This window comes from Lutra lutra, chromosome 13, assembly GCF_902655055.1.
Source record: "Lutra lutra chromosome 13, mLutLut1.2, whole genome shotgun sequence".
In the NCBI taxonomy this organism is placed as follows: domain Eukaryota; kingdom Metazoa; phylum Chordata; class Mammalia; order Carnivora; family Mustelidae; genus Lutra; species Lutra lutra.
Window position 1 is genome coordinate 93,434,793 of NC_062290.1, and position 69,688 is coordinate 93,504,480.

At 59.3% G+C, this 69,688-nt stretch overlaps 1 protein-coding gene across 1 annotated transcript; it reads right to left on the reverse strand.

Annotated features, from left to right (window-relative positions):
- Window positions 1–10,334: 10,334 nt before the first annotated feature.
- OLFM1 (olfactomedin 1) lies at window positions 10,335–34,009 on the reverse strand. Its single transcript, XM_047700550.1, has 6 exons — window positions 33,711–34,009; window positions 31,602–31,751; window positions 27,185–27,340; window positions 25,010–25,229; window positions 17,296–17,402; window positions 10,335–12,053 (listed from the first exon to the last, which is right to left on the reverse strand). The coding sequence occupies exons 1-6, from the start codon at window positions 33,858–33,860 to the stop codon at window positions 11,379–11,381; spliced, it is 1,458 nt and encodes a 485-aa protein (XP_047556506.1). The 5' UTR covers window positions 33,861–34,009; the 3' UTR covers window positions 10,335–11,378.
- Between the last annotated feature and the right edge of the window lie 35,679 nt (window positions 34,010–69,688).

Consider the following 69,688-nt stretch of genomic DNA (forward strand, 5'->3'; position numbering starts at 1 on the left):
CTGTTCGCTGCTCCGAGCGCTCTGTGGCTCAGAGCCCTCCGTAGCCGCCCGCTGCCTGCTCTGGGTCCAGCAGCCTCGCAGCTGGGCACCTCAGATGGGGATCAGAAGTGCCCCCATGTGCTCTTCTGCAAATGGGGACACAGAACCCCCCACCACAGCACAGTGACAACCGCAAGCCCGGAAGGGCACAGCCAGCATCCAGGGAAGTCCCCATAGGCAGCGTCCATCACAGACCCGGCCCCTTGGTGAGCCGGCTTGGTCCTGAACAGGGCCCACTTGCTCTCTGCAAGGACCTCGCTTAGATGTGCCCACATGTGGGTGCTGACTGGGGCCAGTCGCCCAACCACCCTGTCCCTGACAGATGACGGAATGAAGGGGGTGCCCTGCCACGGCCACACTGCTGTCAGGTCCTGTCCCCCATGATGCTGTCAGCGTGAAGGTGACCTGTGCTGGCTCTGCTGGACAGGTTATGTCCCATCCTCACAGCTGAGCATTGGGGAAATAAGGACGGGGACTCAGGGAGGTTGAGTCACCTGCCTGAGGTCGCCCAGTGTGGCACCCCTGGCTCCTGTGGAGCTGGGCCCAAGAGGTCCGAGGAGGTGAGGTTTTTATTTTAACCGCTGTGGCAAGGCCTGGTCCCCTTCCCCCGCTCCAGTCTGCATCCACGGCCACTCACCCTAAGTGTCAGGAAGATCACGGACCGCCCACCCATCACACCGGGGGCCAGACATCCCGTGACCACCCATGAGGGTCTCTTTCTAAACCACTGAGAGCAGCACAGGTTGTCCCTGGGAGTGACAAGCCTCCAGGCAGCAGGTGGCAGTGACTGAGCTCGGGAAGGTCCACCCCAGGCCCCACAGTCTCCCCCTGCAGATGTGAGGGTCTTCCCGAGGACTGAGGCCGGCTGGGACAAGGGCCGCGCCACCCTCCACCCTGGCAGGTGCCTTTTAGAAAACCTGTCTCCCAGGGCCACGTCCTGTGCCCTGGGGCAGCCTTGGGGACATGTTGGCTGACACCTCTCCCAGTTTTGAAGTAGACCATTTGACATCCATCCAGCCTGGGGCCCCTCCGCAGCCCGTCTCCCTGATTTATAAAGTCAGCCCTTCCCGGAGCTCCAGAAGCGCCGTGGCTGGTGTTTTATGCGGCCCCTTTAGACGCACAACGCATTTTACGGCTTGTTTAAGAAAGTGACAGGAGAGTCCCGGCTTTTCCCTGCGCAGGAAATCGACACGCCCAGCATCTCCAATCAATGAAATAATATTTTGCTGACTTTGAGATGTCATCTCGGGGGTGGGCTGGGCTGCGGGAGCCGAGTGGGGCGTCTGGAGCTGCTGCGATGCATGGAAAACCGATGTGGTGCTGTGCTCAGACAGATGGCTCGGGCGGGGCGGAGCGCTGGGGGGGCCGCCTGGGGAAGTCACCCCGCCCCGGCCGGCACCCACTCTCCCTGCGGCCTGCAGACCGCCCGTGAATGAGGCCCAGCGGGCAGAGGCCATGGGGGGACGCAGGCTTATATGCCATGGGGACCGGGAGGGAACAGGGGTCCCTCGATCTAGCTCCTCTCTTCACCCAGGGGGCACATCTCCTGGGCACCCCACCAGTGATTTCCTCCCCTCTGCTTGCATACCGCCCATGCTGGGGAGCTCACCACCAAGGGAAACGCTCTTCCTACATCCACTGAAACCACCCCCCCGACCCTCCCCTTGGTGGTTCCACCCATTAAGGCCGAGAGTGTCTAGTCCTTCCTCCAGAAGTGAGGCCACACGTGACACTAAACAGGGGCCGGCCCTGGAGACACCTGGCTTGGCAAGCCACTGCTCCCAGCCACCTAGGTGCCTACTCATTTCTCCTGGTCCCCAGCCCTCTGCCTCCCTCATCACACCCGATGCCGACCCTCGTCCCTCACTGGAGCTCACTAACCCCACTGGGGAGCACCTGCTTTCAGGGTCTGCCTCCCACAAACGCCTCCCTCCGCCTTCCTGCTAGGATAGCTGGTATCCCCAGGGCTGGGACTTTGCTCCCTGAGCGCCCCCATAGCGGGCCCTTTCTCCATGTGGTCAAACTCTGTCTTCTCTCCGCTCTCTGAAGCCCCAGCTCCCTCCCCGTGGCACCTGCGGGGCCTGCTGGGCACGGTCCTGCCGCAGCGGCCCCCTGGCTCCATCAACTTGCTTCCCCCCAACCAGGACCACCCTGGCAGTGGGTCATGCCCTTGACCTGGTCACCCCGGGCATCTCCTCCACTCAAATCGTCGCTCCAGCCTCCAGAGTTTTAATACCTCAGCCGGGGCCATGTTTTCACGATGGAACACCACCACCCCACCTGACTCCCACCGTGTCTGGGAGACGTCCTGGTCACCCAACTGCCCCTCACTCTGTGCCGTCTGGCTGGCCTTCTCGCCAGCTGGCCTGGTACCCAAGTGGTTAACCCCACAGTCGCTCTGCTTGCCGGAGGCTGCGTGGAAACAGAAGAGCATCCTCGGGAGGAAGCTACCCGGGACGGTCCTCCTGCAGCTGCCCACTCCCTGACAGCCCCCACCATGCTCCAGCACCCCCACCTGAGCAGACCTGCCCTTGGCCCGGTGCCTCTCCCCAGCGGTGCCCCCTTTCCCAGAAGAGCTTCTCGAAGAGGCAAAGCTCCAGGCACCTGCGGTGCTCCCTCATCCCACCTTCTCCCGGACATCCCGACTACACGCCTGTCCTTCCCTCCCTCCCTCCAGGCTCCAGCCACACCAGCCAGCCCCTCTTCCTCACACACAACCGGCGCATCTGTCCTGGGGACTTGGATCCTGCTGAACGCTGCCTCCCGTGCCTCCCTGACCCCTCACCACTCCCGGGCTCAGTGGCCGACAGGCTTTCTGGTTTCTAGCTGCCCCCCACCCACGTGGTAGGCCTGCAGAGGAGAACCCTCGCTGCCCCCCTCACCACAGCTTTCCCAGTGCCCGAGATAGCACCTGGCACCCACAGGTGCTGCGGAGATACTGGGTGGGTGAACGGGTGAACGGCTCTTCGGTTAACTGAGCTCAGAAGCAGATACTTATGTCCACACCAGCCAGTGCATCAAAGCAGCCCCAGGGAAATTGAGCCCTTCGGTCATTTACAAGCTGAGCTCCCTCATCTTCGTGTAGACACCTGGGTTTATGGGTTTCTGTGTCCCCATGGCTGCAGGGCCTTCCGCACAGCCCGTGGCCACAGGGGAACCCCAGAACGGCAGACTAGAAGAGACCTAGACCTTCGCGCATCGAGGTCCAGCAGCTCAGAAGGGGAGGTGAGTGTAGAGAGCCATAGCCCGGCCCACGCTCAGCAAACCACTGCTCCAGCTCCGGGAGCACTCGCGCCTCTCCCTGCTCACACTTGTGTGTCCACCAGGAGTCCTGGAGAGACACTCCCAGGCAACCTTGATGGGAAACGTCATTGTCCACGTCCCCAGGGCCACCAGCCCCAGTGTCCCAGTGCCTTGTCTAGCCATTAGGGAAAGTTCTAGAAGCCTGAAGCCTTTGCGTGGTTTGTATGTTATCTGATAGTCTGAATACCCACACAACGGCTCTGCATCTACTTTCCCACCGGAAGGTCCCATCTCAGGGCCAAAAAGCCTTCACAGCTAAGCTTTAAGGAGCGGCGTGACCAGAACAGACCCAGAACCAGCAGAGCCCAGTTTGGGATAATTTCACAAGAAGGGGGATCACACGGTTCCAAGGAGACATCCGTGCACCTGGCTTGAGCGATTGGCTTCCCGTAGCCGGGGCCAGACATGCCGGTGGGGGTCACGGCTCAGGGCCATGGACGAGCCAGGGTGGGACCGATAGGAGGGGCTCCCGTGGAGGCAGCTGGGAACAGGACAAGGGCACCCGCAGCGGTGTGCTGCCCACAAGCGCGTGCGGGGCCAGGCGTGTGTCCCGGGGCCCAGCAGCGAGTGCGTCCCAAGGGCCGGCGCCCCGCCCAGGAGCGCATGGCAGAGAGCGGTGGATGCTGGCAAACATCGGCAGAACAGCGCGGGGTGGTGGGGGGCTGTTTGGAGAAACACAATTTATGGTATTGTTCTCAAAACAACTGGTTGCGTCTAATGAAATAATGTTTCTGTAACTCACCGCTAATTTGTTCTCACGATCAATCTTACGAATTCTTTCGCGTAGGATCTATTTTCTGACTCCGTCTCTGTGCACCTTCTCTTTCAATTCTGCCTTTCGTTCCGGCTGCTCTGAATAATTCACACACTCCAAATTGCTTCTAGCTCCTTCCGCCTAGATGTGGGAGCCGGAGGCTGTGCTGTCAGGCGCGCCAGGGGTGGGGGCAGGGGAGCCCTGGCCTCCTCTTGCCCCCGCTGGTGGGGGGCCTGCGTGATTCCGAAGCACAGAGAAGGCACAGAGGGGCCAGGGCCAGCCTCCGCCCCCACAGGGACTTGGGCTCGAGGGCCCTTCTCGTCCTTCCAGTGTCACCTCCCGACTCTCAGTTTTGAGCAGCGGACAGGCCAAGTGCACACGTCCCCCAAGGCCGGAAGAGCCGGGCCAGGTCCTGCTGCTCAGTGGCTAGCTCCCAGGGCTGGCACCACGACACCTCCAAGGAGGTCCAGAAAGGTTTGCTCCATTGGAATGGTGCATGGACGGTGGTCAGAGTCCGACTTGCATTTCAAAGGCCCCCGTGCAGCCTGGGCCGGCCTCCCTCCTCCGTGCTCTCATGGGACTAAGTGCCCGCCTTCATTCACTTATTCGGGAAACTTACTGAACACCTATCGTGCGCAGACATGGAGCTGGGCCATGTCTCACGGAGACTCACAGACAGGTGGGCGGACGTGCTTCTGCAGGGTTGAGTCGCCTGCTGGTGGAGAAGAAGTCAGCCCTGTGGACATTGGGGCGGGGCAGGGGGAGGGGACGGGAATGTGCCGGGCAGAGAGAGCCGTCTGCGCAAGGGCACAGGGTCCTGCCATGTGACATCGGAGATGAGCACCTACAGATCCGACGTTTGCTGTTTCCTCGAGACTGTGTAGCCTTGGGGCTCCAAGAGGGGACTGTGACTCTGGCTACCCGTCTGTGGTGAGTGGGGCCGCCCAGGGAGTGCAGCACGGTGGTGGGCATGGCCAACCTGCCCCCGAGGTCTGCTGGAGGTCACTGACGGCTCCGGTCCAAGTTTCCCAGCCCACGCGATGGGATGGCCACCAAGACGAATGCGTAATGAACTCAAGGGGCTCACCCAGAGCCCAGCACGCTGAGTCAGGAGTCAGGAGCTAGCCCGGCCAGTGCGGGTGACTCATGGCCCAGCCTCCTCACCCAGAGACCCCAGCCTCCGTGCTGTGCAAGGGTGGGCTCAGGTGCTACTCAGGTTGGTCCCATTTGCATCCCTTTCTACAGCTCCAGAAGCTGCCCCACTGGGGGTCAGCTTGGGGCCAGCGCTGGGTCTGGGATCTGAGCAGGTGACACCAGCCTCCAGCGCTTATCGGCTCCTGCTCTATGGGGCTAGACGTCCTTCGGCTTCCGTAAAAACACCTGCTGTGGGGGCAGGGAGTGAGAACGGGGTGATTCTTATCAGAAAATCACCTTTCAGACTTCCCCGAGGCTATATTTATGGAATCATCAATGGTTTGAAGACGCCACTTAAATTTTTCTATTTCTTTTCTTGCCTTTTTATGGGCAAAAGGAGCTGCTGCTTTTGTAACCGAGAAGCGGAGGCTGATAAACAGCTTCTGGAGCTCTCTGTGCCGTTGGCCGGGGTGCCACGGGCTGCGATGTCAAGGGCTGGGGTGCCATGGGCCGGGGTGCCACAGGCTTCGGTGTCACAGGCTGGGATGCTACAGGCTGGGGTGCCACAGGTGGGCCGCCAGCACAGAGCTTGGGCCCCAGGCAGCACACCCCATCCATCTATCCTCTGTCGTTTCCACAGCGCCACAATGCATGGGCGGGCTGGGGACCATGGGCTGCAGGACACCCTTAACTGAATGTCTCCTTTCTGGGCCCTTCCTGGGTGAGCGTCAGGTCCTCCGATGACTCTGCGGCCACTGTTTCTCTTCTTGATTATGGCCTGTCACAGCCAACTTAACAGGGACAACGGGCGCCCGCCTAAGCCAGACCAGCAGCCAGGAGTGGATAGCCACGCCGGTCCTGCTAAAGAAAGGCAGCAGCGGCGGTGGGGCTGGGCAGGGAGCTTGGCTGGACCCGGGCACCTCTGCGTCCCTGTGCCTCGGGATGGCCTGGCCACAGAGGGGTGAGCACCGACTGGCCAGCAAGTTCCTCGCAGCAGCAGCGGCTGGAGGGAGGGAGAGGGGAGAGGGGACGTCCCCCCGGGATGACAGGGAATTTGATAAGCAAAATGAAACAATGAAGCGCGAGCAGGAAGAACATTACTCCTGGCGACCTGATTTTCGGGCCATCGAGGGAAGAGGATCAATAAGGAAATTACTGTTTTTTCAGAGTCAGCTGCTGGAGCCTCCTGTGAGGCCACAGATCCCCGCCAGGCCTGGCTCTGGAAGCAAGAACACGGCACGGGGTTGGGGTGTTGGCAACCCCACAAGTCCAGCTGGTCAGGGGACAGCGGCATGGCACCCACTTCTGCAAACAGAGCTCCACGTTCGGCGGGAGCCCATCTCAGCTTGGCCGCTGGGGAGCGGTGCTGACAGGCTCAGGCATTAACTAGTCTCTCTGGGCCTCGCCGCTTTTACCTGCAGAGTGATGACCAGTGATGACCGCCTTTGGAGACGGGGGAGGGGCCCCAGGGTCACCCACCAGCGCGCAGGCGAAGGGTCGAGGGCTCCCAGCCTGAAGGTCACTTGGGACCTAACTACAGCGCAGCCTCCCCCGGAAAGCGAGGGTTAGAGCCTGACGTCTCTGACTCCCAGGGCTGCCCCCAACCCCGGCTGGGGGGGGAGGCCACATAGCCATGGCTGCCTCCTGAGAAGAGGGCCAGCATCAGAGGGGACACTCCCCAGCACCCCTCCCACGAGGCCCATGTCAGTCGAGGAAGCGGAGGCCCTGTTCCGAGTAGAGGCAGAGTGGAGCCCCTCCCTCACTGTGATGGCCCAGGGCGCGTCCCTTTTGGGGGGGCTTGGAAGGCCAGGCGGGGTGGGGGAGGAAGTCTTTTGGGCGGAAGTCTCCCGGGGAAGTGGGTTGGGCCAACTCCCACTTTGCCATGGTGAACACTGGTCCTGGGAAGGGCGGGGGAGGGGCGGGGGAGGGACCTGCCTCTGCTCCGAGCCGGGAGTGAGCGTGTGTGAGCATGTGTGAATGCGTGTGCATGTGTGCACGTGTGTATGTGTGTTTGTATGAGTGCATGTGTACACGTGTATGTGTGTATATGTGTGTGCATGTATGCGAGTACACATGCATGTGTTCACGTGTGCATGCGTGTGTGCAAGTGTGTATGCATGTATGTGCGTGCGTGCATGTGTATGCATGCTTGTGTGAATGTGCGTGTGTGTGCACGTGTGTGCATGCATGTACATGTGCACAGAGGAAGGTCCTGACCGCCCCCTCCCTGCCCCCACCAGCCCCCCCCAGCAGGGGTAGAGCAGAAACAGACACCAGCCTCTGGGCCTCTGGGCTCCCCTCCTTCTGCCGCCTTGCTCCGCGTCCAGCAGCAGTGACTCAGCGGCACCCAGGGCTGGAGGCCCGGCCCAGATCCTCGCCAGGCACACCACTCTGGCACCTTCTGCTACCCGCCGTGTGATGAATGAGCCACGGGACCCTCAGCAGCCGGAGGACGCGTGGTTTGTGCCCCCAGTGTCACCTTCAGGAAGAGCTGCTACACGAGGATGGCAAGGTGCGGGGTCATATACATGTGAGGTGCCTTTTTTCTAAGAAGAGTGGGGTGCAGCCACCAGCCAATGCCTCTCCTGGCTATTGGCTTCAAAGGACTCCTCCATATGTCACTCGCATAGCCTGTGGAAACAATGTCTAACAATGGATTTCTTAAAGTAAAATCTTGCTACAAGAGACCCCTTTGGAAACTATTTACTCAGGAAACCGAAACAGAGAGTTCTCTCAAGATAGTCTCCTCAGTACTGCAGGGCGGGGCCATCAAGGACGGGACATCTTATCTGACGGTGAGCAGGTCCTCCGTGACCGCTTCACAGAGAGAAGGTTCTGCTCAGTATCAGACAGACTGTCCAGCTCCCAGGTTCCTCAGGCCCCAGGTGGCCCCTCCGGCATGCCCGGGAATCCAGCCTCGCTCCTTGTGGTATGGAATGTTCCACGGCCAATTGCTCCTGGTCACACCTCCGTGGGAGGTGCCATATCTCTCTGGGCCATGCCCACACACGTGGCTGGGCAAGGAGACGACCCACATCCCGCTCCAGCCTCAAGGTAACTGCCCCCAGGGGGCTCATTTCCCCATGAGCACCAAGGAACCGCTCACCGAGGACTCGGCTCAGTCCCACCCACACGTCCACTCACCGCCTCCAGTGGCCTGCAAGGGCCCAGAGCTTTCGGACGCTTCTCCATGTCGGCCCGGGCCGTCGTGTGGGTGTGGACGCTGTGTCACGGGTTGGAAGCTCAGCTGCCCGGGAGATGGCTGGGCCTCTGGAGCCCGAGTTCCCTGATCTGGGGACAGGGACTGGTGCCTCTTCTACGGGGTGCTGTGAAGTCAGAGGGGCACATGGGGGCCAGACGGGTGCTCCGTCGACACCTAACGTCGTCTTTGCTCAAACGACCGCTTGTAACCACCAGATGGAATTCAGTTAAAGGTTCCAATAAAACAATGATCCCCACCTGTCTCTGTGCCCAGGGCCCAGCAGCCACCACTGCCTCCCATTTCAGGCCAGGCTCACAGAGGCAGCCGGCGCTGGCCCACGACCCCGCGCTTCCCAGGAGCCCGAGCGGCCCGCCGCGCCCACAGCAGCTGCCTCCCTCCAGCAGGCCCACGAGGGCGTGGGCAGGGAGAAGGGCTCCTCACGGGGCATTGTGTGAGCGCTGTGCGGGCACCGGGGGTCTGAAGGAGTCACAGCATGGTCCGCGGGCACCTGCACACGGGGTCAACAGTCTCAGACTTCCTTCCAGACGGCGCTTTCAGGAATGGGGCAGGCCCCAGGCCCAGCCGCGCTCGGAACTGAGTGCCTCATACCCTGCCCTCCGGGTCCCCCCTCCCCAAAGAACCATGGGTTTGATTCCAGGCCAGACTTTTAATAAAGAAAATTCATCCACAGATGTTGTGCCATCAGCCGATGTATTCAGTTATTGGGATCTGGGAGATTTAGTGGCTGGTCCTTGTTTTATTTCCTCTCTGGACGGACCATTTCTCTTGTGTACTTAGTATCCTGGAGGCATATTTTCCCTAGCAAATTCTCAGTCCGAGACAGCAAATCCATTCTGGACCTCTCGGGCCATTGCTTCCTTTCTGGAACTCGGAACAGGTGTCTCTCTGTATGTTTGCTCTTCCCTGTGTCATTCAGGAGGACGAGGAGGCGGTCGGCCTGTCTCAGCCGCTGCGACCACCGGGCAGCCCCGGCCTGGTGCGCTTGGCCAGGTCCCCGTCACCCCGGGAGCAGCCAGGGGCCTTGTGGACTGAATTGTGGCTTTACTGAAACTCGGGGCTTTTACTCCAATAGCCAGCTCCCATCTCTCAGGGGGAGGACTTTGGGTGCCTCACTCCAAGAAAATCTGTAAGGATGCAGAAGTGGGAACCCGTCTCCCCCTTCTACAATCTTTACTTGCAAGCTCCGCCGGCCGAGGAGGGAGAGCCGTCTTGCTCAGGGGGGACGTCCGGTGAACGAGGCTCTAATGAAAGCCCAGGCCTCCCGTTGCCTGCCCCTCCTCTCCTGACAACACGGGTGGGGGTATCCCTGAGCTCCCAGCAGAAACACACTAACAGGCCCAGGCCCAGTGACAAGAAAGCAGGAAAGGATTGGGGGAGGGGGAGGGTTTGGGGCAGGACCCACTTCTTCATCGAAGGTCACAGCCTGTGAGTTGGCCCAGGTCCTGCGGATGAGTGAGATTCTCTGTGTCCCAGGCCTGGGGACCCGGGTTAGGTTCCAGAGGGCCGGCCGCTGACCTCTGGGACCCAGCAAAGCCGCACTGAGCCAGCTTGCCAGGGAGGGCCTGTTTTACCTCCGCGGACCCATGGGTGTCTTCTCCACAGGTGGCCCCACCCTGTCTCCGGAGGGCGCCTGTGCCCGGCCCCATCCAGAGGAGCTCTTGGAGGAGACGCCCAGAGCGGAGTGTGGTGGGGTTCCAGGGCTGCAGCCTCGGTTCGGACCCATCCCGAGGGGCGGCGGAGCCCCATGCTGGTCCTCCGGCTTCCGGGGGATGGGGTTGGGGACCGGGGGCAATCCTTCCAGGACACTCCCACAGGGCACACCCAGAGGGCTCTGCAAGGCCCCCTCATCTTTAAAACCTCAGAAATGACGAGCGAACCAAAGACATCTCCTAATATCTTTATTGTTCCTTCGATAACTGGACGGTACAAAGTTCTCCTCATTTTGACTTCGAACTGTACTCCCCACGCACTGTTGTCCTCGGGATCATTCCTTTCCCAGCGGAAACAGAGTTTCCCTCGATAAGCCCTTCCTATCCGCGGTTACGTTATTTAGATAATTTAACAAGAAGAGAGTAATTCCTCTAGGATCAACATGAACTTGATTACCTCTTTCTAAGGGTGAACATTGAATTTTTTTTTCCTTTTTAGGAACAAAAACCATCCACTTATTAAACCCGAACTACAGCACGGCATTTACGACACTCGTTGCATGAACTGAACACACAGAGCTACCACCTCAAGGAGACGACAGACAGACGCGGCACGATATATCTATGGGGGGACGCGAGCTCGAACAAGTGGGCGCTGCGGCTGTCCACGCCACACACGGGGCCACCGCCGGCAGGCGGTGCACACGGGTCCGTGGGGGCGCGGAGCCTCGGGGCAGCTCGGCTGAGACACAACAGGCGGTCGAGAGACGGCAGCTGTGATGGGATGAGTTACAGTCACCGAGCGCGGCCCCCGCGGGCCCTCAATGAGACGCGGCAGGCACACCCACCGGAGCCCAGCGCGATCTAGGGGGAGTGTCCATGCGACCTAACAGTGGTTGTCCTCAGGGCGAGAACTGGCCAACAGTCGTTGCCTTACTTCTGTAGGTAATTTGACCAGAAAGGGGGCCAGGCGGGAGGGGCTGGGGCGACGGGGCGGGGGCGGGGACCAGGACCGGGGATCCCTGGACTGCAGTTCCAGCTGCAAAGACGGGGGTGGGGGTGGGGACGGGGGCATCTTCTCTCCCCAAGCATGTCGCCCTTTCGCTCCGACCAGAGGCACGGGGAGGCGACGCCACCATGCGGTGCCGGGACCCACACTGCTGCTGATGTTTCGAAATTAGTATTATTAGTGTCGTTAGGTTATGTCGGCAGCTGTCCCACAGGAAGGTCCGTGTGGGGGAGGCCGCGGCCCCCTGGGCTTTCCGGGCGGAGACAACTACAACTCGTCGGACCGGATGACGTGAAAGAGGGTGACGTTGTAGAGAATCTGGTGGCCGTTGTTCCAAGCGTACAGGGCGCGGTCCTTGGGGTTGTAGTCCAGCATGGAGATGTGGGAGTACTTGTTCTGGAAGGGGATGTCGATGTACTCGTAGGTCGAGGCGTTGGTCTGGTAGGCGTAGTGGACCTTGGTGCCCCCGGAGTAGCCGTTGGTGACGTAGAGGGTCCCGCAGATGATGAAGGCCTCGCCTGCGCTGCGCTTGGGGTAGCTCGTGTTCCACGTCTGCAGCACCTGCAGGGACACGGGGTCCAGCTTGCTGATCACGATGTTGCCCGCGTTCTGGTTGGTGGCGTAGACGGCCCACAGCCCGTTCTCGTCCACCATGAGGTCGATGTCTGAGTGGCCGCCCCAGGCGTAGTGGTACATGTTGTTGTAACCGGCATAGTCCAGACTCCGCGTCTTCAGGATCGTCTCCGTCTTCAGGTCGAACCGGATGACGATGTGGCTCTGGAACTTGTTGAAGTAGATGGAGCCATTGTAGACCACCTGCCCCGTGCCAGACCAGGGGTGCGGGAGGCGGTGGGACGTGAAATTGTCCGTGGTCATGAAGTCGGTCATGGACTTGTACTCGCGGACAAAGCGGTTGTTGTGGTAGCCGTCCATGTACCAGACCTGTGGGGGGCGGGGGCAGAGAGAGAGAGCACACCCGTTAGCGGCTCTGGGGGCCGGGCTGTGCTCCCCCTGCGTGGCCTCGCCTCTCAGGCTCAGAGTCTCGTTGACTTGGCAGCGGCCCGGGACCTCGAGAAGGACCCGAAAGAACGAGGGGAGGAGAGTGAAGACCGGGCAACGTCCTGTCCCTCCCCCAAACCCACAGGTACTCCTCAAAGGGGACAGGGCCGTCCCTGCTGGGAAAGAAGAGTCTGGTGAGGACAAAGCATGGGGAGGCACACTCTGTGCGGGGCATTTGGGGACAGGTGCCACCGAGCCTGGGCTGTGGCCACCCCGCAAGTCGGGAAGCGGGCGGCAACAGAACCTTCCCAGCCCCCTCTGCTTGGGCTGCGTCCAGACTGTGGCTCCCTGCGTTCTCCCTGGCAGGGTCCACAGCAGGTGCTCCCACTTACTGGGGGAAAGGAGGAACCCCATCAGTGTATGAACCCCCAAGCTAGCAAGACGGCACTGGACAAGGGGAAACTGGGGATGTGGGGACCCATTGCCAAGGGCACCAGGAAGGGCGATCTCCTGCGTCCCAGGGGGCTGTCAGGCGTTAGGCCTCTTGTCCCACCAGCTGCCCTGTGGGGCGTCCTGTCTGCCAGGCAGGAAGGCGTGCTGGACAATACATGTGGAATCACGGTCCCCGCAACCCCTGGGCTTCTTCTCCAAGAAGAACGAAGGCTTCGTGCAAGGCCCTGAGGGTCACAGAGGGCCACAAGCCATCAAGAGAACGGACCCAGGGGCGGCCCACGTTTGGGGTCAAAGAGGAAGAGTTATCGCTTAAATGCCAATTGGCTCCAAAACCATCTAGACTTTGTACAAAATGCTTTAGTCATTTTCAACCAATATGGGAGCAAATTAGGAAGCAATGCCGTTACTCAGAGGCAGATCTGCTGGGCTAACGCCATCCCCAGAGCATCTGTCCGGCAGTAAGACAGCTGCTTTCTCCGTCAAGGCTCTGCCGGCTGCCGGGGAGATGAAGGAAGCACGGCTTTCAGACACAGCATCACACATGCGTGAAAAATTAAGAAAAAAAACCCTAACCTTGTTCCTGAGGCATCTATCTGGATGCTTGGAGACAGATACGCTTTTTGTCCTTAATGAGTTTTTTTTGAAAACTGGGTCTCACTTGAGGCTTTTATTACCCTCAGCCCCCGCAGCCCGGCCCACGGTGACACGGGCCTCCGATTAGAACGGGCGAGTGCTGGGCTGCCAGGGGTTCCGGGTGCCGTGGTCACGCTGCCGAGGACTGGCCCTCCTGCCTGCACGTGGCTCTCTCCCGAGACAGGGAGCTCACTGCTTCTTCCAAGACCCGGCCCAAACAGCACGCCCCACTTTGAACCGTCTGCCGACCCTTGCCTACGGGAGCTGCCTCTCTCCCGCTCAGCATGGAGAGCAGCCCTGAATGTGTGCCATCGTCTCCTCCCTCACGAGTGGACCTGTGGCACGGGGGGCCTCCAGGGTCTGGTGCTTCCCTCTCGTGGGCAGAGATGGGTGACATGGGCACCAAATTGCTCGGGATTTGTAAACCGCCACCTCTTCTTCCCGGAAACCAGTGAATCGGACCCAGGGCACGCTTCTGGAAAACGCAGTTTAGGCTGGGAGGGAGCTGGTACAAGACCCTATATGTTTACTGACCAGCTCTCGGCCCGTGACCGCAAGACCCCACAAAAGCCCCTCTACTGAAGAGTGCGCCGCGGCGGCTGCGAGGGCCGAGAAAAGTCACCCCTTCCCTCGCTGTGGCAGCCCCTCCGGGTTCACCGTGATCTCCGGATCGGAAAGCCTCTCCTGCCTCACCCATCCGAGTCCCAAGGCTCACACAGAATCCCATCGCCCCCAGGAAGCCTCCCCCGATGCTCTGGCTTCACCCGGAACCCCCATATCTGAACTTCTAGACCCTGGAACCTGGCTGCCCCCTGAGCCCAGGACAGTTGCATGAGACTCCAGGGACAGAGCCAGGCCCGCATGATGGTTCAAGCAGGTGACGCCAATGTGTAGGCAAGGCTGGGCCCTCTGGCTGGGAGCTGCGCGTCTTGCTGTGGCCTGTGCCCCTTACCCTTGGTTATGCCTTCAGCTCCCTATCGGCCTCCGGGGCTGGTGCCACCTGATAGAACCTTCCAGAACTGTGATCCAGACCATCACTGCTCTGTAAACCTGACTCCCCAGTCCCAGGCTCTTCCCGGCAGTGTCCGGCGGCCTCTGCACCTGGCAGACCAAGTCCCTGGCTCTCAGGCACCTCCGGTCTGGCGTCCCTGTGCTCCACACCTGCTGCTCCCACCGCGGTGCCCCCACTCCACGGATCAAGTTCATCTCCTAGAGGACGTTTCTTACACCCCCTCTACCCCCAGGCAGGGAGGCCTCAATTTTGTAGGGGTGGCCCCTAAAGATGTGTCCACATCCGGGACCCTGTAAGGGTGACCCTATTTGGAAGAGAGAGCTTTGCAGATGTCATTAAGGATCCCAAGATGGATTAGGGTAGGCCCTTAAATCCAGTGGTGGTGTCTTGAGGGGAGGAGAGACGTGGACACAGAGGAGCTGACACCCACTGGCCTGGGACGTCTGCAGCCAAAGCCAGCCAACAGGAGGGAAGGTGTCGTGGACTCCAGACAGAGTCAGGGAGAGGGTCTCCTGGGGGCAGGGGCACAGTCTGGCATTAGGGGTGAGAGCGTCAGAAGCACGCGGGCCAGTCCCCACCGAGGGAAGGCAGCTTTGGGCATAGAAGAACACCGCAGAGCCCAGCGTAGAGCCTGGCACACAGCTGGAGCCCAATAAAGGAGTCAGAGAAGGGAAGGCACAAGGCGTCCTGAGCTAACCCTGTTCTAGCAGCTCAGTGCGAAGGTGTCGGGACGCTGTGAGCCGTGCCCACTCCTTTGGAGCCCCCACCATGGGCCCCCCACCAGGGACCCCCTGTGCAGCGTTCCCTGCATCCCCCCCACCGCCAACCTCTGGCCACGTGTCTCTGACCACACCGCCGTGGCAGCCTGCCCAAGCTGACACGGATTGTTTCCCTTTGGAACAAGTTACTGGTTTCCTGCATGTGTGACCAAACTGGGAGGGGAGAATAAGAAAGATCAAAACAAAACATCTGTCCTCCAGATCAGTGGCAGGGCCTGGGGAGGCGTCACTCAGTGCGCTGGGAGTTGGGGGTGGCTGTGCTGAGCGCACGGCTTGGAAAGGCCCCAACCACACAGGTGTGGGGCAGAGCTGCCCAGCGTCCCCGCCAGCAGGCTCTGCTCCCCGCTTCCCATTGCCAGCAGCTCCCCACAGAAGCCTCCTCCTGCTAACCCCTCTGTGCATGCTCCGTCCATCCCCGGGGCCTCACTTTCTGGACAGCGATCTGGTCACCAAGAAGAAAACAGGGGTCCAGTTATCAAGAGCCTCTCCCACCCCTTAACAGCTTTGCGAACCGACAGCCTCCCTGTTTGGGGCAAAGAGCCAGGCTTCCCGGAGCCCCGATACTTGGGGCCTGAGAAAGGGTCTTCCGAGCAGCACTGCTTACAACAAAGGAAAGGGTGTCACAGTGGGGCCGGAGGCACGCGTGGGCACAAACCCCCAGACCCAGGTGTGTGAGGCGTGAGCGGTGGGCAGGCAGACGGCAGGTGGGCGGGGAGGGACGGGGCAGTCTTGGGGCAACTCCTATAGACGCTTGTTAGTGAAACCACTGACCGCCCTTTCCCAAGACCGTGGGCACAAGACTAGATCGGGGTTTTCCCACCAAATAGCACGGGTAACGGTGACCTCCACACCGGCAGGTCGCTGGAGGGTCACTGGACGCCCAGCCAGGACTGGCAGGCAGAGCGGTGCACCGAGGGCCAGGAACGCGGACTAACGGATCACCGCGCACGGAAGGGCTCCGCTGTGCCAGTGCGGAGCCGAACCTGGAGCAGAGCTGGGGCTCACCGCGGGGGATGTGGGCCAGAAGACCCATCGGGATTACGATTAGCCCCTTAGACGGTCAGAGAACGTGCAAGCAGCAGCTAACCGTCCAGACTCGGGAAAGAGAACAGAAACTGCCCAAACACCCGTCCACACTCGCATCCCGGGTCTGCGGTCCCCGACTGGCCCCTCCAGAGTCCCCGGCAGCCAAGGCTGGTGTGAGCTGCCCTGGGGGCGGGGATGGGAGGGTGGATAGACAGATGGCAGCCACCACGGGCTGGCGGTCTCTGTCCTCCCCAACCTTCCCCAGCAGAAAGTGTGGGGCTACCTCACTTCCAAAATACAAGACGCTTGCCACCCGCAGCTGTGGCAGTAGGGGAGGGGAGCTGCGGGGCCAGAAATCTCGGGGAGAGGAAGCGACCCTTCCCTTCCCAGTAAGAGTCCCCCAGACAAGACCCAGCAGCCCCTCTCAATCCCGCCTGAAGGAAAAGCAGAGATTGTTTTTAAAAAGTGATCAGTTTCTAAACGTCCTGCCAGTCCCCGAAAGCCAGGGGGTGGATGGGAGACGCCCCAGACTTCTGGCTTGTTCTGTGCCCTGAGGTGTAGCCAGCAAGCGGTTACATGCCCAGACCTGTCCCTCCTCCCCTGACAGCCCTAGGCAAGTCTTCCTCTGGCAGAGGCTCTGAGGGTCACCGAACGGCCACGTCCAGGTGTCCCCGCACTCAGCCGGCCAGCCTTCACCCCACACCCCCAAAGGGGCTCACAAGGCTCAACCCAGGCCCTGCCTTTCTCTCCTTTTCTGACTTTTTATCCAGGGGGGAAACAAACACAGCCTCTTCCCTAAATCAAAAAGGAAACTGTGTTTTCATCGGCCTTGATACAAATGAGATGCCACTGACGTAAGGAAGGCCTGCCCGACGGGACGGTCCTCCTGGAGCAGGGGTGGGGCTGGGGTGTCTGGGAGCTCCCCTCCCCTAGAGCGGAGCTGGGGAGGGCTTGGCAGGGGTGCTCCGCTCTAACAATTGTCACCATTGTTCCCATATTGGGCCCCGACCCCGTCCCTGTGGTCTGTGACTCGGGGTTAGCACAGGGAGCTCAGCCAGGACCTAAGCCCCTCCCCAAAGCGGCGGGGGGGGGGGTTGGGGAACAAACCCGCGGGGGTGCCCAGCTGGGCTCCCGCCACAGCCACTGGGGTGGTTCTTGGCACAGGTGGGCACACGGGCATTAGCGTGAGGGCCAAACGTTCAGGGGATGGAGACCAGGCTCACTTGTCCCCCGGGGTGACCGCAGCACCCTCGGACCCAGGCCCGGCAGAGGAAGCACTTACCCTGTTATCACCTTCTGGGGCCAGAGGATCTGTCATCCAGGACCCGAACCTTGAGCCCGAGGTCTTGACGGTCACAGGGTCACTGATGCCTGTCAGCTTGCCGCAGGCTGGAAGACAGTACACAGCACAGAGGAGTGACTCCCTCGGCCCGAGCCCGACCACCCACTGTGGAGGATGCGGGTCCCTCTGCCCTCCTCGGTCAGGGTGCCAGCGGATCTTGCCTCTCTTCTCCTCGGCGACACCCCTAGCCCCAAAGTCCAGACAAGCTCCCCCGCCCCAAACAGAGCCTCTGAGGCCAGGGTGGACGGGGAGAGGGAGGAGCAGCAGCCCCCCCACCGCCTCCCTCCCTTGGACCCCAGGGGCTTGGGGCTGGAGGGGCCAGAGCAGGACATGGGGGTGACCGGCCTCGCCACGACATGGTTTTTTTCTTCCAGGCAGTGGGCACGGCAGTAGCTCAAGCCCCTAAGCCTCCGGGGAAGAGAACATCCCGAGCTCCGTGTGTTAGGCTCCCCACAGGATCCCAAGACACCTCTTTGGGAAGAACCCACAGCTCCATGTCCCGGGGCCAGTTAGACCTGGACTAGGAGAAAGGCCCCCCTCCTTCCCTAGAGAGCCTGTGAGCATCTCCCGAAGGGGGAAAAGGTCCCTTCTGCCTGGGGGGAGCCCTGAGGCTGGAGAGCGGGGACTCTGGAGGTGCTGACCTAGCAGGGCAGCTGGATGGATCGGGCCTCAGAGGTGGCCTCGGTGCTGCCCGTCTCAGGAATGGAGGCCGGGGTGGTGGTGGGGGGTACTTAGAGCCACACCAGCACTTGGGGACCGTAGAGGCTGGGACCCAGCTCTCTCTGCAGCCCAGGGCCCTTCCCACAGCCCTGTGGGCCTGCCAGGCCGCACCTGCCGCCCCAGCAAAGACTCCACAACCACTTAGGTCTTCCAGAATAAATGAATCTCCGCCAGCCTGGAGTTCCTGAGCCCCAGGAGCCAATCGGCAGGTAGACACGGCCCAGTCAGCAAGTCTCCAAGAGGATCCGGTGCATTCAGAAGACTGACAGTGACTTAAGCCAGGGACACAGTTTAGCCGGGATAATCCCGCAGAGCGGGGGGAGAGCGGGGGACAGGCCAGGCCGCAGAAGCTGGTCTCTCCCTAAGAACTTAGAGCAGAGGTGTGCATCTGCGCTAAAGCCATCACGCAGGACTGCAGAGACAGACCCCTGACACCCCAGCCCAGCGCCAGGCGTCCCATCTCTCTGTGCTGGTGGGAGCGCAGAGGCCGTGAGGAGGGCTGAGCCGCCAGCAGGCCGTTGGGGGGGCGGGGTCCGCACCCAGATCCCCGTCAGCGGCACCGCCCTCCTCACCGCAGGCCGCTGCCTTGGGTCCACACCTATTTTTACCAGCCTATCCCTTCCCCTCTCCGAATTTCCTGTCTGTTCCGCTTTTAGGAGCAACCGTGGGCCCTCCCATGTAAATACTGTCCCTCACAGCCCACAGCTTCCTGGCAGGAGGCATCGCTCGGGGGCTGGTGGCCGGTCAGCAGGTGGGCCTGGTCCCTGCTGAGAATCACAGCAAGTTCGCTGGGCCCCGTGCACATGTCCCCATCTGTGGGAGGACAAGGGGGACTGGAGGAAGGTCCAAGGTTCACCAGCGTCTACAGGGACTGGGAGAAAAAGGGGGTGCCCAAGGCTGGTGTCCCCCTGTACTCTCTTGGTTCCTATGACCTGGGGGCTCTGGGGGCTGGCTGTCCCCAAGGAGACAGCAGCTTCTCTGACCTGGGTGGGGATCGGGAGATGTTGACAAGGCCCATGTCCAGCCACCAACAGCCTCCCCACTGCTGAGCCAGGGGACAGTGGTCCTGCCAGCAGCCTGGAAGGAGGAGCCATCGCCCTCAAGGGTGTCATGGCTCGGGGAGTCCGGTGGGCCCATGGGTTTTCCATCCAATAGCACACCGTGGGATCGGACACCGCAGCGTTATACTGACTCACACCGAGGCTCTGGCCAAGCCCCCCGTGCTGCCTGACCTCCCCAAAGGAGACCAGATGTCCGTCCTCCACATCACGCCCAGCGCGCGAGCACGGCGGGCCGGCGCCCTACCTCAGCAGCACAGATGCCACCCTCGCCGCCACGCCTTTGCTCTGGCTGTCCCTCCGCCTGCCGCGTCCTCCACCCACCCTCCCCCGTCCTCTATGGCCTGGCCCAAACCCACGCCTCGTCCTGAGACCTCTGCCTTGGGAACCCTGCCCACCTTGTCCTCACCAACTCCTGCCAGTGACCCCATATGCCCTGGGGCCTCAGACCCGAGCGTCCAGCTCTGGCCGCCCCAGGCTGCAAGCTTGTTGCCCTCTCTTGCTGTTCCCCAAGGCTCTGCCCAAGGAATTGTCCGTGAACTAGTGAGGGATCATCTCTCAGTTCCTCAGAGGTAAGATGATTCATCTCTCAGAAAACCCTCACGATGTCCTTCGCCACATGCCCCAGCAGAGGGGACGAGAGGTAAAGCAGGGTCACTCTCCTCTGAGCGTGGGACAGAAGCCCAAAGGGCAGCTGTAGGGGCTGAAGCAGTTGGGAGCTTCTAGAAGGTGCCTGACGTGCGTGTCGGGCTCAGCGGAGGCAGCCGCTGTTCTCGGGACTGTGAATTCAGATTAAGGATGGGGAGAAAAGTTGGGGTCGGGGCTGCCTCGGACCACCCAATTGTGTCCTGCCCACTGTGGGCCTTCAGGGCTGGGGCAGAATAGGGAGCTGGCCACTGCAGGAAACAGGTTGCAGGTTGGGTCTGATCCGGAGGCAAACGCTCTGCTGTAGCACCAACACCTGCCGTCCCCGGGCTGAGATCTGCTCTCCCTTCACCCCGGGTGCTCCCTGGCTGAAGGCTACCTGTAGCCTCCCCAGCCCCTTGGAGGGAGCCTGAAGATCATGGATCAGAGCGTGCAGAGAAGGGTTCGGCTGGCCGGGGAGCCCTGCTCTTCCACATACTGGCTGCAGCCTCAGGTCTCCAGGGCCTCCCGGGCTGGAGGCTGCCCCCCCCCCCCGCCAGCTTGAGTCAGGGAGTTATTTTTGGTTCTCTGTCCAGACTGGTTCTGCCAAGACCTCGGGAGCTGACAGGATCTAAAAAAGCCCCACGGCAGAGCCTCATGGAGGAGTCTTGGCACATTCAGTTCAGGAAAGTGTCCCTCTCTGTCACGAGGGCTCAGGATGTGCGTAAGGAGGGAAGGAGGTCCCTGCGCAGGTGCAGCTCAGAGGAGGCGGAGCTCCGGGGCCGGAGCACCCCGCTGGGAGGGCCTGGCCACCCTTGCCCTCCAGAGCTCAGGGGCAGAGCCCAGGACGGGTGTCAGGAGGGAGGGCACCGTGCAAAGCCAGGGGCCTGGACAAAACAGTGCCCTGCATGAAATCATTTGCCTCGTGCTATTGCTAGAGGTCCACTTCCGAACAATAGCTGGGACAGTCTCCACGGGGAGCCTTGAGCAGGCCTGGGGTGACATGCCCACCAAGATCCAGGCCAGAGGCCAGAGCGAGGGCCCGAGAGCCCCACAGCAGGCAGGCTGGGCCCCCAGCTTTCGGTCTCCCTCAGCCCCAGCTTTCATCCCTCCTGGACTGGGAACTGTTTGCGAGGCTGGGAGCTGGGGAAGGCACACGTCCTTGTAGGGGGAGAACCTGAGGACAAAGCAGACCCTAAGCCTGGGAGCGGCACCAAGGGAGGGTCCCCCGTCTCCCCCACACACACGGGCAGGGCAGAGCAGGTGCTGGGAGTCCTCTCCCTAGGCACAATCCCCAGCACTTCCTAGGAGGCTCCAAAGGGGAAGCGTGCCCCGCCAGAGTCCCGCTCCGGCCAACACGTGAGCAGCAGCTCAGCTGTGGGTTGGTTTCTTTGCCGTGGGGTCTCCTGCAGGCTGAGGTCTCCCAGGCTTACCTCTCCACCCTCCACTGACCGCAAAACCTGTTCATGTGACTTTTGGCCTCACCCTTGGCAGCAGCCCCTCCCCCAGCCCCTCCAGGCTCCTGGGAGCAGACGTGCCAATCCCCCTGCCTTCCTGAGCCTGTCCCATCTCAAGGGCAAGAGAATGGAAAGGAGGCTTCAGACTTGCCTCCCCCAGGAGAGAGAGCCTGGGATGTGGAGCACCAAGCCCTGACATCCCAAACTGGCAAAGATATCTACGCCCTGACTGTCATCAACATGGACCCCAGGCTGGGGGGCTGCTGACACTGGAGCCCACGGGCTTCATTCACATATGTTCTTGGTGGAACAATCAGAGCCCCAGAGATTCTGATACCAGGGCCCCGGGTGTCTGGGCACTTCCTTCCCACCAGGGAAGCCCTAAAACAGCTATGCCCCCTGCCCCCATTTTACAGAGTAGAAAATTGAGGCCTGAAGCTAACAGACCCACGAGATGCTCAGGACGTTGATGTATGAACAGCATTTTGCACTGGAGTCTGAGTCTCTGGGCCTGCTGGTTTAGCTTCTGGGTCATCTGTGTAGGCTCCCCCAGTGGAGGGGGGCTGTGAAGTCTCCCGCCCCAGCCTGGGGGACCAGGTGGCTGGGCGGCTCTGGCGCTCCCCTGTCTGGGAACAAGGGGACCTCAGGGGAGCGGTCAGAAGCCGCCTCTCTTGCAGAGATGCCCAGAGAGGCTGAGCCCCACCTCTGGTTTTAGAAACGGAGTTTCAGAGTCCTTTCTGGCTGGGCCTCTGGGAAAAACATACAGTCCCACCGAGACAGCAATCTTTACAAATAGAAACAGAAAACAAATGGAGCCTTGTTTTTGCTCTGTGTATGTTGTAGGGTCAGGAATTACCAGCCACGTCGACTTAAAAGAGAGGGTGGCCACAAGAAGCCACCCAACTGAGAGCACGTTGGTGGAGGGGCTGGAGTGTCTACACTGGGGAAGAAATAACGGGAACTGACAGGGAGACTTCAGACCAAGGAGCCAAGGTGCCCAGGGCGCGGGGCGGGAGCTACTGAAAGGCTACACCCAGCGGGAGCCCAAAGCTCCCTGGCAGCTGTCAGGAACGGGGGCCCCACAGTGCAGGAGATGCCTCCTTGGCTCTGCGGTCCCCGGAACCTCCAAGCAGGAAAGAGGCTGCTGAGACCGTACTCATTGGTGAGGCTGAAATAAAGACCATCTCAAGCAGCCACGGGATAGGAACGTGGTCCTTAAATTACTAGGCTTGAATGGGAACCTAGGGAGAGGGCAGAGCCACTGTTCAAACTACCACCTGCCTGTTGATCTGCCCCCACACCCACCCACTACCTGTCTGTTCCTCCACCTGCCAACGTATCCGTCTGTCTGCCCACCTAGCTGCCTACCTAGCACTTACAACTTGCCTGCCCTACCCCCTACCCACTCTGCTGGGCTATGAGGTGTCCCTGGACTCACATGGTCATCCCAGGGCATGGGGACTCCTACACCTTCACTGTACAGATAAGCAAGTGGCTGCCTTGAGACAGTCAGTGCCTGGGGACAGTCACACAGCCGCAGGTGATACCTAACTTACAGACCGAGGGCTCTCACCCTTTGGTGTTCATGGGAATCTCCTGGCTGTTGGTTAAATGCAGATCCCTGCCCCACCCCCCACCCGCCGCAGACTCTGATTCAGTGGGTCTACCTCCAAGTCAAGGTGTTTCTGAAGAAAGAAATACAGAGGCAAGACAACACGGTTGCATTCTGATGGGAGAGAACGGGGCTCCTGGCAGTCAACCTCTCTCTTTACTCCCAAGGGTAACCGTGTGGAAGCCCCAAGATCCTAAGCTGGAAGGAAAATTCACACAGCTTCTAAAAATAGACCAGGTGCTGATGGAAAGGCTGCTCTTCCCAAGAGGGGTGATGTCCCCCTCCGGGAGAGGCCTGTGGCTTCTCGGTGTTTGTAACTTTCCACTCTGAGTTTCCATTTTGCTCCTTGACCCCCCCCCTACAGGGAAAGCATGGAGGTCCCATCTCAGTTTCTCACTGGTATACGCAGTCTGTATCCCAGGGAGGGCATAAAATAAACAATAGCCACCACCCCAACACCGGCCCCTGGATTCTTCAGAGGCTGAGACCCCTGGGTGGGGGCATTTGGAGGTTCTGGAGAGAGAGAGGCAGTCAGCGTAGGCTAAGGCTGGGTAGAAACCCCAATCCGTGCCCAACGGAAGTCATTATATAACCCACAGTCATAAGTACAGTTCCATAATCGTGAAGACTCGAAACATCCACACCGACCCCTACAGTGTCCGATCAGGAAACGCTGTGGAGACTGCCCCGCCCTGACCCTCCTGGGGCTGTCCCAGGTCCCCCTGCCCCTGACACACCAGGACTGGGGCACCAAGAAGGGCATCACTGGAAAAACGAAGAAGACAATCCCTCATGGGACACAGCGAAGTGCCCATATTAAGCCAGATTAAACTCCCAATGCCTCTCGCCATCCTCCCTGGGCTGGGGAACTTTTGAGTGTTTGCCCTTGCTGGGAGGCCTAGAATAGCATCTGAAATAATCTGGGTGTGCGGACCTGCTCCAACAGGGGGGCTGGCCGACTACTTCCTTGCCTTTTGGATGTTCTCTCCCTTTTGCCTCAAGGCATCAGGGATTTTTAAAAGTATTTGCTACTTTGGGATGTTTTAAGTTTATAAGAAGGTATTTGGGGTATGGGCGGGTGGGTGTGGGGAGGGAGTCAATTTAGAATATCAGATAAAACCCAAGGGAAACTTCTTCATAAACCAGAATTACCCTAAAAATTACCCTATGGTACACTAAGTATACAGTATGAACACGAACAGCCTTGGTGTCAAACACATAGCAGGAGGGAAGGGCCAGCCCAAGAAAGCCCAAGAATGAATTGGAAATTGGGAAACAGGCCAGAAGAGTGGGCTCAGATGCCAGTAAGTCACGATCTATGACAGCAACCAACAGGGAAGTTGTAAGGTGAGTGGGAATTCAAGCAGAAGCCAGAATCCTGAGGGGTCGCCCCATGGTGGGGGAACCCCCAGATCTGGTGCCCCCCCAAGGAAGCAACAACAGGGTTGAGGATCAAGTGAGCCCAGGGGCTCCCTCCATCCAGGCCATTAGGAGGGACTGACGCCTTTTCTCACTGTGAATGGCAAGTCCTCTATGCTGGTGTGACTGAATTTTCTTTTTTCTTTTATTCAAACTACGCATGATTCGCTCTCTCAGGAGTTCTGTCAGCCCTTGTCCCCAGCCTGGAGAGAGTATGAGATGTATGTTCCCAGCCCTATTAAACTCATGTCCTAACCTCACCCATCACGCACAGACACACACACCCACTCGCATGTGCACACACACACATACAATCTTCAGATGGCATGTGGCATCTAGTCCCTTTTCCGGATGTGTGACTTCATGGGGTCTGTGAGCCAGCCTTGGCCCCGGGGTGAGTGCCGCCTACCTGTGCTCCTAAGCGCGAGCCCTACCCAGGAGCCCTAATCCGGCCAGGCCAGGCCTCCCTGAAGCCAGGCGGGCGCTGTCCGCTTCAGCACCATTCCCTAAGCCTGGGCGGGGAGGTGGGCGGGGCAGCGCCACGCCCCCGGCAGCGCCCACCCTGAGGCCAGTGGGCGCTGTCCGCTTCAGCACCACTCCCTAAGCCTGTGCATGAGCGGAGGTGGGCGGGGCAACGCCACGCCCCCGGCAGCGCCCACCCTGAGGCCAGGCGGGCGCTGTCCGCTTCAGCACCACTCCCTAAGCCTGTGCGTGAGCGGAAGTGAGCGGGGCAGCGCCACGCCCCCGCAGGGTTCTGGTCCTACCTAGTTTTTGCATGCATGCACGGAGCCTTTCTTCAAGATTGGACACTCTGCTCTGAAGTTCATCGTAGTCATAGGCGCCAATTTCCTCTTGCAGTTCGTTAAGCACTGACGTCAGATTCTGGACCTCCTCCTTAAATTGCAATACCAATTTGGCATCGGCCTTGTACTCTTCCAACACAGGTATCAAAGGCCTAAGTTCATCCATTTTCGCTTTTATCGCCTGCAAGGTTAAAATAAGCTGGGTTCAGTGCTCTGCGTGCAAAAACTTGCAACACCCTGCCTTGGCCTGGCTTCTCCCCGGGTGAGGGAGTCTGTGCACACTCCTGTTTCATTTATAGGTTTATGTATTCTGGCCCAAAAGAGTTAGAAGAGCATATTAAACAGTCTTCAGAACACCAACATATTTGGGAAAGGTCTTTATTGTCAGTTTAGAACGCAACATCTTAAGGTTACATGCTTTTAGTCACACACACAAAGTTTCTTTTTTTTTTTCTTTTTCAAAAAATGCATTGACAAGGGTTCAAACTGTCCGTGGAATGCAGCTACAGTCGCATGCAAAAGAGGGTCCTGGTTGTGTTCAAGGTTCCTTAGTGTCATGGTGCTAAGTATTGGGAAATAATAGTAAAAATGCATGGTGCAAAAGCTCTCTGACCCTCTTTCATGGTTACATGGGAGTGGACTGCATCTTCAGTCACTGCAGCACTGAAAAAACGCTTTTAAGTTAGCCCTGCAAGCAAGAAAACGAAATACCGTTGAAGAGCTGCCTCACTAGCCTGCCTTAAACAGACAGCCATTAATAGACAAATATTTTCACGGTCACTTAAAAAAACAAAACAAAACACACTCCATTGCTAGATTTAGTCCAAACCAACTGCTTTAACAGTTATAGAGATTCTCTCACAATTCCTGGTGTAATTCTTAATGCAATTAAAGCATGGTCAAAGGCAAGGGATTGCTTTTCCTCCCCTGGGGCCATGTTGCCCCAAATTTTGGAACTGGGAGAGATGCCCGTGTGGACAGTGCTTGCAAAGATGAGCTAGCTCATGGCCGCTAAAGACACCCCTGTCTTCAAAGGACTCAGACTCTAGCATGGCACAGGGAATGCTGGGTTTTCAGGGAGAGACACAAACTCTTTTTGGTCAGGCAGGTCAAAAATCTCTCTCTCCGAGATAATTCACCACGATGATGACATCAGAAGCAAGGACAACATAGTCACCTGCCTCCACCATGAGCCACTGGCTCATTGCTCCTCCATAGGATCAGGCCTGCTATTATTTTATTTATAATATAGATTTACTACTTCGTTAGCCTGCCGTTTCGTCTGTATAATGTATCAGTTTTAAAAGTGGATTACTTCTTGCTTCATCCAGGGAGCACATCAAAGGAAAACATTAGCATAAGAAGGACTGGAAGACAGAGCGTCAGCAATTTCTAGTCAAGCAGGGCTGTGTAATTTGACCTGTTCATTTATATCTGGGCTAGATTAGCAATAACATGCACGTGTGCCTTAATTAAGGTGCATATAATTTTTCAATTTAATCATTTTGAAGCTGAGTAAACTTAAGGTATATATGTGTATATATATACATATTTCTATATATGTATATATAATTTTAGGCCAAACTCTGGCTTTAATGTCCAGAGAGACCTGGAGAGAAAAAAAGAAAAAACACTTACCAGGAAGTGAGAAAGATGTTGGTGTCTCTCTCTTTCCTCCCTACAAATCTACAGTGTGCCTTGTCATAGCTAAATTAGGTCAGATGTGAAAAATTGCCCCGAGTGATCCCTGCTCAGAAATGGCTCTAATCAATTAAGCTAATCCTTGGCTAATGTGATTTACCTACAGCAGCTGCCGAATGACGAGGACCAATCCTGTCCCTTCCCAGCTAATCTATGACCTGGCTTGAGAAGCCAGGTCCTGGGACTCCGGCCTGGGAAGCTCATGGGGGCTGAAAACTGCGGCTCTATCTTCCCATTTGACTGTGTCTTTCGCCAAAAGAGAGTGAGGGCCGGTTGCCTCTCCATTTCCAAGGACAGCAGCGGCCATTTGCAAGGCAAAGGCCCATTTCTGCTGGGCTCCTCCCCGGCCCTAAGTTCCTCTTTCTGGAGGGGAAGGGGAAAGCGCGAAGGGAAACCAAGCCCAGCTTCGACTCAGAGGAGGAGCAGCGCACGTACCTTGAACTGCCTGGCCAGGTGTTGCTTATGGCTCTCCTCCACCTGCTTGAACTTGGACTCCAGTCCCTTCATTTGGTTCTCCATCTTCTCCACATACTGCAAGTCCCTCTGGGTCCGCCTGTCCAGGACCTCTATGGATTGAGACATGTTTTGCACCTGTCAAAAAGGCAACAGGTTCAAGAAAGGAGCTGCAGTGGGTGCCTGCCCACCTTATTTGCCTCCAAATACACGACAGTGACCTTTCCCACGCAGCCGACACACTGGGAGCCAGAGGCGGTCCATGCATTATTTACTAGTTAATCACCAGCATCGGGGACTGTTATGACCAAGAACTCCCCAAACACAGCAAATTGGTTTGGGAAACGTTTCCTCTGCCATGTTCCAGAATGCCTTCTCTTCCAGCCAGGGATGCAAATCAGGGGTTCAGGAGCCTCGGGTCCTCCCTCAGCTCCCAGCTCCAGGCAAACGAGGCTTTGGGTGACTTTTTTTTTTTCCTTTCTTTTGTCAGTGGGGAGGGGACTGTGTCTCAGTCTCCTTATTCTGCAGGATGAAACCGGATAGGCAGGCTTAAATACCAGCCAGTCTGGATGGTGCTGTTGGGCTTCCCCCACCCCGGCTGGAGACTCTCCGTCCCCCTATATCTCATGGGGATCCTGATGCAAAGGTGGGGGGCACGAGGGAGCCAAGCTACAAGGGAACTGCTTTTTCTGACTCTGTGTCAACACTTGTCCCCATCTCACGCACCATCCATCACCCCTCCCGGTATCATAGGCAGATGACTGCTCTGCAAACATCCGCGTTCCATGCATAGAGTCAGGAATCAATCACTCGGCCAGTGAAGAATCGCTATTTCACGTCTTTGCAGACAGACCTGAATTGAGTCTATCCTCAAGATGGAACTTTAATATTCAACAGGATTCCAGAGAGCTTAAAAGAAAAACAGTTTCAGTGCAACCACCTGCCAGGGCATTTTATTTTTGGGGAAACTGGCTGGTGCTTCTGTGCACATGCATTTGGGGCAGTGGGGGGAGCAGATGGAGTTCAGGGTTGTGCGGTGGCGTTCGGGTCACTCTCGGAATTGAATCCAATCACCAGGGAGGAAGACACTTCACAACCACCGCAGATCTCCATTTCTGATTTCCTGCTGCCTTTGAAAATCCTCTCCCTTTTTAGGCACGGAATCATTTGGGTATGACCCGTAGCTTGACTCGGTCAGTGAAAAGATGACAGTGCGGTTTCCACCACTTCCGGTATAGCCTCCACCCCCGTAAATAAAGTAAGAGCACAAGTGAAATGCTTCTCGGTAGGAGAAAAACCGATATTACTCACTGCAGCATTTTTAAATGCCTGGGATTTTATGACTAGTTATTTAAAAGTAACACACAAATCCAGTTTAAAAATTCAGGTTTGTAAAATACCGTATGTGGGTGACTCGGATACTCTCTGGTCCTTTCTATGGAGAACTGGAAACATTTGCTCTCTTACCCTCTCCCTGCCCCCTCACCTGTCCAATTCTGTCACACCCAATAACCACAGGACTTCCTTGGAGAAGAGTTGTGAGTTTTGGTTTCCTTCATATTTTAAAGCCCAGACCCAATACCACCTCCTCCAGGAAGGTTTCCAGGATGCACCAGAGCCAGAAGTGGCTGCCTACTACTTGGAAACGGCATCACTTCGTTGGCGCAATGCCTGCCCGGCAGTAACCACACACACATCTGTCTCAACCAGCTGGCTGGATGGGAAACGCGGGGTGGGAGGGGCCCGGGGCTGCCCACAACCCCAGCAACACCCCCGACCCCCCCCCCCCCCCCCCCCCCCCCCGTCCCTGCCCCTAATGCACCGAGGTCCTCCTGCAGCCACAATGTTGGGAGGAGGAACACAATGGCCTCCCCAGCCGAGAGTCCCCTCCCCTCCTGAGACGCAGCGTTCCTGCTGTGTTGGCAAAACCTACAAGAGCGGGGGCTTCCATGGGCTGAGCTGAAGCTGCTGGGTCGGCACCAGCTCCACATTCTGCCCTCCGACAGGGGCCACACGCAGAGCAACGGGCTTCTCCTCTGCCAGACGAGGGATGCTTTTCATGGAATTTGAGTAAGATTAAATTTAAGATTGAGAAAACCAATTTTAAAGATGCCAAATGACTCTGCTACCCTAAAACAAAACGCAGACTCTCCTACTGTCCGTCCCACCTGCAGCGAGGACCCCCTCTCAGGCAGGTCATAAAGCAGACGACTGGGCCACGGGGCACAACTACTCCCAGGTGGGTGTTCTCCCTCAAGAAGACCGGGTCTACGCCCCAGCCCCGGGGCCATCCATTCTCTTTCCAGCAAGCTGTGTCCCTCGAAGCCAACTGATGAGCTCAAGGTCACACAGTTCCCAAACGACACGGTCCTCCCCAGGCTGAGCCCATCCGCTCACTGATTTGATCTGATCTTTACAACACCCTGGCAGGTGAGCGCGGTCTCGATTCCCAGGCCACACAGAAGGAGACCGAGGCCCAGAGAAGTTAAGCAGCTTGTCTGCCATCCCACAGCGGTCAGCAACGATCCAAGGCCTGGCCTGCCTCCAAAGCCCACACTTCCAAAGTCAGGGCTGACGGCTTTTTCAAAGAGAACATAACCCGCGGCCCCAACACGCCTTTTCCACTCGGCAGGTTGCCTGTGGCCCTCAGCCCTGGCCACAGGTCGGCACTGGGGCATCTGAGGGAACACACCACCAGAGCCACGCACCTCAGGCACGGGGAGAACCACCCCCTCCAAGGAAGGAGCAGCCCTGCCCCCAACCCCAGCACAATCTGAACAGAGGAAGCCGTGCGGCCCTCTTTTACAACAAAAGGCTGCTGCCCTCTGAAAACACAGTGCCCACTGGGGTATAAAATAGGGCTTTAAATCTTCCAGCCCCGACATGGTAGAGTATGGAGGCAGGTAGAAGGGCCCCAGGCCTGCGCTCCCGGGGGCTCTGAGAGCTTTCTGGAATCCAGAGGGCACCTCCCCCAAGAGCTCCAGGGCGGCAGCCTGCCCCCTCCCGCCCTCCCCCCTGCCCCCCTTCCAGGTCCCAGAGGCCCCTCCCAGCTCCACCTCCTTCCTCTGCAATTCTGAATAATTAAAGGCCCAATTAGGCTTTGGTCTAGTTTAGTGTTAATGAACGTTTGCAGAATCTGCTAAATGCGTTTTACTTTAATTCTTTCTAAATGACATACTGGGTGGGCTAGAGACGGCAGAACAAAGACTGCCCCTCACCCGGAGCAGGTGCAGGGGCCAGGCCTAGCCAGAGGCCTCCGTGCCCTTCTCCCCGCCCCCCACACCACCATCCTGGGGACAGCGCAGAGCTGGGAGCACCCAGGAATCCCTTACCCACTCCTTCCCTCCCCACTTTGGGAAACTGAAGCTACGACAAGGACCTGCTTTGCCAGCAGTTGTATGAGAGGCGGCGGCTGAGCTGGGCTCAAACTGAGCAGTTCTGACCTAGCACCGTGTGCTGTGCTGTCCTCCCTCCAGCTGCCAGGGCCACGACCTGCCCCAGCGAGGATCACAGCTGGGGGAGGGGTGGGGAATGGCTTCCGAGGGGCTCAGGCCCCGCCCCACCCCTTACTCCTCAACTGGCAAAGTCGTGTCTTACGAGGTGTGTGTGTGTGTGTGTGTGTGTTTATGTGGGTGTGGGCATATATGTGGGGGATGTGTGGTGGGTGTATGAGTCGTGTGTGTGTATGTGTGGTGCATGTGTATGTGGGGTACGTGTATATCTGGTGTGTAGGTGTGGGGGTGTGTACGTGGGGTGTGTGGGTGGTGAGTGCAAGGCATGTCCACGGGTGTGCGGTGTCCGTGTGTGTACATGGGCGATGAAACCAGGTGAAAAATCTCACCGAGTTGACATGATTCTTGTGAAGGGTCTTGAAATGACGAGTTTAAAATGCGTGCTGGACCCACACAGCGCTGCTGCCCGCAGCTGCTGAGGGGCGGACTCTGGGTGCACTTGTAACCCTAGACCTGCAACTGGCAGATCCCACCTCCCGTGAGCAGCAAAAGAGCCCATTGGCTGAGACCCAAGGGGCTCCTGGGTGCTCTCCCTGGTGGCTGCTCAGCCACAGCCCTGAGCCCTCCGGACTATAAGTCTCCGCCTCGCTGGAAACAATGGCCGGGGGGAGCCGCCCTCGTCCCCTCCCCCATGCCCACGCGGCTCCTCCATGGAGTGACCAGCAGGGTTGACTCATCTCCTCCTGCACCTTCCGTGGGGCATGGGGGGGTCTCCATCCACCCATTCATTCATTCACAGACATTCTGAGTCGGGACACGCCAAGAAAGAGGGCGGTCTTGAAGCTGGGACGGACCGTTGGGGCTAGCCCACCCTGGGCGCTGGTGTGGGCGCACACACGCACGTAGATGGGCACATGCGCGCACACACGCGCCCCGCACAGACTCACCTTCTCCAGTAGCTGCCTGAGCTGTTTCGTGCGGGCATCCCGTGAGCACATGGTCTGCTGGGGAGCGACCACTGTGCAGATGCACCTGCCCTCGCTGTCCTGGGCGGAGCTGTACACCTGCCAGCTCTCCTCGGGGTTGGTGGGCAACACCTGGATGCAGGGGGTTGGGGTGAGGGAGCGAGAGGGAGACAAGTGAGACCAGAAGGCAGCTCACCGGGAACGACAACCAGGGAGGGCTGTCCAAGTCCGACCCCTGGCAGAGAAGGACAAAAAACGGGCCAAAGACACATTCTGACCCCGGGGAGGGGCAGGAGCCCCTGAGAACAAAGGGGCAGAATCCCATCGAGGTCCCCCGGGGGCTGCAAGGAAGCTGAACAGGCAAGACTTGAAATTTTGTTCCAATTCAGGAGATTTTTTGGTTCCGGGGATGTTTGGTGTCCTGGCATGTGACCGAATGGATAGGCTGGGTAGCAGGAGCGGGGAGGCCACACGCCCTGACTGAGGAGTCAGGCAGGAAAGCAGGGGCTGGTTGACTCACAGCAGCACGTAATTCAGAAACAAGATATCCTCCCCGTAAGCAAGCCGGGGTGGCTGGCGCAGCCTCGCGACGCCGTCCCTGACACCCGGAGATGAAGCGCCCCGGGTAACAGCCGGCATCCGGCAGCCCATTCGCCCAGAGCCGCAACGACCCGCGCCCCGGCTGCCATCCCGCGGGCAGCCTGGCAGACGCTGTCCGAGGAGATGCCGGCTTTCCGACTCCACGGGGGCTGCTACCCACGAGCCATTGTGCGGAACTCACCAAGCTTCTGGTGACATGAGGGGCCAGCTCACAGCCAACCTCAGTCCTGGGGTATGCCCAAGGACCACCGAGAGACCAGAGCTGTGCCTGGCTGGTGTCACCTTGCAGCCCGGCTCAGGTGTGGAGCGCCAGGCACACGCACGGGGCGACGCCACTGTCCAGAAACACTCCCGGAGCACAGACCCTCCCCTGCAGCCTGCCCTGTCGCCTCAGGTCACCTCCCTGCTATTTTTAGCGTGGGGCTGGGGTGGAGAATCTATAGTAGCTGTCCACATGCTTCATTCATCGTCAACCCCAGCAGCTTAGGACCCAGACTCGGGAGCACAGTCACCACGAAAGTAGCCCTGGATGTCATCCTTGAGACACAAGGTGGGGTGAACATGACGAGGGTCTTGGGAGGGGTCACGTGGAGACATCCTCCCAGAGCACTGTGCCCTGGGCAGCCCAAACCAGGTGGGAGAGAAGCCTCCTGCCGCCTCCCCCCACCCCCCTCCGCCTCCAAGGGAGCCAGCCTGGAGCCCTTCCTCACATCCTCCTCCGCTTAGGGGTGCTTCCCGCTTAGCCTCGCTCACGCAGCTCCAGCCACCATCTGAGCCAGCCCTGGCCACAGGCGCCCTGGCCACTTGCTCCCCCCACCCCACACCAAGGCCTTGACAAGGGAAGAAAAAGCCACCTGGGACGCAGGACGGAGGGCCAATGGGACGGAGAGGGGGCCAGCACCACAGCCAGTGCCTCCCAGGGCCCCGCCCGGGCCACTGCACCTTGGGGCTCCAGGACCCTGAGGGACCCAGCGGCGTAGGAAAGAGCCCGGAAGGGAGCCTGATCCAGTGCGAGCTGCCAGCTCCCCCGCCCGCCGGCCCACTCCCGCGGTCCAGTCCCGCTGGCTCCCACAAAGTAGGGCGGGCTCCGCTCGAGCCCTGGCTGGACCAGCCCGACAGGGTGGAGCAGAGGCATCCCCACCCCTTACTTGCTGAGTGACCTTGGACAAGTCCCCAAGTGCCCTGCCTCAGTTTCCTGACCTTGTCAGTGAGGGGCTTACTACTAGTTGAAGGGGACTCGAAGCGTCAGCGTCCCTGAGGCCCCTGCCCCGCCAGGAAACCCAGCAAAGGAAGGAGGCGGTGCCCCTGAGGACCAGGGCAGGCCACTGGCGGCCGGGCAGCACGGGGACGGGGTCACCCCCGCCCACCGGGGAAGCCGCAGGGGACCCTTGCCCGTGCCCTTGGCCCTGCGCCCTGCTCGGCGCCGCCCAGCCCGGGGTCGGGGTCGGAGGGAGCGGCGGAAGGGCCCGCGGGGCGGCGGCGGGGACTTACGCCGGTGCTGCGGTCGAGCGTCCCGCCGCTGGCCGCAGAGAGCTTGGTGGTGTTGAGGCCCACCAGCGAGGGCAGCGTCTGGGACATCCAGTTGGTGATCATGGCCATGGTGCTCAGCACAACCCCGATCTTGAGCAGCGGCACCGACATCGCGCCTCGAGTCGCCTCCTGCGCCCGCGCGCGCCGGCGCCGGCTCCGCGCCCCCGGGCAGCCTTCAGGCGGCGGGCACCGCGGCGGGCAGGGGCGCCCGGCCGAGTCCCCGCGCCCCCTCGGCCCGCCGCCGCCCGCCCGCCGTCGCCGCCGCCGCCCCGCGCGCCCCGGCCATGGCTGCGCCGCCCCGGGCGCCGGGGGGAGAGTGGCCGCTGCCCACTGCCCGCCGCCCGCCGCCCGGTGTCCGCGGTGCCGCCTCCCTTCCGCGCCCTGCGCCCGCGCCCCGCCGCCGGCTCGGCTCCGGCTCCGGCTCTGAGCGCCGCGCGGGCTGCGCGCGGGGGCCGCGGCCGGGAGGCGGGGACACGGCCGGGCGGCGGCCGACGCAATCTGCCCAGGAAATGGGTGGATTTTTCCTCTCCGCTCCGGCTCCCCGCCGCCCCCTGGCTGCTGGCAGCGAGGCCTGCAAACCCCAGCGGCCGAGGGGCTGAGACGGGTGTTCAGGCAGGAAAGCTGACCACCGCCCCGGAGTCCTGAAATCCGCCTGCGCCTCGGTGGCCCGGCTGTCCAGATCGGTGCGCCCTGGCTACCCTCCCGGCTGAGTCAGGCCTGGGCATCCCTCTGGGACCACCCCCCACCAGAGCAGGCAGTCAGCTCTGGCTGCTGGGGACCTGCTTGGGGGTGGCTCCGCGCTTCCCAGGCCAGCCCTGCTGCCCCCTGAAGCCCAGCTGGGAGGGGGTCTCCTGCCCAGCCCCGGGGGAGAGGGAAAGAAGTGTAAAGGGGAGGGCTCTCTGGGAGCAGGGGTGGGTGCTCTAATGCCTCTGGGAAGAAGGGGTCTCATGGCAGTGGCTGGCACCCGCCAGCGTGGGCTCCTGGGTGTGGGTGGGAGGGGTCCGTGTGTGCAGGAGGGGTGCAGGGCCCAGCTCTCAGGGCAGGAGCTGGGTGCAAGTTTGTGGCTCAGGCATCTCGGCCGGAGAGCTAAAGGTGCCCTACCCTCGAGGAGCATGGCCCTGGGTGGGGGCCTTGGGGTCTATGGTTGGGGGGCGAGTGGTGCTCCCAAGCCCCGGTGCTGGGGGAGAGGGGCCGGGCATTCTAGCTCAAGTGCCCGGCCTTCGGCAGCATCAGGCCAGGACACGTGCGAGTGAGGACGCCTGGGGCTGACTGGGTCGCACACCTGCACAGGGCTTTAGCCTTGCAGGAAGCTTCCAAGGGGTGAAAGGCACCTCCTCCAGTCCCCGTCCAGCTGTCCCAGCCCTCTGGGAAGCAAAGAATTCCCCAGATCGCTGCTGCCTGGGTGAGAATAAACCCCCTTCTGAAAGGGGATTGCGAGGGGCCAGCCTTCCTGGGGCCCCCGGAAGATGGGCACCGCCTTCCCGGGGGCTTCACTCTGCTCCGTCCCCTTTCAGAGAGGGGACTTGATGACAGCCAGGAATGTCCTGGCCTGAGGGCGGGGTGAGACCAGGCGGGAGGGTTGGTTTCCTGATTGGCTTCGCTGAGGAACGCGGGGAGTGCGGGCGGCCAGTTCCAAGCGTTGGGGAAGGGCGCCATCTCCCAGCGTGTGCTGGTACTGCAGGCTCCACGGAGCCCAGGGGAGCCAGGGTCGCACCAGGTCACCAGGGAGGCGACCAGTGCTCTGCCTCCTTCCTCTGCTGGCACACGACGAACGGATTCGGAGCCCAAATCACACACTCAGATGCCCCTGCAGACAGTGGCCCCTTAACTTGGTGGGAAGAATTCCTTGTCGAACTCAACCCCATCTATAAACTCTCAGGCCCTAGAAGCTGCACGTACTTGCTTATAACCTGCTAGTGCGAGACACGGGGACAGCGTGCTGTGGACCGAGCCCGGGACAAGGCCGAGACACGGGGACAGAGCGCTGTATGGCCCCGGACAGAAACTGTCCCAGTGCCAGAGCAGACTGCCAGCACTGCAACCGAGGACACGCCCTGGCCAGAGGGGAGCATCACGGATGAGCCATTCAGCGCCGAGAATGAGAATGCAGACTCAGGGCGGACAGCCGGCCACCGGCTGGGAGACACTAGCCAGGGCAATAGCCCTCCTGTGCCTCAGTTTCCCCATCTATGAAATGGGTTTGATAATTGTGATCGTCTGTTTTCTCTGCAGGTATTACAAAGACTGGACGGTTAGTGGAGGTGCAGCCTTGGCACGCAGGGAGGTATCCTGCTTGGCACCAGACAAAATGTACCCAGGAGGGCCCTCCACTGAGCCATCAGGGTTTAAGTGAATGGCAGAGCTGGGACGTACGCCCCCACCCCCCCAGAGACCTCGGCCACCCCTCCTGAGAGCTGCTGCTGCTGCTAACAGACACGCAGAGGCTGAAGCGGTCCTGCCGGGGCCCAGAAACAGCGCCCGTCAAGCAGAGCCTCGTTCTCGGGCAGTGAGACTCCAGATGCGCAGATGTCAAGAATTAGGCAACGACAAAAAGAACATCTGATTTCACTTGATGTCAGTAATGTCCGTAAGGATTTGCAGTTGGCACTCTAAATCTTTAGAACACCAACTTGGCCAGGCTCCTCCCTGGAGAGACCGGAGCCCAGGCCAGTGGAGATGACAGAGATGACGCTCCGTCCGAGGGACTGGCACAGGCTGGAAGGTCTGGGGACCGCCGAGCAGCTTTGCTCCGCTTGCCTGGAACTCGCTCTGACCCTGGGCACAGCACTGGGCTGGCCTGGGGAAACCCCCTCTGCAGTCACGTTGGCGAGCTGGGGGGAGATTTCTGGCACCCCCCCCAAGTCATGGCTGGGAGGCTGGTTTTTAAACACGCGGCTCTGGGTTACTCGTACCGGGTTTGCCACATGTGGACGGTGCCTCGGAGTTCCTGCACGGCTCAGGAGCAGAGCTGGCCCTGGGAGGTCGGGGGGAAGCCAGCCCCCACCCAGCCAGACGCCTTTCAGCCCCTCCTCTCCACCTCTTTCTTCCTTGTCGGTGTTTATAAAGAAGTGGACAGAGGCATCGTTCACATCCCTCCCTCCCAGACGGTGTGTGTAGATAGAACAGGGGTGTGCAGCGGCTACAGCCCTGCTCCTGACTCACTGGCAGCCTGCATCCCTGCTGCTCAGACCTGCACCCCTACCATCTTGGCACGCACCCCCACCACCCTGCCCTACTCCCCTGCTGCCCTGCCCTACTCCCCTGAACTCCTGCCTGATCCCCTGACCCCCTGCCCTACACCCCTGCCCCCTGCTCTGCGCCCCTATCACCTTGGCATGCACTCTTGCCTCCCTGCCCTGCACCCCTGCCTCCCTGCCCTGCACCCCTTCCACCTTAGCATGCACCCCTGCCACGGTATCCCCTGCCCTGCACCCCTGATGCCCTGCTGCCCTGCCTTGCATCCTTGTCCCCCTACCCTGCTCCCCTGCCCTCCTGCCCTGCACCCCATCACCTTGGCATGCACCCCTGTCTCTCTGCCCTGCACCCCTGCTCTGATGAGCTGGAGGTTGGAGGGAAGTCACTTCCGACTCATCCAGTCCCAAACCAAAGTCCTCTCCAGTGGCCGGACTCCATGAGTCAGTAGGAGAGATGACGGCTCCTTGTGCGCTGGAGAGGGTCATCCGAGAAGCCTCGAGCAAGTGTGATCTGATTTAGACAGCCGCACCGTATTTCCCAAAGCAAACTATGAATCGTTGAAGAATGAGGCATTTGGATCACAGACCCCTGGCACCGGCCAACCCCACATGCTCCTGAGGAGGAACTTAAATCCCAGTTTCCACACGATTTCCCTAGAAGCAAGACCTCACTTAGGTTCACAACGCGGCAGAGCCCCGGAGCACTAATGGAGCAGGCGCGGAGCCCCAGACACCCTCACGCCGGGGGCGCGACGTCCCTTCATCATGGTGGACGCCCCTGGGCGATGCTTTCACTGGGTCAGGCTCAGAAAGATGACGAGACCCTGTCCAAGGTCACCTGGGGCGCCTGCCGTTCCCAGAACCAAGCCCCAAAACGTGGTGGCCCTCCGCCCGACTGTTGTCATGGTGTCTGCTCCCGTTGTCGTGACAAAGCAGCACGGGCAGACGGCTTGTAAATAACAGATATTTGTGGCTCACAGCGGGGGGGGGGGTGCTGGGCGTCCGAGAGCACCGGTTGGTGTGGCTGCCTTCTGGGGGGGCTGCCTCCTCACCACATCTGGGGCACTAGGCCTGTCATGTCGGCAGAGTGCCTCCCAAAGGGCTTCCCGAAGGCCCCGCCTCCCAGTGCCATCACGTTTTGGGGTTAGGATGTCAACATGTGAATTGAGGGGGACCAGCCAGGTCTCTATCCTCCAGCCTTGACCTTGGTGAACTCTGCAAGTTCACCAGCACACATGAAAACAAGAACGCTGGCCTCAAGGGCCCAGGGCTTCAGAGCTCTCAGGAGGGCTGACGTGACGTACCTGTGGAAGGACCCTCCTGCTGAGAGCTGCGTCCCTCTTCTAGGGGACTGCATCTGGGGGGTGTCAGAGCACGACCGGACGAAGGCCCACCGCATCCCTGTGGCCAGCGGGGAGGAATTCGGGGCGTCTCCGTGCCACAGACAGAACATGGGTCCACTCTGCTCAGGTCGGAGCCAAGGGACACCCCCGAAGAACCAAGTTTGGATGCTCTTTTGCTGTTAGGAAACCCTGCTCATTTTTTTCAAGCTCTCTGCACGTAGCTGGGGTGGGGGAAGAGGGAAGACAGACGTGGGAGACAGGGAGGGGTTCCATGCAGGGCTTCTTCTGCTCCTTCCAGCCCGTACGCGCCCTTTCCACTTACTTCCTGCTGGGAAGAACACCCTGCAGCAGGGTAAGGGTCTGGTCTGGGGCTGGGCACCTTGGTAGGAGCCCACGGGTGACCTGACCCAGCAGCCATGGAAGCCCACCACGGGCAGCCCAATGCAAGCATCCCCTTATTCTGTGCCCTCCATGGCCTCTGGCTCGACCCCGGTGGGACGGTGGTGGACACGGTCACCGCTCCTCACACCCGTTCCCAAGGAGGGGGATCCCCTCCTGACCCAGCCCCGTGCACTTGCTGGGCCCTCTGTGGTGGGGGGGGGGGGCTCTGGCCATAGCCGCTGTGGGGCTGGGCCGTGTGGAAAGGCCTGACGTGCACTTTGCTGAGGACGCTCTGCTCTCTGGCCGACCACCGGGACAGCATGTCCGGAGCGGGTCCAGAAGACCCAGTCCAGGGTTCCACCAGCCGCCACCAGCCTGCCCCACACATGCTCGGTTGCTCCTGGGAGCTGCCGCAGCAGGAAGTTCACTCACTGAGCTGCAGGGAGCTGGCCCGACCCGGTGCCAAGCCTCCTCCCAGGCCACTTCCTTCCACCAGCCATGCAGGCTCAAACTCCTCTGAGGTTTTGGGACTCACGGTGTCTCTTCCAGCCCCGTGGGGGGTGGGGTGCTCTGTGACCCACAGCTGTCCCCGGGCCTGCTTCTTCCCTGAGCCACGACACCCCCTTCCAGCCCTCAGTCCTGACTCTGTCCGTCCAGAGAGCTGGCTGCCCATGGCCCCTCCCTGTTGCCCCCCACACTCTCTGCTCCCACTCTGGAAAGTTCTATGCCGCTTTCATAAACGCTGCCTCAGATGGGCTTGCGTCCAGACCGGGAGGCCACGGCTGCACGTCCTCCTAGTTGCCCAGCAGAAATGGGGTCCACTTCTGGGAGAGGCCCTTCGAAGAGCCCAGACGAGATAACTCTGCAGGACCCTGTGGGCTGAGCTCGTGGTTTTCGGGGATCCCTCACGAACATCACTGTTTCCCATTGTCCATTAAGGGAAGTCCCTGTAACTGATTGATAAGGACGGGCTCGTTTCTACTGAGTCAATCAGTGATCCTGACACGAGCTCACGGTTCCTGACGTGGATCGGAAGGTGACAGAGTCATGGAAACATCCGCAAGTCCACGCTCAGTCCAGTGGTGGAGGCAGAGGCCCCCAGAAGTCGCCACCCGCTCAAAGCAGGACCTGGGCTCTGCCACACGTTCCTCCCTTCCAGAGCCCGCGCTCTGCCCTTGGAGATTAGGACCCTCTGCCCGCTAGGCCCGGACTCGGCCTCAGAACGCTGCCTGGCCAGCTCCAACAGAGGGAGGGTTGTCTCCGGAGAAAGAGAGTCCCTCGATGCCATGCCCCCGGCGCCCTCTCCCCGCTCCCCTCTTGCAGCTGACCTGCCCCTGCCCCTGCGTCCACAGGACAAGGCCTGGAGGCTGGGCTGCCCGGAGATCTGGAGCCGGGGTGCACGGGGCAGGGCAGGAGCCCAGGGACTCACGTCTGCGGGCGGGGTTTGTTTCTGAAAGCCCATCCCCGTTTCTGCTCCGAATCCCGCTCTGCTGTCAGATTTAACACCAACACCCCGCGGGCTGAGCTTGCTATTTATAACATGTCTGAACACACCTCTGTTCTCTCTTCAACCCTCAGACACCCCAAGCATCACTTGAAACAAGTGGGAGTTGCTTTCTTCCCAGAGCCACACTCGAGAGCCATCTCGCACCCGGAGAAGTCTCTGCCGTGCTCGCTGGTGCCACGGGAGCGGGGCTGCTGATCGCGGAGCGGGGCTGCAGATAGGGCTTCCTCCCGCCTCTCCCCAGGCTGCCCCGAGGCTGCCCGCTCTCCTCCCGACTGACCCATGGACTGTAGGTGTCATTAAACCCTGCATACGGACCACACAGGACCAGTCCCTGTCGCCCAGATCAGAGCAAGCGGGTTGGAAAGCTCGAGTCTTTAAACCCTGCCCGAGAGCAAAGAAGGCACCTTCACCCTCTGTCATCTGGCCATTGTCCTAAGATTCAACCCGGGCCCAGAGGGAGGGGAGCTGGTGTTAGCAGGGTCTGGTCCCTCCTCCCCCGGGGCTGTGTGTGTGATACCCAAAGCCTCACATGGTGCCACTGGGACTGCCGGCCCATCCGCGACGAGCAGCGTTGGCGGAGTGTGTCTGTGTGTTCTGCGGCTTCTCGGACTCAGCCCTCAGGCAGATGCTGTGACCCACAAGGACGTGCAGAGCAACCTCCTCACACCTCACGTTATTCCCCGGAGGACTGAGGGGTGGGGCCTGGGTGCGCTCTCCCAGACACCCCCAGGGATGGCGACTTGCTCAAGGCCGCCACCCTTCATGGTAGGAAGGAGACCACAACATGGACACCACCCCAAAATGTTTGCGGAGCTCTGCTGCTCCCCTTCGAAAGCTAAGTTTCCAGGTCAGAGCACGGGGCCGGCCGCTGGAGACTCGGCCGACCAGACGCCCCAGGGCTGCTCTGCAAAGGTCTGCAGGGCTGGCTCGATGGCTCCGGGCACCTTCTGGCTGCCGCTCATGACCTTGAGCCTTTCCCTCTGCTTTGCACGCTCCTCTCCACCTTAACAGAAACATGAGCCCGACGTCTCAGGTGGCAGACAGATCTGGGGCGCACCAGGGCTCTGTCACTCAGCTACGTCCCCTCCAGCCTCGGGGTCCTCGGCTGGACCATGAGGATGCCGCACGGGATCGCTGGGCTTGCCCCCTGCAGATCCGGATGGCACTCCTGGCGGGCAGTGGGACTCGGGACACCCAGCCGACAGTCACCCTCCTTGCTGGGATTAACCCTGTGCTGGAGGGTCTGGCGAGTTTCTCATGCCTGTGACCACCTGGAAAGCGAAGGGACGGACATCTTTGCTTCCCGCCTGCTGCCCAGGGGCCAAGCCGCCTGGACGGTCGGGGGGTCCCGCCATGGGGAGGGCCCTACAGCGGCTGCTCTCAGAGTGTGAGGAACGTCTTCGGTGCTCCTTTCAGAGCCAAAAATTGGCTCCTCTGCCTGTCAGCCTGGCTGGCAGTGGCCGTGTATCTAATTCAGTTTAGCTAGTAATTAGTTTTGTATTACTTTCCACGGTGATGTTAATACTGATTACAGGGCCTGATAACTTTAGTAATAAATACAACCCAAGGCAGAAAATTACCTTTCTTTTTACTCGGGAAGGCGGAAGTCAGTGGAATGAGAAGCAAATTGCTCTCCGTGATTTGCCAAGGAGGATTTACAGCTTTGTGCCGTCCTGGTGTCCCAGCGCCTCCTTGCCCGGGGAAGGGGGGCCCACCTGGGAATGGGGGGCAGTCCCCTCCCTGCTCCTCTGTTGGACCAGCCCTAAGGCGGGAGGGAGCTTACAGACCCTCCCGAAATGCGGTGCGTCATGAACTAACTGGTTCGGGAAAAGACCACAGCGCCTGAGCCCCCCACCTCCCCACCACTACCACTAGCATCCAGTGTAGACGGGGGAGGCCAGGGACAAGGGCAGCTGGACAGGAGGTCAGTGGGCTCATCTGTCCAAGGTTAGACTCCAACAGGTCACAGAACTGGGCTGTTTTATCCTCATTAAATTTGCTCAGGGGAGCGGGTTGTGTCTTCCCCTGTGGGATGGACAGAATCTCAGAAGAGAATGGATTTGGTGTGATGGGTCCCAGCAGGGTTCTAAGGGACTAAGCCCACCCCAGCTGTCCTGTCCGTGCATGGATCCCACCCACGCCTCCCCCAGGGGAGTCGGCTTTGCTCACATCTGGACTCGGGCTCCTGGAGCGACCCTGACAAGCACAAAGACACTCAGCCCTCGAGTTCACGGTTCACAGCCGGAAGCCCTTCAGGGTGTGGGGGCGAGGTTTGGCGTCCTTAAGAAAGGCCGAGCCTGGCTACAGACAGGAGCCTTGCTTCTCTGTTAGAATAAATCAGATTCCTCCACACACCCTTGCTCCTGCGAGGTCAGCCTCCACGGGGAGCCCCCTCCACCCCCTGCTGCCGCCTGCCCCCTGCCCCGGCTCACTGCTCCGACCGGACCGCGGGCTGGCACATCGCCTGCTCCGACCCCAGAGCCCTGGGTGCACACACTCTCGTGCCTCTTACACAAACCATTACGGCAGAGCCTCGGCTCTTCCCACGAAGCTTGTCATCCCAGACGCCAGACCACAGGGCTCGGACATGCTCCGTACCGCGAGCCCGGTCTGACTGTGCCAAACCCCACTGGCTGGCCTTGGAGAACAGCCTGGGGGCGGGTTAGCGAGGGGGCAGGACGGGGTCTGGTCGGGGGCCGACGTCTTTGAGAGGCATCCCGTTTTTAAAAGGTGGAAGTTCATACTAAGAGGCTAAGGGCTTTTCTCAAGGTCACCCCAATGGCGCCTGGTACAAGTAAGCGCAGCCGAGTCAAGTCGTTACTATAGAGCCCCCACTCATTTCACACCTTCCTATGCAGACAGCATGCCCCTATTGCTGGACCAGATGGGCCTGGGGCTCAGGTAGCCCCAGCTGCCCCCCTCCCCCAGGACAGAGGGGTTAGCTCCCCCAAAACCCAGTCTCTCCCAGGACATAGAGGTCAGCTCCCCTGCACCCAGCCTCCCCCAGGACAGAGGGGTCAGCTCCCCCCACACCCAGCCTCCCCCAGGACAGAGGGGTCAGCTCCCCCACACCCAGCCTTCCCCAGGACAGAGGGGTCAGCTCCCCCAAAACCCAGTGTCTCCCAGGACAGAGGGGCCAGGCCCCCCACACCCAGTCTCTCCCAGGACGGAAGGGTCAGCTCCCCCGCACCCACGGGAAACTCCTAAGGCGCTTCTCAAGGACCGTGAAGCACCAGCCATTGATTGGAAATCGAAGAACGAGACCAAGTCAGGAGTCTCTCCGACTGAGGACAGGGTTCATGGGGCCCACCCGCCTGGCAGGCAGTGAGCCGTCCATCACTGGCTGGCACTGGACCGAGCGGCTCATCATACGCGCTGTGGGACTGGACCGAGCGGCTCATCATACGCGCTGTGGGGGGACAGATGGCGCGGCCGTGGGCTGCTCTCCCCCGCCCCGCCCCTCGCTTCCTTCTGGCCGCACGCGTGAAGCGCAGGTATGAGCCTCGCCTTTCTGACTCGTTCCCACTTGAACGCGGGCTGACCCCTATCATGACGGCCCTGGAGCCTTGCGTACAGAGCTCTGGAAGGGTCTCCAAAGGGAGGGTGAGGCCGTGGGAGTGACTTAGACAATGGGAGAGGAGCAGGATGGGTGGGGGAGACAGACCCCGCAGGGCTCAGCCTCCAGTGCTCGGCTCTCTGCTGGCTGATTTGAGGGGTTCACCAGCATTCGGAGCTTTGCGCACGAGGCTGCGAGGTGTGGCTTCCCAGGGTTGAATCACTTCAGGATCAAGAAAGCAAGACTCTTGAGTGTGGATGTCCCCAAGCAGCTCTCGATTCCAAACAGCCCGGTTCTGGCCCCCACCCACTCCCCTCTCTGCTCCCCACCTTAGAGGCTACTGATTAAGGGGACAGGCCCCTGGCCCAGCCCCCATGGCACAGGGGCTCCTGCCACCAGGGCAGGACCAGGTCGAGGGGCTCTCTGGAGCTGCTGGCCACTCTCAGAACCTTTCTAGACTAGAAACAATCCCAGTGATTTAAGCTGGTTGAGCCTTTGTTCTAAAATCCCACCCCAGTTCAGGACAATCGGCCTCCACCAGACAGAACTCTGATAGCCCAACCCCAGAGGCAGCCCCGGGAGGGTGGGGCCATGCCTCCGGGCTGCCCTGAGGGACACAGTTCCCCCCAAGACATCCATCCTCCATCCGTAGCTCCGCATCAGAAACAGGAAAACAACACCATTCCCTTGGCTGGTGCAGGGGGGCGGGGGCCGGGAGCTGACCTGGGTCTGGAAGGGGGACCTGTTTGCAGGAGGAGAGGCAGGTGTGTGGGCAGGGGCTGGCTGACCCTCGGCGGGGGGGGGAGGGGTGGGGGCGGGGGGCGCACGACCATCAGCACGACCGGGCAAACACTTTGGCCACCAACACAAAGCTTCTAATTGAAGCGGAACGGAAAGTTTCTTCCCAGAACAGAGGATCTTTAAAAAGATCGGGAGGAGGAGACCGCCGGAGTACAGCCGTCGGTGGTCAGGGTGCCTGGAATTGAGAAGGCCACCGAGGCTTGGAGGGCCCTCAGGACAGCCCCTTTGGGGGCCCTGGAGAGCTAGTTATCTCTTTCCCAAAATTGGCACATGCTGCCAATCACCCCTGCCCGGCTCCCTCCGCCTGTGTGTGCCCGTGTGTGTGAGTGCGTGTGCATGCACGTGCATACGTGCAAAGGTCTCCATCCACGGCGCACAAGCCCTCCGGCTGGGCTCTCCCCGCGCCAAGAAAACTTCTCTCCCGGAGACTGTGCAGAGTCTCTCCAGGGAAGCCGACTATCTGGGGGCACCGGGGAAGGGGTCTCCAAGGGCAGTGGGAGCAAGAGAAACCTCCCCCCCCCCCGCTTCCCGAGCAGAGCCAGGGAGCCGGCAAGGGCTTCAAGGCGGGACAAGGGAAGCTTGTTCCAGAGCCTTCTCTCCTGTGATCCACCTCTCGGCCTCTTTGTTTCCTCTTTTACCCTGAGATGGAGGGAGACAGAGGGAGGAAAGGAGGACCAGGGGCAGCTGGGGCTTGTGGCCAAGGTGTGGGTCTGCCCGTCCACCTCCGGGACCTGCAGCTCCTAGGGGCCAGCATCCCTCAGCTCCGAGCGTGGCACAGTGGCACCATCGAAAGGGCGTTTTAATGTCACTCCTGAGCAGCCGGGCTCCTGAAGCTGGCAGCCTCACCCAGCACCCCGGTGCCAAAGCAACACCCCCCTTCCAGCGCTCTCAGACGGCCATTCTCCTCCTCCCAGCCCTACCAGCTCAGAAATGGATTTTTTAAAATGGAGAATGCCAGCCAGAGACAGGCTTTCTACTGACACATTGTTCAGGGGATGGCAAGCCCGCTTCAAATGCCCAGCAGTCCCCACACACGCACACGGCGGCTTGCCACTCACACTTCCTGCCGCGCATGTGGTCACAACCCCCCCCCCAGGCTCCGCGCGAAGCCCACGATGCGCCCAGCCCCGCACGCGCTGTCTGGCCTCCCGGGCACAATTGCCACCACCACCTGCTTGGGGAGCCCCAAGGGCAGTGTTCTCCCCAAAGGCAGAGATGCTCTGTAGCAGGGGTGTGGGGGTGGGACTCAGAGCTACCTCTGGAAACGCCAGGAGCTTGGACACCTTGCCCAGCAACCTCTCCCTCCCCGCAGATGACAGTAGCAGCTGGAGGAGCCCCTCGAGCTGCCCTTTGAACTTCTGGGGGAGTGGGAGGCTGGGGGTCCTGAGAGAGAGGGGGCAGCCTCACAGCCGCTCAGGGCCGGGGCTGGGGGTTCGGAGGTGGGGATGCGCTGCAGTCTGGGGTCGGCCCCACGCCTCCCTCCAAGCCCCGCGCGCTGCACTCGGCCCCCTCCCCAGCCAGGCGCTCCGGACTCGCGGTCCCCGTGCGCGCTGGGCGGCCGCCGCGCCTCACTCGCTCGCGGGAGGAAAATGGCGTTGGACGCACGTACTTGAGTGAGTTCCGTGCCCATCAGCACGAGGAAGAGGAGGCCGAGGAGCTTCCGGGCCGGTTGCATGTCTCGCTGCCGCCGCCGCCGTCCTGGCGTGCAGGAGCCCTGGTGCTGGCGCCGGCGCTGCGTGGACGCGGACGCGCTCCCGGCTCTGCTGGCCCCGCGCCTTCAGCACCCGGAGCCTCCGCTCTGCATGGCGAGCGCGTCCTGCGCGCTGTCCCCGCTGTCCCCGGGCGGGGCGCGGCCCTCCGCGGCCCCACCTCCTGCTCCCCCACCCGCTCCGGCGCGCCCGGGCGGAGGTGCCAAAAGTTCGCGAGGAAGGCGGCCGGGTGGCGCAGAGGGACCCGCGCGCCACGCTCACGCGCGGGAGTGGGGAGGGCGGCGGCGGGGAAGCTGGGACAGGATGTGACATCAAAAAGGCGGGGGAAATTTAACTCGGAGAGAAGAGTCCATCCTGGCTGGCTGGGGCCGCAGGGGCTCTGGACCCCAGCGATCTGGGAGAGGCGTGGCAGGGGGCGGGGCTGGGAGCAGCCGCCGGGGGAGGGGCTGGCCTGCCCGCCCCGCCCCGGAGGGGGGGAAGCTCGACAGCTCATCTCCGGGAGGTACTGAGACGGAAGGTGAACATGTCCTTACGTGTCAGCGTTTAATGAGACGATACATTGACCACTGACGCTCAGACCCTGGAAGGGGGTCTCAAGGCAGGCAGGGCTAGCAAGCAGGTCATCTGGCACTGGGGTGTCCTCCCGGGGTGGTCAGCACGGGGGTGCAGAAGCTGTCCTGGGGCTGCGTGTGGGTGAGGATCTGTCCTTGTGTTTGTGGTTAGTGTCCATACATGTGGGGGCAGGTGCACACAGGCCTGGAAGGGTTCCCCAGGGGTCTTCATTGTGTTGTCCTTCCTGTCACTGGACGCTGTCCTCTTACACGTACTCCCTGCTGGAGATGCAAGTCTTAGACCAGAGCAGCTTGTCCTGGGGTTCCCACTTCCCATTTAAACCCCTTTCTGGGGACAAAAGTCCCCAAGCACCTGTTTTCTGAGAAGCTCAGGTGACAAGAGATGCTTAGACACGTGTCTCTCTTCTCCATTGTTCGGTGCGTAGCTGTCAGAAAGTGCACTCTGGGAAGAGGGCTGCCAGCGGCGAGTGGGATGGCCCGACCTTCTCCCATCACAGACAGGGAACCGGGAGCCCTGGTGGGGGTAACAGCATGTTACCCGAGGAGGGGCAGAGCCAGGATGGGGTGCCAACTCTCAGCCTGTCCCCGTGCTGCCGGGCACTGGAGGAGGCACCCTCTGGGCAGGGGTGCAGATGGGCTCGGGTACCTTGAGAAGAGAAGACAGTGGTGAGCTGTCAGGCCTCCACTCTCTGAGCGGCTCTGCCATGGAGGACCCCTACTCTCTGGGGTCTGCTGTCCAGTGGGGTGGGCCCTGAGAGCCCGAGAGCAGGTGACCCCTGGGAGAAGGGGAGAGGAGCCGCCCCGGGAGCTCTCTGCCGCTGCTGCTGCCCATCCTCCCCCTGCACTGAGGGTTCTCGCTGGCCCGTCAGCCACTGGGGGGCGCTGGGAGAGGCTGCTCGGAGCTGGGGGGCCGGGGTCTTGTCCAGGGAGGGGCTCCTAGCGTTTTGTCCCACACTGCTGTGGGACAGGAATGAATGATGCCGGTACCAGCCCCTTAGACTGTTGAGAAGACCGAATGCAGGACCGGTACAAACATTTTGTAAACTCGGAAGAACCAGGAGGGAAGTGCTGAGGGTCATGGAGGGCCTTCAGGGCACTGGGTCTGCCGCCTGAGCTCCCCTTCTGCTGAGCCTGGAACAGAGGTCTGGACATCCGCGTGCATGGCACCCCTAACCACAATGGCCAGAAAACCGAAACGACTCAAGTGTCCCTTGACAGAAGGTGAGTAAGAAGGCAGTGTGTTCGCAGGCTGGGCTGTCACTCAGCTTCCTGCGTTCTGACACGAGCTTGTGGACAGACCTGGAGGATATCGTGCTAAGAGAGGAAAGCCAGACCCAGAAGCAAGGACCCCATAGAATCCACTCCCACCAGGCCAGGCCCGGGGAGTTGGGCCATGGAGACAGAGGGCTGGGGGAGGGGGGAGGGGAGTCTTGCATTAAGGGGACAGAATGTCTGTGTGGGGCGATAAACAAGTCTGGACCTGGAAGGAGGTAACAGGTGCATGACATGGTGAACGTGCTCCGTGCCCCTGAATTAGACATTTAAAAATTGAGAGAAGTTTTGGGACGCCTGGGGTCTCGGTCAGTGGGTCCTCTACCTTCGGCTCAGGTCACAACCCCCGGGGTCCTGGGATCAAGCCTCGAATGGGGCTCCCTGCTCAGCACGGAGTCTGCTTCTCCCTCTGCCCCTTTCCTGTTCTTGCTTGTCTGTCCCCTTCCCAAATAGATAAATAATCTTTTAAAAAGTCGTGAAGATTTTACACACACGCATAATTTCTTAAATAACAATATAACCCAAACCATTGTATTGTATGCTTCGATGGGTCGATCATGCCGGATGTGCTTTATATCTTAGTAAAGCAGGGTTTTTTTTAAAGTTACATACTCGTTTTTGTATTGCTTTAAGAAAATAAAATGCAAAGAAGAGCATAGCAGCGAGAGCAACAGAAGCCCACGCCCAGAATAACCGATGTCGTCACCGGGGGCGGCCGCGCAGACACCTGTGTGTGCAGGTGCGCAGGGGAAGGAGACTGCGGAAGTGTAAGACGGTGTCCCCTAAGACCGCGTTCCGAGTCCCGACCTGCGATGCGGACTCGTCAGCCTCCCGGGCCCTGCCCTCCGAGCCCCTTCCTGCCAGCTGGGTGCAGCCGCAGGCCATGGCGTGGGAGACGCCTGGGACCGTACCTGGCACACACAGGCTCAGCCCTAGAAACTCTCGGGAGAGGCAGGCAGGCGCCGATGTAGAAGGATGAGGTCATCCCCCACGCGCTCTGCAGCCTGGAAGGAGTAGATCGAACTTGAACCTGACAGAAGGACGGGAAACCAAAGCGAAGCCGAAGACATTGGGAACTAGAAGCTCGTTTACCGCCACAGCACAAGCACCGTCTCCCAGAAAATCTGCTAATGAGGAGAAAGAGAAATCCCCGGGGCCCGTGAGCTGTCGAGCTGAACGCGCTTCCAGCCCACGCTCCCATCCCGGCCCCATGCGACACGTCCCGGCGTGGACACAGGGCAGGGGTCATTCGCTCTTCCTCTGGCTGCCCTCCTGGCTCTGTGTTTATTTCTAGTGCTTCTGTTATTTTCATGTTTCAGGGTTTACACTGTTCATATCGACCTCCCACATCAAAGTCCCCTTGTGAGGGGCGCCTGGGCGGCTCCGTCATTGAAGCGTCTGCTTCGGGCTCAGGTCACGATCCCGGGGTGCTGGGATCGAGCCCCGCGTCAGGCTCCCTTCTCAGCGAGGAGCCGCTGCTTCTCCCTCTCCCTCTGCCGCTCCTCCTGCTTAGGCTGCCCCTCCCCCACCTCTCTCTTTCTCTCTGTCAAATAAATAAATAAAACCTTAAAAAAAAATCCCCCGGCGAGCTGGCCCTAGTTCTGGATTCCAGGGGACCTGGTGCCGGCCCCCTGCCACCAGCAGGCTCCCCCGGGTTCCGTGCTTTGGTTCACCCCTTCTGGGCTGGCCGGTCATGTGCCAGGTGACCACAGCCAGCGACACTGACACACCTCTCTGCTGACCCGTGTAGATGCTTGTCTTTCTTCCTACCCTGCCAGCTTTCCCACTTGGGAAACCACGAGGAGCCCCTGAGCTGGGCTGGGACGTGGCCCAGTGGGTGTGGTGCCACAGGCGTCCTGCCCTGGAGCTCCTGCCTCGGAGCACTTGGGAAGGAGCTGAGCTCCCGCTGAGACCCCTCTGGAAGGCTGAGCGATATGCTTCGTGCTCCTTTAAGACAAGCCTCCTTCCCCTGCCAGCCTCATTACAATGTGACAGAGTGGTTGCCAAGGCAACGGCACTAACTCTCCCCTCTCCTCTCTGCAAATTTCTTAGCAAATGGGGCTGCTCCCACGCAAGGTGTCGGCCGCCTGTGCTCAGAGCCGGCAGGCTGCCCGGCTTCTCCCTCGTCCAGGCGCTGAGCCGAGTGCCCACCTTTCCTTCCCAGCCTCTCCAGGCCCTCGATGACCTCGGATAAACTGACTCCAGACTCCCAGGAGTGACAGGTGTAGATCCAGAGCCCACTATGTGACAGGTGGGCCAGACACAGCCTCCCGGGGTGTGGGCACCAGGCCGGGGGTCACCCAGGGCCGACTTCCCTCATCAGCTGCTGGTCTTTGGGGAGGAAAGGGTGCTGGTCGTGCCAGACCACCCGGCTTCGCTCCTGGACTCGGTGCCTTGTCACTGCTCAGATGCTGGCTATGCCAGCAGAGACCACACCGGTGCCACCATCCTTAGCCCTGTGGGGTGTCCAGCCTGTGCTAAGAGCCATGGAATCGTGGGGCCTCATAGGGGTGGGATGCTCCTGCCCCTTCCCTCTCTTGCAACAGCTTCTCTCCTCCTTGTCCAGCCGGGGTGCTGGGGGGACACCCTGGAGCCACTCTCTGTCTCTGGGGAAGGGCTAAAGAGAGGCCATCCCAGCGTAGGGTCTCTTCTGGTGCTTGCTTCGAGGGTCTGCACAGCCTTTGGTCCTCCCTCCAACTGCAGCTCAACCCACAGCTCCACCCAAGGACAGAGATGGTTTACTTCCTCTCACATCTGTGCGGAGTCCCTCTTGCACTGACCAGGACCTCCAGTAAATGCCAAGTAGATGGGGGGACAGCAGGGTCCGTGCAGGGACAGCATTCACCGCAGTGAGCAAGATGTTACCATAGATGTTAGTGTCGACTGAGAAAACGGAAGCGCTGGGATAAGAACAGAACCTCTGATTTGGGTATCGGAACTGGGATTTGGGGGAACAGCCCCACTGTGTCCCACTGAGGAGTCGAAAGGAGCGGTCTTTATGGGCAAAGTGTGGAAGTGTTAGGAAAGGTACGAGTTGTTTCCAAAAGTGATGACTGGAGACCGAATGACATTTCTCAACCCACAGGTTTCTGGGTGCCCCGTGCCAGTGCCTGGCAAGATGCCCTTCGCAAGGTGCCCAGTTCTCATCAAGAGTGCAGAACCTGAAGTCCCGGGTTCGGTCACACACGCTCACCCAGTTCAGTAATTCAGCTCCTGTCCCCAAAACGGGATGAAGTTTGGGTCCCAAAATAGAGCCTCACATGCTCAGAAGTTTTCTGTGGGTTCACGGAGCTGTCCTCGTGGTTCTCTTTATCCTTAGTTGGCTGAGAATTTTATTACGATTGAAGTTTAATTCTGTCCAAGGAATTTCCTGTATCTACTGAAACAAGTGCCTGGTTTTTCCTTGACGCTGTTCATACTGGTCAGTTACCTTAACTGATTTTCACATGTTAAACTGTCCTTGCATTCTGAGAGAAACGCTGCTTGGTCTTAATGGATCATCCCTTTCCGTAGGTTGCTGGGTCCCCTGAGCTGTGCATAGGCATCAAAGTCTGTGAGGAATACTGCTTTCTAGTTGCTGCTGTCGTTTTTCTTTTTTAAAAAGATTTTATTTATTTATTTGTTTGAGAGAGAGAGAGAGTGGGGCAGAGGGATAGGGAGAAGCAGGCTCCTAGCTGAGCAGGGAACCTGATGTGGGGCTTGATCCCAGGACCCCGGGATCATGACCTGAGCCAAAGGCAGAGGCTTAATGGAACGAGCCGCCCGGCGCCCTGGTTGTTGCAAAACTTCATTAAAAAAAAAAAATAGATATAGAGATACACAGACATCCTCTTTCCTCTAATGCAAAATTTGGCAAGTAGTGTTGTCCAAGGAATTTGTCCTATTCACCAGAAGGAATTTACCAGATGCACCAGTGCAAAGTTACTAATGATGCCCTTATCAAATTGTTACTGTTGTTGAAGATATCGGCACGAAGATATTCATGGTACTTTCTTGTGTTTTTAAGATCTGAAACAGCAGGTTGTCTGGTGGCTTGGTTGGTTAGGCCTCTGAGTCTCGATTTAGGCTCAGGTAACGATCTCAGGGTTGTGAAATCGAGCCCCACATCGGCTCCTCGTTCCTCCTCGATCGTCTCTGTCTCTGTCTCTCCTTCCCTCTGCCCTTCCTCCTGCTCACCCTCTCTCTCTCTTTCCCTAAAATAAATAAATAAATAAATAAATATATCTTTTTAAAAAACAATCTGAAATAAGCAATTTTTTTCGTTCCTGATATGGATCATTTGTGGTTTTTTTCTCATTTTTTTTCTTGGTCTGTCTAGCTGTGGTTTAATCAACTGTTCGATCTTTTCAAAGAATAGCGCTTGGCGTTGTTGTCAATTTTTCCTATTTTTATTAGTTTCCTGTTTCTCTGATATCTTTTCCTTATTCCTTTCTCCATTCTACTTACTCTGAGTTGATTTTCTCTCTCTCTCTCTCTTTTTTTTTTCAGCTTTTGAGATAGTAATTTTGGTGATTGATTTTGGACCTTTGCTCATTTCTGACAGAAGCCACTTAGAACCGTGGATTTCCCTGTATGCTCGGCTCTAACGGCACCCCATAAATTGTCACCTGTTGTGTTTCCGTTATCCCCTCTGTGTGAAATATTTTCTAATCTCCATTGTGATGTCCTCCTTGAGCATGTTAGATGCTGTTGGCATGCATACATTCGGGAGTTTCCTAGATCTCTTATTGTTGATTTCTAATTTAATGCCGCTGGGTCCAGAGGGCACACTCTGTCTGACTTCAATCCTTTTACATTTGGTTTATTTGCTCCATGGCTCAGAATATGGTCTGTCTGGGGAACAGACCGTGTGCACTTGGGATGAATGCACATTTTTCAGTGATTGGGTTTAGTGTTCAGTATCAACTTTGTCAAGGTGATGGATGATGTTGTTCAGGTCCTCTACATTTCTATTGACTTTTCTCTCCAGCACCCCTTTTTTTTATGAGTGTGACCTCGTTTTTCTTCTTTCAGCTCTACCAATGAGTGTTTCATACATTCTCAGACTCTGTGTTTGTTTCCTCTTCCTGGCAAATGGACCCATTTATCTTTACGAAGTGTCCATCTTTATCTTTGGCAACGTTTTTTGTCTTGGAAGTCTATTGTACTTGATGGGAATAAAGCTACTTTAACTTCTTACCCTCCTGTCTTCATGGTGTATGCTTTCCACCCCCTCACCATTCAGCCTGTTTTGTCTTCATACTTGAGATGCTTCTTTCCTAGACGGTATTGACAGATCTCACTTTCCATTTGATCCATTCTGGTAACTTCTGCCTTTTTCATTGGAGTACTTACTTATTCTATTAATGGAATTAGTAAGTGTTAGGTGTGTTGTTTTACATCGCTTTTCCGGTCTTTTTCTCCTTTTTTTTTTTTTTTTGTTTGTTTGTTTGTTATTCTTATTCTCCTACTTTCTTACTTTCTTTTGGATTATGTGACTATTTTTAAAAATAATTCCATCATAATTTGTTTCTCGACGTTCAAGTTATGCAGCATTATGTTGTTATTTTAGGGGTTATTCCAGGGATACAACAAATGCTCCCTAATTTTTCAGTCGACCTGGGTTAATGGTCTGTTCATACCTTTGTCCTTTGTAAGATCGTCATCATCAAACGTGTTACTTCACATGCATGATAAACTCCCAAGATAATGTCTATGTCTTGCTTTAGCTGGTCTTATGTTTTTCTGAGAACTTAAAGGGAAAATTCTTGTTTTCTCTTTACCCAGTACTTGCCACTTCTGGTGCTCTTTGTTCATTCCTGAAGACTCACATTTCCACGTGGCATCATTTTCCTCTGCCTGAGGGAACCCCTTTGCCATTTCTTGTTCTGTAGGGTCCTGCAAGAGGATTCTCTTAGCTGTCCTTTGGGGGAAATGTCTTTACTCTTCTCTGTCGAGGCTGCTTTCACTGGATCTAGAATTCCTGGCAGAGAAGGCTGTTCTCTTGGTACTTTCAGATCACTCAGGTGCTGTTTATTTCCACAGTGTTTTCTTGCTTTTCTTCATATCGGGTGATTTCTATCCCCTGGTCTGCATTCCGGTGCACTGAGTTGCTTCTCTGTCCTGTCCAATCTGCTGATGAAGCCCATCAGGTAAACCTTTTTCATTCATGATATTTTATTTTTCAGTGCTAGAATTTCCATTTGGATGCTTTGACATTGTCTGCTTGATTTTCTATCTTTCCGTGGATTGTGACGGTGTTTTCCGTTCCTTCGTGGAACATAGTTGCAAATGGCGGCCTTGTCTAGTAAATCCAACACTCGGTTTATCTCAGGGTCTTTTCTCTTGCAGGTGTGTCACTTTCCTTCCTACTCAGTTGCTGAACACTTTTTGGAAACTATTGCCTTGTTATGAGACTCTGGATTCTGGGCGTTGCTCCAGCTTACTTGGATAGATGCAGACGGCACACTCGGGCACACCTGTGGATGACAGAAGTGCAAATCTCAGTTACGCCCACTTCCCCTCTGCCTGATGCTTGTGCCTTCAGGGTCCATCCAGAGTGTTAGTGTTTGTAGTTGTTTTTGGGGAGAAGATTGGTTTGTTAGTTTGTCTGCATTGGAAATAGAACCCTGGAAGCCATCTGTTCCATGTGGATGTGTTCACCACCCAGAGGGACAGAGAGGAGAGGTGGTCATGTCTTCAGAGGCGGCTCATCCCAGGCCCTTGTATGGAACAGGCCAACTTTCACTCCCTCCCTCTGCTCTGGCACTTTGTTGTCAGCCTCCACAAGCAGCCAGGTGGCACTTCGAACGTTCTGTCTGGAGACTCCTTCAGTAGCTCGTGGGGTTTGTGGGTTATTTAGTTTTGGTTTTCCATAAAACCACAGGAAGCAGTGGTGGCAGACTTCTTCCTTGAAAGAACAAAGAATGTGTGGCATATATTGACAACCTACAGCCTGGCCCTCCATGCTCCATGGCCCACTAGGCTCTCAAACGCCTTCTGCCCCTTCCATGCGTCTCCAGCCTCCTCTTGCCACCTGGGATCACAGCCGACCTCACACCTGTTAGGTTTGGGTGATGGCAACCCCATCCATGAACGCCACTCTGCCCCATGCCTACCATGCATAAGGTCACTGCAAACTGGTACTCAAATTGCATTAATTAAGTGGGGCTCAGGAAGGACAGCTTGCTTCTGGGGTGGCCTGGAGGCCAGGGAAGACTCAAATTCTGGTGCTGGACTCACCTGAGCACTGGTCACTCGCATGTGGGCCACGGATGCTGGTGGTCTGCTGGAACCCCCTGCACGGGGGCCTCTCCATGTGGGTGCTTGGCTTCCTCCCAGCATGGTGGCAGGGTGTCAAGGGCAGCTGTCCAGAAGAACAAGGTTGAAGGAAGGGCATGGCATTTTTATGAACTGGCATTCCTTCTTCTGTATCCTATTGGTTGCAGTGGGACAAAGTCTACCAAGGTTCAAGGAGAGGGGACACAGGCCTAGCCATGGGACACTTGTAAGGCCACCATCGTGGTACAGAAGGCACACAGGGATAAGACATAGCAGGGGACCACATTTTGCAAATCGATCTGCCACAGGGACTATCTGATGAATGAGTGAATGTTAATAAAAAGCAACTATTCTATCTTCTGCTTTAAAGAGCTTATGATAAAAAAAAAATGAAGAGCTCACAATGGATTGTGCAAAGCAGTTGCTTTTCTAAACATATGATGTGTTTGCAGCTCTGCACTAGGAAGGTGCACTCCAAGGTCTCTGCTCCTCAGCCATTACTAGTAACCAGTTATTACAGACAACAATGTTTCCAGAGTTATTGTTGTGTGCCGGGCCCCTTCAAAGGGTTTTGTCCATATTAACTCCTTTAGTCTTTACCTGCTGGTCCTGTCCAAGATCGATGACCACTCACTCCAGGATGTGAAGTCTGAAAGCCACATGGCACGTAACTTAGGACCCACGTTCTCCACACCCGTGTCCAGGTCCCAGGTCTCCTCCTTCCCTCATTGTCCTGAGCGTCTGGTCCCCTGAGGCTCTTAGGACTTGAGGCCTGCAGGACTCAGGGCACCAGGCCGAGCATCACAGCCAGAGCAGGGGAAGGTTCAAGGGCAGGTGTGTCTTAAATGTTCTGCCTGCACTGAGGGCGCAGGGTGGGCAGAGCGAGTCCGTGGGAAGGCCGTGCAGGGCTCAGGTGGGAAAGGCAGTACGTGAATGACTCTTCCTGGGTCTCTAACCTGCTCCGAACCAGGACCAGGGAGTCCTGGCTCTTCTTGGGTTGGCTGTGAGTAGGAGCATTGTGCACATGGAGGGCGGGCCACTTTCGTGTGCTCGGTGTTGGGCCAGGGCCTGGGGCAGGTGCTGGCCGAGGCCCGCCGAATCAACGTGCATGCATTGGGGACAACACCTGTGATGGTCCCACAGCTTCCTCAGACCTGCAGGTGCTGGTCCTGGGAGGACCCAGAGCATGGGCTCATCTCTCTCCTGCCCGTCCTGAGACTTAGACCTGGATGGAGGGCCTCATCACGATCACCTGAACTCCTGCAGTCCACTGAGCCCCTTTCTGTCCCCTGTCCCAGTCCGTGGCCACCTGCTATCTGTGTGCCCAAGGTAAGGGTCACCTTCCACACCCAGACCTGGTCCCAGCCTTCCTGTCCAGGAGTGAATGAGATAGACCGCGCCTTCCTCTGCAAGGGACTGACTCCGTGACCTGGGCTCTGTCAATAAATGCGTCTGGCGGCCACCCTCAGCGGGTCACACTCGTATCCCCCACAGATCTGTGGCTGCTGCTCCTGGGGGTGGGGGCCTGCTCTCTGGTCTCAGGGTCCCCACTCAGCTTTTAGCCTTGCACGTGAACCAGCAATTAGGGGGGTGGGGCAGTGCAGGGCCATGCAGTCAGGTGGGCAAGAACCAGCAGAGCGAGGTGCCCTGTGAGTTTTTTCCCTGCCCACATGTCACAGACATGGTGTGGAGGAGAGGTCTGGGGACAGGGCTGATGTGTTCCTGGAAATGGGAACAGAATGAGCCTGAACCCGCGTGATTCGGCCCAGGGCCGAGGTCAGCTGAGATGGCGCCTGACCTCCCTTCTGCAAATAGCAGCCAGATGGCCTCCAGGACCCAGATCCCAGGTCTGTGTCCAGGGCACGGCGGCCAACTTCTCTAATAGACTGGTTTGTCCCGGAGGAAGAGTGCTGCTTGAACTCGGAATCCACCCAGCAGGTGGGGTCCATCCGTCCCCGTTTGCTGCAATACTGAGTACTTACTCTCCTAGCGGACAGTGCTCTTGAACCCACACCACTGCCAGGAAGCCCCCCCCACACGCAGGGCCGTGTGGAGGGCTGCTGAGGAGCTCCAGTGTGCATGGGTCCTCATGCTCTCCCGCAGGCACCATGTCCCCTGCTCTACTCAGGGGCCACCCCTGGTTCACCTCAAAGCCTGCCTGTCCCATACTCCAGGCCCTCAAATGACCCTAAAAGCTCCATTCAAAGGAGAACATGGACTTCTCAGAAATGACCTGTAGGGATGTTCTAGGCTCCGGCCCGCCAGAGGAGCAACTGGTTTGGGCAGGAGTCCCTCTTGGCAGCCTCGGGGACTGTCCACTCCCCCATCACCACTCAGAAGCCCTGCAGAGGGAGTGGGGATGTGGCTCTTCGCAGCCACACCTATTCGTCCCCAGCACGGCCCGCCAGCTGGCCCAGCACACAGGTGGGGACACACCTGGAGACAGCAGTGACTGTCCTTCAGCCCACCCCCTCCAGCCAGGATCCCGCCCAAGACTGGCTGTTGTCATCAGCGTGCTGTCCGTGACCGTCACCAGCAGCGGCTCTGAGGGCCCGGGAGCAAACTCGCACAGGTCACCCCATGTGTACCCATCGCAGGGCGCTCAGCCCACTGTGGTGGCCCCCGATGGCAGCCGACAGGGGCTGCACGCCCCTCCACCCACAGCACGGCGGGGCAGGCGGTGCAGAAAGATGCCAGCCCCCAGGCGGTAGCCTCCCCACCGGATGCTGTCCCTGCTCCATCCACACCACCGGCCTGGGTGGCCCAGGGCCCGCTGACCCTGCTGCTGCCTGTCGCTCCCACCGACCTTCCCCGGATCGTTCCCACGGGCACAGGAGTGCACTGAGCCTCCTGTGTCATCGACGCCGGTGGGGAGAAAGCCCCCGGCTAGTCCTCTGCTCATCCCTCTGCCCTGCTCCAAAGAGCATCTGTGTCACTGACCATGTCTCTTCTCAGGACCCGTCTCTGCAAGCCCACACCCCCGGAGCCCTCACCATGCCCCTCCTTGATTCAGTCCCCTGCCAGCCCTGGACTCCCTCCGGCGACATTAGGAGCCATGGAGGCGCCCCCAGGACATCCCTCCCTTGCGTGTCCCTACCCCACTCTTCCTCCTTCACGGCTGTCACCCCAACAGGGGTCACCCCCCATCTGCCCCTCCCTGTCCTTCCCTTCTTCCCCAGCCTCTGTCTCCGAGGTGGCCCTGGGCCGCAGGGCCTTCCCCCGCAGCGGCATGGTGAACTCTCCCAGATGTGTGTCCCCAGTGGGATGCCCGCCCTCTGTTCCAACTCCCAGCCCACTCCCTGGAGGGGACGCCGCCTCTACCCATCCGGCTATTGGGGTGCAGACCCTGGAGCTGTCCCTGCAGCTTCTCGTTCCACATCCAATCCATGAGCAGACCCCGGGGGTGTGCCTATCGCCATATACGTGTCCATCTGCCTCCTCCCACTGCCACCCACTCCGCAGGCCAGCCTCACGTGTGCGAAGCCTGTGTCCCCACGCCACCCCCAAACGCAGGGCCCTGCACTTGGCTTCATGCTTTCTTGGTGGCGTTTTGAAATTCTTCGTGATTTTCAAATGAGGGTCCTGCATCTGCATCTTGGGCTGGGTCCTGAAAACTGCTGGGGGCCTGCCTGCTGGGGCCAATGACCCCCTCCCTCGTGACTCATTCATCAGCCTCCCCAGTGGTGCCCCTGCTGTCCAGGCCCGATGCAGACATCGGAGTGGCCCTTAAAGGCCGGGGTCATGACAGCCCCCTCTGCCCAGCCTGTCCACTGGCTTGTCGTGTCATGGAGGGAAAAGCCACGATTCCCACCACGACTTCATGGCCTTTCAGGACCTGGTCTCCCAGCACTTCCCTGACTCACTCGGCCTCCCTCTTTTCCCCAGATGGGCCAGCTCCCCTCCCCCAAACCCCAAACACACAGGCCATTGCCCCCACCCACCCACCTGCGCTCACCTGGGCAGTGAGGCGTACTGAAAACCCACACCACAACCTGATTCGCGTCCAGGTCCCCTTCGTGGACCCCCCGGGTTGCGGATTAAAACAGCACAAGTTTATCTGCCATGGTCCCAGACGTCGGAGTCTGGCGTCCGTCCCTAGGGCTGCAGTCAAGGCCTGGGCAGGGCAGGAGGCTGGGAGAGAATCGGATTCTCTGCCTTTGGTGGCACTTGTTATAGAAGCCACGGGAGATGCACGTCCCCCACACTGTGTGTCTCACCTGTTCATCTTGTCCCTGTAAGGGAATGCGGCTAATCGGGACGGGAGGCCGGGTCCGCTGTGTTCACAGCTAGCTGCCTGGTGGCACCAAGAACGGGGCTGCCCATGGCAGGCACGCAACGAAGCGTTGTTATTTGAGCGAAGTGGGATGGGAATGCACCGGAAGAAAGTGTGCTCAGCCGCAGCCTCGTCTCCGGGAGGAGGAGCAGCCACAGGGAGACCCAAGCCTCAGCTCCCAGATGGACGCAGTCCCGGGCTGCATGGACGCCATCCTGGGCTGGGGCACCAGGGCTGCCAGTGGGATGGCAGGGAGACAGGCATCCTTATCTCCTGTCGGTAGGGATGTGTTGTTGGGTTCAGTTATGTCCCCCGAGGAGACGTGTGAAAGTCCAAACACCTTGTCCGCAGAGCATGTCTGTGTCTGGGACGCATTGCGTTCACATGAGGTCCTGAGGGACCGGCGCAGAGATGAAGGGTGTCCTTGTAAGAAGAGGAGAGGGACGCTGGGGAGAAGCCTGGGGGTGGAGGCGGAGGTGGGCGAGGGGTCTCCACGCCAAGGGACACCAGGGGCTGTTGGCGATGGCCGGAATCCAGAAGAGGCAGGAAAGATTCTCCTCTACGGGTTTCAGAAGGGCACGGCCCTGCTCACGCCTCGATCTCGGACTTCCAGCTTCCAGAGTTATGACACAAGCCACTGCTGTCGCCTGAGGCTCAGTCTGTGCAGCTTGTCCCCGTGGCAGCGGGTTCGGAAGGCGTGATCACGCAGCCCCGTGGGAGATCCCCGTGGGAGATCCCCGTGGGAGATCCGGCAACGTGGCTAAACGAACCAGCCCCAGCAGGGCGTGGCGGAGGCACAAAGCTGTCAGCAAAGGACGGGCAAGCAGAGACAATCTCTCTATCAGGACACGTCCAGGCAGAGAAGGGAAGCCACGTGTCCCTGTGGGCATGGCCACCTGCCATCGAAAAAGGGACTACGGAACCGGGGACACCCACAAGCACAGCAAGCAGTTGCCTACGATGGACAACGTGGAAGGTCCGTTGGAAAGTCCGGGGGAACGGTGATGCACGGTGGGAAGAAACAGACTGGAGGGACCCGTGAGGGAGGGGCCCTCCTCGGCACGGGCCCTCCTGGGACTCACTTCAGCAAACTTTAGCACAAGATCTGTGCCCGCTGGGATATGCCGTTTACGTCCTCCTGGTGAAGAGATGCAAAGCCATTGGACTGTATTTGGCAACGGTAGTGAGGTTGTCGACCCTGTCCCTCTGACGACATCACGTGTGTGTGTTGGAGGTGCATGTCCTCGGGGAGGGCGCCTCGGAGAGAAGGTGATGCAGGCACAAGAGAAGGATGCAAATATGGAGTGACATAAATCACACACAAACCCTGGCTTGGGGAACGCCACTGTGATGTTGTAACTATTTTCTCCTCAAGTTTGTGCAAGAGAGAGAGACTTGGAGTGAGCATGGGGCCTGGAGACGAGGACCAGCTGCACAGCAGTGCACACATCCCTGTGCACACATGCACACTCCTGTGCACGCACACCCCCATGCACACACGCAAGCCCCCATGCACGCACACCCCCGTGCACACACAGTCTGCACACACCATTTCCCACCCGCAGGCTCCGGGGCTCTGGAGGAGTGCGGGACCCATTTGGGTCAAGAACTATGCCAGTTGACCCTGGAGCATCTGATCAGGCCGAAAGCAAGGGGCGTTTGCACGACACCCATCGTTAGAAGGACGCTGCCTGCCCCGTCCTCCAGGAGCACTTACACCTCCGCCCCGTATTTCCATCATTTTCCCTTTAAGTTTGTCACCAGACCTAGAGTCACACAGAGGGAAGGACATTTTGAAACGGCAGGTGTCCTTTTTGACAAAACCTCCATGTGAGGTACGTTACTCCACTGTCCTGTGGCAGAGCAGAGCGCTCATGGGACCCAGAGAGGCAGACTGGCACCTGCAGGGGACAGCCTGGGAGAGAAGGGCTTCGGGGCCCGGCCGCGGAGGAGTCCGTGCGACGTCCCTGCGTCCTGGAAAAGGCCAGCTCCGCTGAGACGCCCCTCCATCTGGGGGGCTGGGAGAGACGCCGTGAAGAGGAGGAAACAGGAGAGAGCCCCGAGGCACCAGGCAGGGCTGCCCTCCCTTCACCGCGTGGGGAACGCAGATCAGGAAGCAACTATTTCAACCCGTGGTGTGCGGGCCGGGAGAAAGGGACCCACACATTTCCGTGGCTACATAGTGTGAGCAGGTTTTTTTGGGAGAAATTTGCTATGAATAATTAATGTCGAGTTTTTCGGTTTTATGTAATGAAAATATTTTTTGGGTCTGTCTTCTTTTTAGAATCTTGTTTGTCAGTATACGCTACAGAATTTAAAACGTATGCATACGCGTATTTCCCTTTTTGATATGTTTTTTTTTTATCACACTTAAAATAAAATTCTGTACCACAATTGAAAGGAAATAACTTGCTGCTTTTCATCTATAAAGGAAGAATTCTAACTAGCCTCGCGGGCACGCGTCCTTCCTGCTGGCTTGGGGGTGCTACTTCCTCCAGAAAGCAGGTGTCCGGTAGAATTTCAGGTGGTGGTTGAAGAGGTGCGTAACCGGAAATCCCGGAGTCCCGCACGGCTCAGGAACTTTCACTCCCATTTTGATGGGATTTTTATTGGAAATCCAGTCGAAGGAGGGAGAGGGGAAGTGGGTGGAAGATGGGACCTTTGCTTTCCAAATAAGAGGTCAGCACAGGGTCCAGATCCCTCTGGAACTGGCCGACAAGTGGAGGGTCTCAAGCCAAAAGCATACAGGGCTGACCCTGGGAGGTGATGGCCTCCCCAGCCTCGGGGACTGTCCAGAGCCCCTCATAAGCTACGCACTTGGCACGTGTCTCGCCTCTGTGTGGGTGGAGGCCGACAGGGGCTCTTCACCTGCCCAGAGTGCATCCGGTGCTGGGAGAAGCTAGCTCTGGGCCAAGCGTGTGGTGCGGGAGCCCGCAGGTCTGGCTAGCCGTGGCTAGGGGCTCCCGCACACTGCCCAGTGACCTGTGGCATGCTGGGCATGGCGTGTCCGGGGACCACCTGCACCCTGAGGCGGGCACTTGTGCGGCATGTGTCCTGCGTTCCCTGCGCTTTGCCTCCGGCTGCCAGGTCGGGAGGCAGAAGCAGGATGGGCAGCAGGATGGGCTGCAGGGTATGTGGGAAACTTGCATGTCCTCAACCGCTTTTCTAGAATCTTCCAATCTTAGCTCTGAGTTGTGAGTCTGAAGGGGAGTGAAGTCACTGTCAGCTCCCAGCTGCTCCTGTTCTCCTTGGAAACAGGAACCTGCAGGCGGGAGGTTCTTCTGGTGGGCTGTGGTCTTCTGGTGGCATTGGTGGCTCCCTCTGGGGACCTCTGCCAAGTGTCCACCCTGGTCCCTTCCCCCGCCCCGCGCCCAGGGTTCCCAGAGGAGGGCGGGACTGGAGAGCCTCTGAAGACCCATCCCAGGAAAGTTTCAGACCCCACCAGGTGACAGCAGTCCCCTCGGGGAGCCTGTGGTCCATGCAGAAAGGACGGCACAAAGAGTTACAGCAGGGGCTCTCCTGATGGGAGCAGGAGTTTCCCAGCCCGCGAAGGTGATGCATCCCTTGTCGGGTACTGAAACCCTCGAGAGGTTCTGCAGAGGTGCGGCCTTCATGTGAGACTCTGCTTAACTGTAACCAGTGGGCTTTGCCCAGGATGGAGACGGGCCCAGACCAGGACCTGCAGCTTGGGAAACCCTCCATTCCCTCTCCCTGTGTAATTCCCAGAGGCCACATCCTCGGGACCATGGAGCTGCTTCTGGGAGAGCCTGGGTAGGATCTTCTCGGCTCGGCCCTGGAGAAGGCGGGACACAAGAGAAGGAGCACGGAGGCCCAGAGACCTCCAGAGGGACACAGCGTCCACGGATTGGGTTGGGACATGGAAGAGGCCAAAGGACCATGGGACTAGTGACCTGTGTGTCCCCATTGGAGATGGGCTTTGTACGGACTGAAAATTCGTTCATAAGAGAGCAATACAGATTTTTTTTTTTAAACAAAGCATTCTTCAAAAAGACACAGCTTGTAGGGTCCAGTAAGTGAAAGATGTAACATTTGAGCACAAGAGCAACTTAGTAAGACTGACACGTGGAGGCTCGTGAGCCCCGAGTTCAGCCCGGGAAGGCCATCGGGTCCTTCTGGACATGGGCGAACACCGGGGAGAGCCCAGCGTCCCTCTTCCCTTTCCTGTGGGCACTGAGCCTCGGTGGGAGGGGAGTTGGAGGCGGACAAAAGCCTGGCTCCCCGGGGGGTACAGACCGACCCAGGCCGTGCTCGGCAGTCCTGCCGGACCCTCGGGAGGCAGGCGGATGGGTTTGTGAGAACAGACGGGCTGAGACCATCTCGCCCCCCAGGAAGGGACAACGAGACGTGGTGGGCTCCCTCCCAGGCAGCGTGGCAGGGAGTGCCCCATCCGCCTCCCAGGTCTTTCGTCGGGGCTCTGGGTTGGAGGGTGGTCCAAGGAGGACATGAGGTGCAGCCAGCAGACCCCGGACTTCGGGGAATCCCAGGGGACAAGCGATCCTATTCCTTCAACCAAAGATAAAGGCAAAAATACCAGCCAGCTGGAGAGGGGTCACCTGCTGTCTCGGGGGCGGCCTGAGCAGCAGAGTCTGGTGCCCCAATCCGGGTCTGCTGAGGCTCTTTCCGCCTGTGCGCTCATGCGGCAGAGAGGACGCGAGGGAGCAAAGCAGACGCTCTGGCATCTGTGTCACGAGGGCACTAGTCCCGTCACGGGACCCCACCCTCAAGACCTCATCAAAAGCTGATCACCTGCCGGGGTCCCGCCTCCGCTTGCCGTCCCGCCACCACCTGCAAGTTGGGGCCTGGCCACGGGAGACGCAGTCCGTCGAGAACACCTACGGGTCAAAGGATTCCCCAGAAACCTGTTGGCAAACCCGTGTGGGCTTCGGATCTTAATTCAAGCACATGCGTGGCAGAGACATTTCAGAAATGTCGGGAAACGTGAGCACCGTCCGTGGGATGACCGTGGGGGCTGGGCATCTGGACACGCGCGGAGCCTCTGCGCACCAGGCCTCCCCATGTCCCCCACCACGCCAGCAGACACCTGCCGCCCCTTCCCCTTCCTAGCAGTTCGGACATGGACTGACTGTTCCTTGACCCTGGGAAGCCACATCGCCCGAGGGTCAGCCTCTCATCTCAGAGTTGCGCTGTGAGGTGAGGCTCCCAATCCCTGGGACGGAGGTGACACTTGCCGACTTGAGCAGGGACCGCAAGTGTGGGCCGTGTGTGTGCAGCTCTGGCGGCCACCCTCCTGTCCCCTCGCCTGTGCTGGCCACTGGCCCCAGGTGGGTGTCAACTGCGCGGAATGGCCCCGGGTGGGAAGGAGACCATGAGGCTTGTGCCAACGGGTCAGAGACCCACATTAGGATCCGAATCTCAGAATGCTGAGGGTTCGCCCCAGACCCCTTCAACCTGCAGCTAAAACCCCGTCCATGGTGTCTTCTGCCCCCAGTGGGGCCTTTCCTCAGAGGGGTGCAGCCTTTCGCAGCCCCAGGGGTTCACGCGAGGACCAGTGCGGAGACACGACGGGAAGTTGGAAGGGTCTGCTCGCGGGAGGCTGCGGTCCGCTGTCTGGTGGCCACATGTCTGGAAGCGTGGGGGACCCTCATCCCCGGGGCGTGAGATGACGAGCCCTGCTGGGACCCAGAGAGGATTCACAGGTGTGCGTGTACGTGTGCAGCTACATGTGCCTGTGCACGCAGGGGTATGCGCGGCTGCTTGTGTGCCCAGACGTGCATGTGCGCGAGTCCCGGGGGAGACGAGATGGTGCAGGACTGCGCCCCAGCCCTGAACTTTTGCTTCCCAGTAGCACCACCAGTGAGGGCTTGGCTCTGGCGCGGGATCAGCTTGAGATACTCTGGTCCTTCTTACCCGTCCTCTCCTGTGGCCTGTGGGACAGACCCCCGGGGCCAGGTAATGCGTGGGATGGGCGCAGCAAGGTCTGAGCCACGCAGGCTCCCTCCAGCCCTCCTTCCTCCAGAAGCTCCCCCCGGTGAGTCCCTGGCCGGCAGAGAACCCTGCGGTGACTGTTCAGGCCAAGACTTCTGTTGTCCAAGGTGTGCACCCCAAATATCAACCCTTGGGGAGGCTTCCCCAGACGGGGGATGGGGAGTGCACGGCTGTGGGACAGGTAACGTCCCACCACCCCCCAGCAGCATCGCTCCACTCCGATCCCAGGCATGAGCACCTGGGCGTAGGCAAAGCTGATTAATTCTGGATGTGGCAGCGCGGCCGGTGAAGGTAAGCCAGGCACACGGGGGCAGAGTGGTTTGCCAATCAAGGTCAACGAATTCATTTATTGATCAAAGAGCTGCCTTGTACTTTCCATCCCAGCAAAGAGCCTTCCCTTTCTTCATTCTGAAAGGTCCGCCGGTGTCTCCAGAGACAAGCGGATTCCACTCTGCCCACTGCCCCTCGCTACCCCCCACCTGTGCCCCAGCTCCTAGCTCTGGCCTGGCTCTGGCCTGGCTCTGACTGCCCGAAGCCCAGATCTGAGTTCTCTCCCCTCCTCTGCTCTGTCTGCATGCTTGCCTCCTGGGGCTCCACACCTGGGGGTCCTCCGCGGACACCAGCCACTGGGCGTCCCATCTTAGCCTGAGCCTCACCCGCCACTCTCAGTGACGACCCCTAGCTGGTCGGCCCCACACGTTGCTGCTCATTCCTTCACGATTCATTCATTTATTGGTGGTTGTAAGATTGAGGGTGTTGTTGGGGAGAGAGGAAGGCTCCCCAGCGGGCCGGAGGCTGGGGCCCGGCTTGGGGCAGGTCAGGTGCTCATTGGCAATGTGACATGGGGCACTTCTAGCCTCCCCTGACCCAAACGTCCTCTCTTTCAAATGGGATGATTGTAAAATAAAAAGTTAACCCTTGCCCATTGTGGGGAAGAAAAGCGTCCAGGAGAAGGCACTGGATCCCAGGGCAGCCGGAGGACAGCGGTGAGGAAAACCAAACAGCAGGCGTGGCCGGGCCGTGGAGCGCCCGGAGCCCCGTGCACGGGACAGGTGCTGCAGACGACTGCGGACACCGCCCTCAGAGCTTCAGACAGAAAGCCGCCACGTGGGCCCGCCACCCCACGTCTCTCGGGTGCCCCACACACTCGCCAGGGAACGAAACAGCTCATTCTCCAGACAGAGAATTCGACTGGTCCCCACCCACCGATGAACTGTCTACCTCTGAGTGCGTTCCATTCCCGGCCCACTGGGCTTTTGCAGGAGGATGTTGGAGAAGAGAATCACGGACCAAGCACTGTGTCTTCTAGAAGCTTCTGGCAGAACAGCAGAAGTTGCTTCAGGTTGGGCCTGGCTGTCTGCACGAGGAGGCAACTTGCTCCAGTAGCTGGAGAAAGAGTGTCAGGCACAGGTTCTTGGAGCAAAGCTCCCCGAAGGGGGGAGGCACAGGGGGACAAGGGGCTTGGGGCACCCCAGAGTTGGTGTGCCTGCTCCCCGGGACTCTGCACTGGGGGTGGAGGTCAAGGTGCTCACCTAGAGATGGGTGGACGTGGCAGAGGCATGTCCATGCTGCGTGGGGCTGTGGTGAGGACAAGGGCACGGGTTTGCTGGTCGTGGGGCCAGAGCGGCAGAGCTGAGTCTGGGGACCGAGCAGCATTGTGGTTCAGCCCCAACACCTCCATGCTCCCCCGACTGCAACCCTCCCGGGCCAGGCTTCGCAGCGAGAGCTCCCACTGGGGTGAAGAGTAGAAGGGGTCCCAGGGCATAACCCCCTCCATCCATACCCAGACCTGGGCAGCAAGCTGGGACCTCTGAGGCCCACGGCCCCTTGTCACTGGGGACTTGGGCCATTTGCACCGCAAGGAGGATGCTGAAAGGGACAGCATCTCACCTGGGTGTGTGAGCGCACCCACTGGCACCACCAAGGCCAGCCTGGGAGCAGGCCTTCCGGAAGGGCCCTTGCAGATTTTCCTGCCAAACCGTCTCCTGCACCTCCCCCCAGTGCCCACTGCTGGGGGAGAAGTGCCAGACGAGAGAAGTCTCGCTCCCCCCCTTGGATCCCATCCCCAAGGGCAGTGGTCATGCCCGCAGGGGAGCTGGGCGGGTCTGCAGCTCCCAGCGTGTCCGGTTCACGTGGACCCTGCACCCGGCCCTCAGATCTGGCCTCCTGCACTCTCCAGGCCCTGGGCAGCCGGGCTCCGGGGGTTGCTGGGGGGGTCCAGCCGGCCGCTGCTGCCCCTTCCGCGGCTTGGAGACTCCCTGCTCCTGTTGCTGTCTTCCACGCTCCTGGGCGGCAGGGTGGGGCTGCAGCCCATGGAACACTCTGGAAACCCCTGGGGGAATGTGACAAACATCCGGGGTGTTCAGGGGCATCTTCCAAGCTCACGGGGAGTTTCTGGGCCAGACAAGGGCCAGGCACCAGGCGGGAGGCTATGCAGCACACCTTGCCCACCAGCCAGCACCCAGAGCCACACTCTGGATTCTCCCGCCTGTCGGAGGGACTTCTGGGCCCCACGTCCTCGGGACTCTGCCAGACCATCTTCCTGGGCAGCAGTGGGGGAGCCCAGCTCCAGCCCTGCTTGTTTCTTTACTTTTGTCCAAACTCTACCTGACCCCCCTCCCTGCAGGCACGAGGCCGGGGTCACACGGGGTGCGGGGTGCACAGCCTGTCCTACATCTGGCCCGCTCGCCTGAGAAAGGAAATGACCAGCTCCTGGGAGAGGGGGAGGGATTGGGGCAGGCACACGGTTCACAGCCCATGGGGACGCCAGTGGGGTTCCCCAGGGCAGGAGAGCAGGGGGCTGAGGGCTTCTTGGAGGGGCGTCCATATGGAGAAGCCACGCACAGAAGGCCCCGCCTGTTGGCGGGTGGGGGCAGCGGTGGGAGGGACTGCAGAGTGTCCTGTCTCCTGTGCTGACATCCGCGACTTTCCCTCGGAACCTTCCAGAGACAATATCCGTGCCCAACTGATTTCATGCCGTGGTCAGAGCGCAGAATTTTTACTTGGAGGAGACCTCATGGTCCCTTTCAAAGCACAGTTAGACCTTTGAACCGTTTACCTCTGGCAAAGCTGCTCCTGCCGACCTGCTCCCCAGAGGCAGTGTGGACGGGAAGCACCTCACTTCGGCTGCCCAGGGTGATGTGAGGCCAAAGTGGGACGAGGCCGTTCCAGCCCACAGCCACGGTCAAACGCGGTGCGCTCGGATCCTGCCCCGGGGAGTGTCAGGGCTGGCACCCACCGCGCCCCCTCGGCATCACAGGGGACTCAGCAGGTGCAGGGAGGACACACGGAACAGACGGCTGGGACATGTGTGGCAGGAGCCTTTCCTGGACAAGGCTGCTCGTGGCAGAAGGTTGGCCGAAGACTGTCCCTGTGCTTCTCCAGCGGCTGAGAGATGCTCGGGGGGAGGCACCTGGGCGCGATGCTCTGTGGTTTCCGGGCACAGGGTAGCAGCAACAGCGTCTGGTGTCCCGAGCCTGGCCTCGTGGCCCTGGGTGGGGACAGGCCATCCTCCTCGGAAGAAGCCGCCCGGTGCCTCCCGCACCTGCAGGAGTGAGGGCCAAGCAGCCACGGACATTCTCTAGGTTTCTTCTGCAGCTGTGTCCCTTTTCCCCCGTTGATTGATTGGTTCTGTCATTTCCTGGGTCAGTGTGGCCTCGTGCGTACTTATTTTATGCTCTGAGACATAACCAGATACGGCCCGGCTGCAGGCCCTGTCTTCGGAGCGCGAGCCAGGGCAAGGCTTGCTGTCTGGGGCCAGGTCTCCAGATTCATGTCTCCTCCAGACCCCGAGGCCGTGGTCCACACAGACTCCAACCCCTCCACGGCAGGCCCCTCACTTCCACAACGAAGGGAAGTTTTCCTTCCGTCCCTGACCTGCGGCCCCCACACTCTGGGCCCTCCCAAGGGATGCCCTCTCCCTGACTTCCCTGCCCTGCCAGGCCCCGGCCCCGGAGCCCCCACCCCACTCCCCCCACCTCGGTGCAAAGCTCTCTGGGACCCTCCAGGCCCGCAGCCTCTGCTCAGTGAAATGCATGTTGGCTGCGGGGAGATGGGGCAGTGCACACTTGTCAGAAATTCTGGGAACAAATGCCCTTCCCAGTT

Coding starts and splice junctions, on each gene's coding strand:
- OLFM1 (XM_047700550.1), bottom strand. CDS start 33,860: ATGTCGGTGCCGCTGCTCAAGATCGGGGTTGTGCTGAGCACCATGGCC. Junction 25,230..27,184: donor ACCTGGCCAGGCAGTTCAAG/GTACGTGCGCTG, acceptor TTAACCTTGCAG/GCGATAAAAGCGAAAATGGA. Junction 12,054..17,295: donor CCCCAGAAGGTGATAACAGG/GTAAGTGCTTCC, acceptor CGCCCCCCACAG/GTCTGGTACATGGACGGCTA.